Source organism: Plectropomus leopardus, chromosome 10 (genome assembly GCF_008729295.1).
Source record: "Plectropomus leopardus isolate mb chromosome 10, YSFRI_Pleo_2.0, whole genome shotgun sequence".
In the NCBI taxonomy this organism is placed as follows: domain Eukaryota; kingdom Metazoa; phylum Chordata; class Actinopteri; order Perciformes; family Serranidae; genus Plectropomus; species Plectropomus leopardus.
Window position 1 is genome coordinate 773,746 of NC_056472.1, and position 72,089 is coordinate 845,834.

Consider the following 72,089-nt stretch of genomic DNA (forward strand, 5'->3'; position numbering starts at 1 on the left):
TAAACAACTCACTCATAAAGTTAATCTGTCTCTCCAATCTGGCACTTTTCCAAATGCTTTGAAAACTGCAGTCATCAAGCTTCTCCTAAAGAGGACCAGCCTGGATGCCACTGTACTGAACAACCACCGGCCGACTTCAAACTTACCGTTTTTCAGTAAAGTTATTGAAAGAGTTGTCCACCAGCAACTTAGCAGCTTTTTAAAACTAAACGATTGCTATGATAACTTTCAGTCTGGTTTTCAGTCCCATCACAGCACTGAGACTGCACTCATAAAGGTAATAAATGACATCCGCCTCAACAATGATTCCGGCAAAGTCTCTATTTTAGTGCTCCTTTGACACATTGGACCACACAATTTTATTAGAAAGACTAGAAAACTGAGTCGGACTCTCTGCCACTGTCCTTAAATGGGTCAAGGCATATCATGACAGGAAGTACTTTGTCTCAATAGGAAACTGTAAGTCAGAGAAGATGACTATGACATGTGGGGTCCCACAGGGAAAAGACAGAAAGATTGAGAGGCATAATCTGTCTCTTGATTCAGCTCTATACTCTTTGTGTCCATGGAGGAGGCATGGTTGGCAGGTAATATGAAAATTTGGAGGTATAGCTTGTAGTTGGAGTAACAGTCCAAGAGCCAGCAAAACTTTGTGGCATGATGGGAAATATGTCATTAGGCAGAGTTTCTCTATGAGGGAAGGAGGAATATCCAGGCACTGGTTAGATGGGGAGGGAAGTTCAGCACAGTTCATCTACACATGCTACCCATGTTATTTTTATACAAAGCTGGTTGGAAAAAGGCAAAGTATCCCTTTTTAAGTTTCTGGTTATAAGCCTTTTGAAATTACTGTTGGGAATCTGATTTAATTTGTTTTCTTTCTCTTTTGTTGTTTTTCTGCTTGTGGTAGAAAGTGCATATAAATGGTGTAAGAGCACTCAGAAGTGTCACAAATGAGTGCACCTGAGTGCAGTGTGTATATTAACATGTGTGTCTTTATGGTTAAATCTTTATTGACTTCCTATTGGTTCTGTAAACACATTACTTTTATAATATAACTAAAGCAAACAGTTAAGGAACACAGAAATTGTGCTTTACAGCAAAAGCAAACTCTGTTTTCGTGCTTGTACACTTGTACTCCCCCCACATAAAGGTTATACATTTCTCTGAGAAAAGACGGTATACTTTTTACACAAAGATGTTGGCCTGGTGTAACTTTGAACTAACCTTTAGGTATATAAGTGATTAATGGAGATTGTTAAAATCTTTCAAACTTGCATCTGCGTATTTAGCGTCAATACGCGTCTTTAGCGTATTGAGCGGTAGTTGCAGTGCTTAACCTGCACTTGACAGAACTTAAATGTCTGAGACAAGTACATTTGGAGGCTCATTTGCCCAGGGAGGAAAAACACTTATGGATAATGACACCTCTGGTTTCTAACCCCTCCCTTCACCACCACCCAAGTGCTGTTTGGTTGCCCTTTCACACTATCATTTCCATGCATTGTATACAAATGAGGGCACCCCTCCCGCAGGGCCACTCTCAAAGGTTAGCAGCTGCACACCGCATGGCAGATGAGGGCTTCTAATGAGCAACAGAAACCTATTTGATTAGTTGGCTGAATTAGACCCTTGCTCTGTGCAACCCTGGCTGCAGATACAACAGGAGTCACAGGTCAGTCAACTGTGGGAGAAACAGTGAGTCTGAAATAAAATTGGACACTTGTTGGAGTTCTTCTAATTGGCCTGAAAATGTGAGAGGATCAGACCAGCGTGTGGAGATTTAATGCTGAGTGCTGAAGGTGCCTTTTTTAAATGCACATACTGTATATGCAGTTAGTAAATATGTAATATGTCAATGTGGATATGTGTACATTTACTCATATACACAAAAGCATTTTTTGTAATATCACCAAAACAAGAAGAAATATATAAAACAATTTGCTGAGGTCTATCTTCAGCATGTTTCTGGAATAAAAATGAACTTTAAAATGAACTTATGCATGCTGGAATAATGTATATGTAAGAAACATGTAACCCAGAGCAGTAATGTGGCTCATTCATGTGTTTTAATCGTTTGGGAAAACAATCGAGCTCTGTGGTCCAGAGGGATATATCAGGCTTTGATATACACAAAATTTTGTATTTTAGTAGATACATTATTGGTTTGGCTCCGCACATGGAATTTGTTGACACAGAAAGCAGAAAACAGATTATCAACAGCCTCATTCTTTAAAGGGATACTCCACCGATTTTCAACCAGCTTTGTATCACTACAGTGTGGGTAATATGTGTAAATGAGCCGTGGTAAACTTCCCTCCATCTAGCCAGTGCCTAGATATCCACCAGATGAAGCAAATTGATTTAAAACATGTCATCTGATGGAGTTTTGCTGGCTATCAGGCTTTTGCTCCAACCACAGGCTGTAACTTCTGCATTTTTGTAATGCCCACCACCAATGATGCCAATTTGAATGCAAAGAGTTGAAAAGTGGATATGAAAACCAGAAGGAACTGTTAAATATTGTTAGTATGTATTTTTATGATTATGCATCCTCCATATTTAGTTCAAGACTCTATGTCTACCTCAAGTAAAGAGCTACCCATATATGGTGAAGTCTTAGTCCCTGTAAGTTAGGCTTGACCATGGATACCTGAGCTGGGCCAGTGCCAGTAAATTTAGCAACACAAATACATGCCTCATTCCTGAAAAGAAGATACCTACCATCTACGTCACAGCATTGTATAAATACTACAGCCTTTCTATGTGATCGGTGTCAGCCAGTTTTCTATGTTCTGTGTCAGTTAGGCTGCATTTAGTCTTGTCTCTGTCTGGGCTGACCCGAGCACTCATCTTTGTTGTACTTGTCCTCATTTGTAGTCTTCGTTTTAGTTCATCTTTGTCCTCATCTTCATTTATGTTGTACTTGTTTTTTGTACTCATGTTTGTTGTAATTGTAATTTTAATTGTATATACATACTTTTACTCATATTAAACGTGCTGATTGAAGCTTCAACAGGTGTCTCCATCCTTGACTCATGACAGAAAACTCATACTATCAAATATTTTAAATAACTTCATTCAATTGATGATATGATACAGTGGGATAAGAGACTTATTTTGGGTAGCATCTATTTACGCTATAAAGTCACAGATTATACTATACAATGTACCTACAATTAATATTTATTGACAAAGTCATTCAATGCAGAAGGTCACTGACAGAACGGCACCAGTCAGGATGAGTACATGTTCACTGGTAAGAAGAATTTTCCTAAATGTACTTACTTAATGTAAGACCTATTTAACCCAGTTCTTGTTGCAATTGTAATTTAAAGCCAGTGGTTGTGTAGTGGTGATTTTAGGATTCACTGCTATCCCCTAGCTTAGATGTAAAGGAAATGTGTACAGTGGTAGAGGTGGTGGGATGGCCCAGGGCTGGGTGCGGGAAATTTTCCTTAGTTTTAAATTCCAGCGTGGACAAGTACACTTTGGGCCAAGCTGCCTCCAGAGTAATGGTACAACACAAAAAGCACAAGGACATTTAGCTGATAATACCAGTGAAGTTGTAATGCAGGACTCTTACTTGTTATAGAGTTTTTACAGTATTGCTACTTTTGCCACATTTCTATACCCAGAAAATGTGTAGCAAACAGTTGCCTATTTACAACACAGAGCAATGTTAGCATTGGTTTACAGAGGAATCATTGAGTGTGCTTAGTTTAGTGTTTGCTCTTATTTTCGCTCAGATTTGGTCTAAAGACCTGGTCTCTTGAGAAAATGATCTGGCTCTGGTGCAAGACGGTCTAACGTGGTGCTGAGCACGTACTGTAGAGAGTTGATTTTGTGGTGGGAACCAAGAATGATGAAGGTGGAGAGACTAAACCAAAACAGCTAACTAAGTCACAAAAACAGTTTTACATAACACAGAGCCAACCGATTCAATGTTAATATTAAAAAAAAAAACAATGATTAGTTTGGGTTTTGTGAAAATATCCTCACAACAGTGTTATGTATAAAAAACTATATATTTATACTTTTTTTCATGTATCTTTTTCAAGTGTCTCTGCTGCTCAGTGACAGCTGTCAACATAAATCCAGTCTGACATCTTTCTTGTTGTTGTTTTTTTTTCTTTTAAATTCCATCACAGTAACATGAGGTTCATTAAAGTAATTGATTTTGACTGTCAAGTGTCTGCTCTTTGGGCTTCACGAATGACAAGAGAACACTGGTTTGGGAAAATAACATTCAGTGTCATAAATCAAGCTCCAATGAAACCTTGTTTTCTTTCACCCAAGGGGTTAATTTATGTGACATAAGATGGTCACCACTGCCAGCTCTGTTGCTGTCACCCACAGCGATTTCATTTGGGGCTTAAAGATAATGGTGCTAATTGACTGTTATGCAATGATGATTATGACAGCATTTTTTTTCTTTCTTTTTATGTCTGCTACTGTACGACTGTGTGTGTGTGTGTGTGTGTGTGTGTGTGTGTATGTGTGTGTGTCTCCATAGTTCTCTCCTACAACCTGATTGGATGCTTTTGGATTGGCACACGGTAGATCTGGATATAAAAGGAAAAGAACTGACAGACTGCATGGTGCCGTCAGTGACCTCCTGCGTCAGATGTTTATGCTCTGGGATGCCTTTACTGTGATGTCAGCAAATAAATATGGTTGGATGACGCAGCACATCGTTATGTTTACACGACAAAACATGGCAACCAATGCAGATCGTCACGACGGTTAGGATTAGGCAACAAAGTCACAGACAGTTAGGTTTAGGAAAAATAGGCGCATTGTCAGAAAAAAAACTCCCACTCAAAAGTTAGTTGTTTTTGGGACCCATCCACCTCCCAGCCCGTCTGCCCTATAAGCGCACTGGTGCACCTTATTGTGTTCTTACCAGCAGCACTAATACCTGATGCTGCCCTTTAGCATTTCATACGCACATGACCTGTACCATCCAGGCACAATCTCAGGTGACACTGCCCGTGCAAGTTGCATGTGGGTGCACCCGGTGCTATCTGGCCATCTTGCTGTGTATAATAACAACGCCACCAGTTCTGTCGGAGCACGATCTCATCTGACACCATCCAGCCACGTTCCAGTTAGACGTGAAAGGTGGCACTTTGAGTTCAGAGTGAGAATGGGCCATTAAGATTCAGAAAACAGAATCAGGTGAACATGTGGCTTCATAAATCAAACATTACCACATGCTGTGTAACTCCACCATGTGCTTGTGGTGGTGGCATCCCAAAACATAAACAGCAGATGCATAAGGATACCTGAAACATAATAAATAGACATGGAAGTCCACTGCAAAGTGGCAACATGTGGAAAGCTGGAAGGAGATTGTGTTGGCAACCCAGAGTAAAGTGTTTTTTGTGTTCAGTAACTGAATCTCTTTGGTTTGAAGGTAAGTTTTTCTTCTGCACTTTGGTTTGGATTTTCAGATTTTTGCTTGATTTTACAGTTTTAAATCTGCTTTCAGATGAATAGGATTTGTTTTAAGTTATTGTTGATGAAAACCTAATACTTCCTGTTTTGGCTGCTTCACAAAAAGCTGTTAAATAACAAAACAATCAGGGACTTTACTGTGAGGAATTTATGGGAAATTAAACATCTACTGTTTCACAGCCACTTAAGAAAAGCACATCATATATAATGGTCAGTGTGTGTGTTATTTAATCTAAAGCTGTAACTTAACATTCTATTTTTTTCATATTCAGCAGCATTTAAGTTAATCACTGTGATGTTCTAAATACAAATCGTATTGCTTTAGTGCATAGGAGAAACAAATTCAAGTGCCTACACATGCCACTCGGCCGTGCATGACACTGTTTGTACTGACATGTTTCATAACTATGCCACGACCAACTTGCAACTGTGCTCATTCACAATGATATCTAACTGCTGAGTTAAATGAGACAAGAAATAACACAAAATTCCAGCTCTCTCTCACTTGATCTTAGAGGCAAAGTGCCATTTGGCTTGTGCTGCACTTTTGGACACAGTGCACTGCAGGAAGGACTGCAGGACATCTCAAGGGTCTTTGAATGTATAAAAATCTGTGCTGTAGAGTTCTTGATGAGCATTTATGTTAAATTTTATTGTTTAGATTTGGATATTTTCTTTTTATGTCCAAGGTCTATTCTGTTTCCTTGACGATCTTTCTGCTTGGTGAAAGAAGATTGAGTAGCAAAGCTAAGCTGTTGGAGGGAGAGTGTTTGCTATGAATTAGTTGTAGTGTTAATTTAAGATTCTTCTATAGTTGGATTCAAGCTTAGTGTGACAAGATAACCTGCAACCACCAAAAACATTCAGTATTGTGCCTTTGGAACCAAAATAACCTTTACAGACAATTGCCAAGACCCTAGGTCTGTGTAGAGTTTCCGCCCTACATAGTACTTTTACATGTGTATGGGGTTTTGTCACTCACTTCTCCATCCAGCTCTTGCTGTATTTCCCTGTTCATCAGTGATACAGAGTGAAGGCTGCACTTATTTATCGTCCATAGGGGGGCTTGCCAACATTTCTAGAACAAAAAAGAACAGGCTGCAATAAGAGTCTGTCTTAATGGGATATTTCTAAATAGAGTTCGTGCAACAGCAGGGGTTTAGTGCTGCCTGAGCTTATCAGGGCAATGCTTTGACACTTTTTTTTGTCACAGTGAGGATTAGAATATATGCAGTTTACATAGTCTGGTCAAAATGAATACACCTTTCTTTGAAAACACTTATTCCTAAAAGTGTTTGCCATCCAAGAGAGACAATAAAAACAGATAGACTGGTTGGAGTTGTCATATTGAAATTTAAAGTGTGTTGATGGCTTCATGCCATTAGTTTATGCGTTGAGTAACATTAAAACTACACATTTCAGGTGGAATGTGTGCCGGCGGTCAGCCCAGTAAATTAAAATATTTTATTCTCAGTCTCCAGCTACTGCTAGAGGCTGCAAAACATCCTTTCATTTTATATTTACATTTAACTAATGTAGCAGCACGGTGGCGTTGTGGTTAGCAGTGTTGCCTCACAGCAAGAGGGTCCCTGGTTCAGTCTGTGGGCAGGGGCCCTTCTGTATGGAGTTTGCATGTTCTCCCCGTGTGTGCATGGGTTCTCTCCGGGGTCTCCGGCTTCCTCCCACAGTCCAGAGACATGCAGGTCAGGTTTATTGGTGACTCTAAATTGCCCTTAGGTGTGTCAGTGAACGTGTAAGGTTGTCTGTCTATATGTGTAGGCCCTGCGATAGTTTGGCGACCTGTCCAGGGTGTACCCCACCTTCCGCCTGATGACATTGACTGGGATTGGCTCCAGCCCCCCCGCGACCCTTACGAGGACAAGCGGTTACGGAAAATGTCAACAGACTGTGGTGTTTCCAGCTCCACCTTTTAGTACCAGATCTGTGTGTGCTATAGGTACCCTAAAAGAGCGGTGATGACAAATGACGACAACAAGGAACAGTTCTATTGGTGCCATCTACAACTTTTCACAATGAAAATGCAAAAAAATGTGTACCATATGGGACCGAAGTAAATTGAAGTGGACTGCTTGTTAGAAAAAGGTTCAGAGACAACAACAGTGCTATTGCTCTCAGTACCTATGCACCACCCAGGTAAATAATCAGCAGCCAGCACTGCTGTGGGGTTTAATCAAACTATCAAGGCCAACTGTCCATACATTTCTTCTTCTCAGTGGCAATGACATCATAGGGGACAGGTTTCACTGCTGGCTACACACTGTGGAGGTGCTCTCTGAACAAAAATACATTTAAACAAGTGGAGCTTAAGACAAATGCTCCTCTACTTAAAGTATATCTGTATCTTAATCACAGCAGGCCTCATTTAAACTAAGCTGTCCTCTGAGTCAGGTACTTAGCTGGTGATATGACTTGAATATGATATTGCTGACATCATTAGAATGGAAACAGTGCTTGCATTATAATATGGAAAAGTGGAGTGAACACTACTGCATGCTGTGGATAAATTTGCTGCCAACACTGTGATGTTCAATCAGTATTTTTTTCTATTTCCCCCTAAAAACAGCACTGGTATGAAACACCTGTTAAGTACTTTTCGTGAGGGAACAAATCCAATCAGTGTTTCTTTTAATAAAGGAAGAGGGTAACCAACAGAAGAGGAAGGCTACCTTTGATCCTCCACGATGCAGTCATTTGGCATACACAGCATGCTGAGTTCTGTCAGCTTTTGATGGGTCTTGGCTAAGCCCATCTTCGTGCGCAGGTCTGACCCTGTCTTCCGTGAGCAGACCCTAAGCTGGAGATGGAGAATGATCGATGATTTGTCATTGGGACGACGCTGCAGCACGGCAGGACCGTCCAGCTGGCCTCACTCCCACGGACACCGCTTTGTCACACACTCACTGTTAAACTGTTACCTCAAACCTCAGCTCAGGACTGTTTGACAGCCTATTGTGGTGCAATGTGAGGAAAAATGCTTATGTAGTCCAAACAGCTATGAATGAACAGATGTGGTTCTTATCAAGCCTGAGTCATACGCCTCTTAAGAGAGATTACAAAATGAGAGCACAGATTCAAGTCCAGTCTTAAACCTGATGAAAATCAAAGTGGAAGGAGGTTAATTACAGCGGTTAGAAGGAACTCAATGAAAAAAACATTCTTGAAACAGATTCGTCACAACACATTATGCAATGGGCATGAGACAAAGAGCTATTCTAGAAACAAGGCAAAAACAAGTAGAAATCTGCTGTGGGGTAAAAATGTGCCAAATTGAATGATGGTGAGGCTGCTCCAGGCAACAGTAAGGGACAAAGTGCCATGTTAGCAAGTCAAAAAAACACAATACAGAGTAAACAAAGCCAGCAGCTGTCAGCAAACCTTACTTCTACTTACTACAGCAGTGATGGCTTTCCTTCAGCTGTTTCAGACACTGATTCAGGCTGATCAGGAAACCAGTGGCTGTCAAAAACAGGCAGAAATAAAAAATGGAAACATTCCAAAATGTGAAGTGTGATAGAGAAAGGTTAAGTAATGTCACTCACTTAATAATCATTGGTAGAAAGATGGCATTTTAATTAAACTAGGCTGTCTTTGCAGTAGAAATACTTTTCACAACGGTGCTACATGAGCAGAGAAAATAGAGAAAAGAGACATGTTTGCTTAAGAGGTAGATGCACAGTGCCGAACTGGAACAATAAATGCTCCCGCTGTTGAGTGACGTAATGCGAACCTGAATGTGAAACAACAGTGGCGGGCCAGCAAGAAACAATCATGTATCACAGTTAAACAGTAAGCTAAAACACATTTGAAAAATGTGCAACTCTCTTCTTTTATGTTTGATCAGCACTGCATAGATTTACTGTTTGATCGCTTTATTTTTGGCCTCCGTTTTCACTGTGCAGGAAATAGTATGTCGCCCACTTTCTGTTAACATACTCTCTCTATTATAACTAAATATGGCACTTATATGTGTTCTAGGTGATATTTTAGGTGGGAAATAGACAGAGCAGTTGCATTATCTTGTTTAAAACTCGATCAGCAGTTTTACTGTTTGGTCAGATTTCGGTCCAAGTTTAAGACAGCAAATAAAAGTTGGCAACAAAAGGATAATTTTCTCTCAGATGCTTGGAGTGAGACAAGGCGGCTGTATGAGTCCCACTCTCGTTAAAATCTATATCTTTGAATTAGCCACCACCCTAAAGAAACCAACAGCACCTGCTCTATGCAGACGACTTGGTTCTGTTAGCCCCCACAGAACAGGGATGACAGCAGAACCTGGACCTCCTCCAGCAGTACTGCCAGACCTGGACTGGCAGTAATAAATATGAAAAAGACAAAACAATGATTTTTCAAAAAACATCCAGATCTCAGGGAAACACATATAGCTTTACTTTAGGAACACACAGATTAGGCTACTGTTCAGACTACAACGATTTAGAATCAAAAAATAAGTTCCACTGGAAGTTTCAGCACCGCAGTAAATAAACTGAGAGAGAAAGCACACAGGGCTTTCTTTGCAATAACAACTCAAATATACAACCACATTTAAATTCAAATCTCCTCTCTGGTTGTGAGGTGTGGGGTCCTCTTCCCTCTGTGGTGATGGCGGTTGGTGGGCAAAAGTAAAAAGCGGAAGTAAAGCCTGTACTTTCAAGCCCAGAGAGTCAGTGAAACAAAACTCCACTGGATAATGCAATGTGATGCCAAACACGCCATCTGGCATAGTTCTGGGGCCGGGGATATGAAGGCACTGGTTAGATGGAGGGAAGCTTAACAAAGTTAATTTGCATATGCTACCCACATTATGTTGTTGTTGTTAATTCCAACTCATACTGTGTGAGTAAATCGTCTGCGATATAAAGCCAAAGCTCATGATTAATGTACCCACACTGTACGGTCCAATCATCAAGCCACAACCTGAGAGCTCACACTGTACATGTAAAAACAGCCCATCAGCTCCTGCGGTCGGCCTGGCTATTGACAGTTGTCAGTTAAGATTACTTTGAAAGCTCCAAGGCAGTTAAGTGTGCTGCTTTGATATTCTGTGCAATCCTGTGTGCCGAAAACTCCAAGAAAAAGAGGCATCGGTGCATATGGACTCTAAGGTGGCTTGGAAGACGTGGACAGTATGGCTTGTCCATTTTGAAGAGAGATCTGGAGGTAAGCTATCTACTTTTACTGTTGTTAACTTGATAGCTAATTTTAGCTACACTAATTTTCCTTGTTGTGCACAACTCAACCAACCTGGCCTCCATATTTTCCATCCAGCCTCATGTTGCCATGGTGTTTTCAGATGCTCTTTCTGCCACTTCCCTCAGAAGCAGTGGGTAAAAAAGGCGCTGATGCTGGGGAATCAATTTTTGGCTCTGCTTCAACTGTGCGAGAGCCTGTGTCGGCTTTCCAAAATTTCTGACATGTCAGAAATGCATCAGATCATTCAAAAGCTGTTTGGGAGCAGATGATTGGTCCTCGCTGACTCACATTGGTCACATTTGCCCTCACTGTGCAGCAAATGAAGCCCAAAGACGCTGAAATTTGGCCTGACTCTAAAATGAGTCATTCTGCTCAAAAATCTTGTCAAAACCAGACTAAAATCATGCAGAGTATATTGGGCTTAAGGGAAAATATCTGGTCATGCCATTGTATCTATTGCAGCATTCACGCTGCAAGTTAACATCAACAGTTAACATCAAGATCATCAATAAGAAAACCTCCTGTCCATTATTCCTCTACACAGTTCAACTCAGACTGAGCCAGTCACAGAGAGAGAGAGAGAGAGAGAGAGAGAGAGAGAGAGAGAGAAAGAGAGAGAGAGAGAAAGAGAGAGAAAGTCACTCTGGTGACTCAGAAGACACAGTAATGTGCAGTAATGGCTGATGAATATCTTCCTAAACGTCTCAGCTGCTCAGAGAGTCTGCTGCTGTACTGAGGTGGTTCACACAGGTGAGGAGGACAGAGAGGGCACCCTCATTACCCATTACCCATTCTGTCACCCACTTCTTCCCCTCCCAAATCCCCTCCCTTGCTCCTATCATTTATTTATCCACATCAGCCCTCAATTACAGGCAGTGGTCTTGGGGGCCATGGAGCAGGCCTGGGTGACCTGGGGTTGGTCTGGCTAATGAACAAAGGAGTGAGACCCCCCTCATGTTTATTTCCAGCTCTCACCCTGAGCGGGGCCCTGGGAGAAACAGAGGGACAGAGCTGCTAAATTTTAATCAGCACTTTGTAGTTTTAGTAAGTCTCAGCTGCTACCATTTTGCATCCGTTCCCCTGCATAAGGATAGAAGGACAGGGGAAAGAAAGGAGGGTGTGTCACTTACAGGGAGACATGATGGCAGCGGGACTCAGGCTGTCCCCCGAAGGGAAAAGCAGGTGGATAGGCTATGAATCAAGTCCGTCCTCGCCTGGCTGTGAAGCGAGCTTTCCCGTTGTGCTGTAATGACGCCTCGCTTTTTCATGGTGGCCAATCCATTTACAGCAGCCCTGTCCTGAAATTAAATGTCTCACTCTGCATTTCAATTTGTACTTGCTCATCAGTCAGCTCAACTGCTGATGATTAAAACCAGCATTTCATTTTTTATTTAAGGACTTCTTATTAATCTTTCATCTTGTGTGCCTCCTTTGGTAATCGCAAGGAATTGTAACAGTCTGGATAGAAGGTGTCTTTAAAAAAGGTCAATTTTTCACAATAAAGCTTATGGAGACAGCTAATTACAGCAGACAACACTATAAAATGTGAAAAAGAGGAAATATATCAGCACACAAATACAGTACACAAGTACAGTAATACTGTCCTTATTTGTACAGAGGCAAGCTTTGAGAATATTTTTTTACCTGGTTGTTTACGTATAAACAGAGATTCCCTGATGACACCATATTGGAACAGTATTGGTTGGCCTTTCCTTTCTGACAGACATTAAAACCAATGCTTCTCTGTTCTGGTGATCTGTTCACATGTTGTTAAATTACACTCCTCATGGCTCTGGTACTCAGCTCAGACTTAACCTGCTCCAATTCTCTCCGTGCCAAGAACCAGAAGTGATCCAGGAAAAACTATATTTGCTGTTAGTGCAGCAGTCTCATAGAATAATCTGCCATGTCATATAAAACTCAAAACACCTGTCCCTAACTTTGATAGTATTCTTAATAATCCAGCTGCCGCACATCCTGTGCCTTTTTTACTGTTAGTTTCACTGTTTTTCTGTTTCTGTTATGCTGTTTCCACCCTGAACTTTCAACAGGGTGTCACTGTAAAACAGCAGCTATACCGACATGTTCTCATCCCACTCTAGCTTGTGATGCATGTTTCCATATTTTAAAAAAATATTTATTTATTTTATAAAATATAAAATGTTATATAATATAGGCCTATTCTTACAGTACATATTCAGGTTTTTAATCAGACTCGGGCCCAAAACTGAACATAACAGAACACAATATGTGTTCTGTTATGTTCAGAACATAACAGATCAGAGCTGCTCACATATTGATGAATTCTGCAATACATGTAAATTTCCTTCTGTGAAGATTTTACACGCAAATTTGTTCTGCTCTGGTTTCATGATCAAGACCTGTTTTTTATTTTGTGCTAAAGGGCAGGCAAAAAGATGCGATATGAAATGATAAAGGTGTCATTGAGGTCTCATTTAAGTGTATCAGCTGTGATGCCACTGTGATGTGAACTGGACATGTGTGTCTACAGTATGTTCCCTGAGGTGTCTGGGAAAACGCGACCAGGCCAGCTGTGTCACAAACCATTCCTCAGCACCACTCCTGCCCTTCAATGTGACCTTTTCATCTCTGCTGGCCTCTGCAAAGTCATCTGTGGTGATGTGCCATGGATGGAATTCAATGCCACACATGTTGCTGAGGTCAAGAGAAGCTGAGTGGAGGACAGGGATTGACGAGGACAGGGATTGACGAGGACAGGGATTGATGAGAACAGTGCTGCTCAGCCTCATTTAGGAAATACGATAAATTGACAGATTAAAGTTGAAAAATTATGCTTGAGATGTTTACTTCAGTAAAGTTTTATTGACATGATATTTGTTTACAGTACACTGTCATTCAAGCGAATGTGTTTCGTAATAAAGTGAAACTTTGAGCTGAACATAATTCTATATGCTGTATTTTGTGAAAATGTGATGAGATCCAGCTGTGAACATCATTAACAGCAGCACTGCTCTGTGCTCATATCCTCAGTGAGACATGTGTGTGCTTTTGTGTATGTGTGTGTGTGTGTGTGTGTGTGTGTGTGTGTGTGTGTGTGTGTGTGTGTATGTGCGTAATACCTGCCAGTCAACTTGTCACTTCATGTTTATCAAACTGTGTAGAACTGTTGAAACACTTTTGTTCTTGTTGGGTTGGGTGTGTTGTGGTTCTAGCGACAGTGCACTCCAGCATCCTCGTTGTGTTTACAGTTACTAATTCCAACTCCTGCGTGTCGGCAGTTAAAGATGTCAGACTCAGTTCCTAAACATTTTAGGTCATCCAGCCAGATCCTCCCAGAGCCTGCAGGAGAAGAGCAGGGTTACAGTGAGACCTGCATTTATCAGGTGCTCTTTTATATGTTATCATTGTGAATGCTTTACAATTGCATCAAGAAGTGATAGAAGCAGTAGTTTTTACTTAAAGTAATAGTAGTAATACAATATCACAGTACAGATGCCCATTCCGGTTGGCCGCTGAAGGTAGGTTTTGTTTCACGCTTCTACACCAAAAGCACCAACAGAGCTGTGCTATTTAATGAGTTAGAAGAGAGAGAGTAAAAACCATGTCTCATTCATGTAGTTGCATGCTTGGTACTTCCCAAACACATGCATTTTTACTAAAATGTTATGGTTTCAAACACATTAGTATGCATGGCCCAGTAGTATGCCTGAGCACATGCATGCCTTTGAAGTCTGCTCAAGTGAAGCTCATACACATGCAGTTTCATATTGTACCACTTTAACATATTGCAACATCACATCATAACATTTGAAGGAACATGTGTGTGTTTGGAAAGCATACAACTGTTTACAAACTTGTGTGGAGTTTGTAAACATGGATTTTGGTGCAGTTTTGTTTGCAAGTTTTCTTCACAGATTGACAGTAATGTGGTGAGTTATTGTTATATAAATGGCCATTTTGCAGGTGAAGTATACTTTCAAGGGTTTTGTTAAACATTAGAGCAGATAACATGGTGCACAGAACATGATGTGATGGTGGCAGCAGACTCCTTACCCGCGCTGGCAGTGAAGGTGGAGATGACGCTTTGGAAGCCCAGCATCCTACAGATCACCTGTCCGTCCACAGTGTCAAAGCTGTCGTCACACACGGTGCCCCACACCCCATTGCGCCTCACCTCCACTCGTCCGCGGTATTTCCCCGGCACAAGACGAACGTTCACTGTGATGACACAAAGTTGCAGCTGTTGAAATTTCCTTTTTTTTGCTGAGATTTTGGACTGACATGTTAGACAGCTCTCTCTGGGCTATGGTTGACATTAGGGTTAATTGCATTGAAAATAAAGAAACAAATATTTTGTATCTCGGCTGTCAGGTCAGTCATGTGCCGACTTACACTCTGGTGCATTTCCTTGGTCCACCTTGTCTCCTTTGGCACCTGGTGGTCCGGCAGGACCTGTGGAGGAAAAATAGTCAAATCCATCAGCTTAGTGTGTCATACTGATTGTTTCACCATTATGGGTCACTTTAACTTGAGCTAACTACAAAACTAACTGGACTGAACTATCAGTGCAGCAGGCGGCTCTGTGGCTCATTGTCTTTATTTTGTTTAGCTCAGCAACAGGTGAGTGAGCTGGACACTCTGACAGATGTAAAAGAGGAAGCCATATCTACAGCTCTTTACTCAGTCTTCACTCACCTGGAGAATAACAACAGCTACATGAGGATGCTGTTTGTTGACTTCAGTTCAGGAATCATCCCAATCTCTCCCATGAAGCTGATTGAAAAACATATCACTCTGGGCTTCAGTACAACACTCTGCAAGTGGATACTGAATATCCTCACATGAAGACCCCAGAGAGTTCGGATTGGCAGTCACAACTCCTCTACATTAGTGCTCAACACCGGAGCCCCCCAGAGCTGTGTGCTCACCCCCCTCCTGTTCACACTGTACACCCATGACTGCACTCCCAGACATCAGGAGAACTCTATTGTGAAGTATGAGGACGACACCAGTATAATCATTGGCCGTATTATAAACAACGATGAGAGTTCATAACGGGGAAACTGACAATCTTGAAGAGTGGTGCACAAAGAACAACCTACTGCTCAACATCAGAAAAACCAAGGGGCTGACTGTTGATTTTAGAGATAAGGAGGCAAAGACACACACCTCTGTCTACATCAGTGGAGCTGAGGTGGAGCAGGTGATAGGCTATAGGTTTTTGGAATTACTATCACTGAGAACCTGTCTTGGCCATCACACATCACCACCCAGGTTAAAAAAGCACAGAGAAGGCTCTACTTCCTATGGAAACTTAGGAAGGCTGAATTCCAGAGCAAGATCCTGGTTAACAGAGGAGCAATAGAAACTGGAAACATCACATAATGGCATGGTTCGTGCATGGCCCAGGACAGAAAGGCTCTACAGCGGGTGATTAAAACCACCCAGAACATCACTGCTTCCCATTTACAGAGCATCAGTAACCTCGGTGAAGTGAGGTGTCTGCACAGAGCCCAAAGGATACTGAAAGCCGGCAGCCACCCCAGCCACAGTCTGTTCACCCTGCCGCCATCTGGAAAAAGATACAGAAGTATCCGCTGCAGAACCACCAGACTACAAAGCAGCTTCTTTCCCCAGGCTGTGAGACTCCTCAACTCCTCCTTCGATGCCAAAAAGATGTAGCAGGATTTAGGATCAACTTTAATTTCATTTCTTTTTAGACCATTTATAAGAAAAATTACAATAAATCAACCGTATATCTTCAATTAAAAATAAAATAAAATAATTAGCACTATAGATACTGTATTTATAACCTTTTATCCACATAGTTTAACCTGCTATCACCAGCTTCCCTTGTTCAGGTCTCTGCTCAAAAATTGACTTTTTTCAATGTAGAGTATATCCATAATATGAATAATCAAGGTCTTTAACTCAGCACAACAAATGAGAGATGAACTTGAGAGCTGTAAGCATCAGTACAGATGGTACTGGACCAGATGAAATGAAGGAACAAGACAGAATAAATGGAAAATTTTGTCCTCGTCTGAAAAGACGTTACAAATTGAAATAATGACGCATTTGCCCAAAGGCTATAGGAAACCATAAAACAGCATTCATATATTCATTCATTTTCTGTAACTGCCTATTCTGTTAGGGATCGTGGGGTGCTGCAGCCTATCCGAACTGACAATGGCCGATAGGTGGGGTATAACCTGGACAGGTTGCCAGGCTGTCACTGGGCTGATAAAACAACGTGATAGTCACCTGTGAAGCAATAGATGCTTTTAAAATGAAGCAGAACACAATGGTAGAGCGCGAAGTAAAGAAATTCTGAGGCGAGATATTGAAATTGGCAATTTATAGGTACATTTGTGCACCCTCTTTGGCTTCCAGGTAACAGTGAAACTCATCTTAAGTCACTTAGATGTCTTTATAAGTAAAAAACAACAGTTTGGGCTCTATTTAAAAAAAAAACAATCTATCAGACCTATTGTGTAATGTATTTCCACTCACAGAAAATGATAAGTGCACTGAATGAGCCTTTAATGGGGTCAGTAGGCCACAATTTGCTGATGCATATCTTATAATTGACTGACTCAGCCAGCAGATGGAGACATAGAGTTTGGAAAAACCATGGGGAAAAACAGCTTTCTCAGTACATTTCCATGATGTCACAGCCCCCATGCTTTCTCCTCTCAGCCATTAAAAACCCATTTAAACCTGTAGATGCTGTGTTTTGGGATTGTGTGAATACTGTGTGGTTTAGGTGGAAGTGGCTAATCAAACAATGTGTAGCGAGCCATATCCTTGAATGTTTAAATGCTCTTGGTATTATCATGAACTCATCCCTCTCTCTGTCTGAGTCATACACACACAGTGAAATACAGTCCTGTGGCAAGATGCACTAAACTCAACTATAATACTGTGCATGCACAAAGGCAGAAATATGCACACATATTCTTTGTAAGATTGATAAAGCCACATGTACTATGCTGTTTTATTAATCTCACTTATTGTGGAACTGGGCCCGCATGCATGAGCTCATTTTCATCAGGTAGCTATAAATGAATGTAAAAAAGAAATTCCCTTAAACATGTGGTTACGTATCAATAATTATATATGCTCTGCCACTCATCACACCAAGCAGTGAGATATACCAACATGTTCTTGTCCCAAGTCGTCACATGTTTCCGCTTTGTTGTGGACTTCAGTGTCCTCATATTATGCTCTAGGTATCCTTCTGTTTCTGCTGTTAATGTTCTGGGATGCTGCCACCTTGATGTCAACATGACAAATGGACCTGCGCTTACAATTTGGGTTCAGTATCTTGCCCAAGGATACTTTTACACATTGATTGGAGGATTCGGGAATTGAATCACCAAGCACATGACCCGCTCTACCTCTGAGCAGTAGCCACCCTGAACACATGTCAACACATGCACATGGTGGAATGACACCGCAAGTAGTTATGTCTAGGCAACAACAGCACATGGACACCAATGCCTGAGCATCAACAAACAGACACGCTGGCACAGATGCTTAGGTTTAGGCAACAAAGTCACTGATGATTAGGACTGGGCAAAAGAGGCACATGGTAAGGTGTTAAAAAAAACATCACATTTAGACAGGAAGTGAACACATGAAAGTCTGGGGCTTGTTAGATACCTCCACCACCCCTCCTGCCCACCCTATATGGACTTTTGTGCTCCTTTTATTACATCATTATTGGCAGCGTTTCAAGCTGCCGCTACCCTGTGGTATATCATGCGGACACAACGGGGTCTGCCCAGCGCGTTCTCATCTGACGCCGACTGTCCATGTATCATGATGCTGTGGCGGGTGCCGGCCTATCACAACAACAAGAACATTCTGTCCGGCCGCAGTCTCAGCTTGATTTGCAGCATATCATTCAGCCGCAAAAGGTGGGTTGTGGTATCAGGGTCTTATGCCAAAATCACTGAAGAAATTACAATATAACTAACTGTGTTGCAGCAGTGAGCTTTGCAACAGCGTAACAGAGTTCACTCATCACCCTAAAAAATGTTTAACTAACTTTTTAAATGTGCCTTTGATTGATATTTGATGTACACTGCAACCTGCACAATAATAAGTGAAATTAGCAAACCCCCTTAAAACACGTTAAACATTTCTCACCTCATGTTTAAGCTCCTCTTATCATTCCAGCTGCAGCTATTCCAGCTGAAACTGTGTGTACACTGGTCTGAGTTCTCATCCAACTCATGAAACAAAGGTTGATGCGTGGGAAATGGTGTCTCAATGGTTTTTGTGCATCCATATAATCATCACATATGGAAGAAACATAATTCTAAATCAAGATTTCTTTAAAACACACTCACCTTCAGTTCCATTGAAGCCTGGAGGTCCAGGTACACCTGATGATAACAAAATGACATCTTACTAAAAAGACATCACTGACATGTCTCCTTAGATCTTGTCTTCACATTAAATAAACCTGAGTGGATTAAGTCTACAGTTTAAAGTTCTTGCCATTTTAAAAAGCAAAATCAAAAATCAGAAAATCTTGTGAAGCTCTCTATAGCTAAGGAGCCCGGGAGGTGACATCAGTATGGTTTTACTTTTAAAAATGCATGCAAGCTTTCTGTTTCCCACACCCATTTTACAAATTGCACATGTGTTTTAGTAACTTCCACATGCATCTTTATTTAAAAAGCATGCACAATTTAGTAATTAGTGCACGTGTTTTGTTTATCTAAGTAGCATGAAGAATAAACACAATCCTGACACACAAAAAGGCTCCATTCCTTAGGAGTTCTTTATGAAGAGAAAGCCAACAGGCTTATTCTGTGGTTGGAAACCATTTAAGTGAGAAAGAAAAAAACAGATTTCAGGATGCTTTTGTTTCCATGTATTGAGTCAGGTTTGATAGAATCGCCATAGTGTTTCTTATGCTTCAACCAATATTCAAAGCCTTACCTGGGACCCCAGGGTCTCCTTTTTCTCCCTTTGAACCTGGTCCTTGATCCCCTGGGAGCCCAGGTGGACCCATGGGACCTGCATCCAAACACACACACACACACATATCAGATAATGGACAGTAGTTTCTATTATTTGGTGAACATATGTATTTCATAAATGCAAGCTGTGCAAATTTGATCCATCATCATGTGAAACAGTGCTGTGTCAGCAATATTACAGATAATCAGAGAAGTTAAAGGAGGAAGAGAAACTGAACTGTTTCATGTGCTAGCTGTAATCTGCTGATACATTTTCCAATCAGGAAGTGAGTTTCAGTAAATTCATTTGCTATCACTGTGAGTCAGTATGTGAGTCATCCAGCTGGCTCCAAACACAGTATGAGGAACATATTTTCAGATTTTTTTTCCCCTGAACACACATGCTCCCCTTCAGTACTACCTGTTTATTTGGATAGCGCATTTTTCAAAAATAGCTTTCTAATGTATTTATCTATCTAATATATACTAATTAAAAACAAGACTAATGAGCAATGTAAACAGCGTCCGCCTGCATCATGTTCCGGCTCTGTCCCAGCTGCGGGAGATTATCCATGCTATGCTATTTTTACACTCCAGTTCTGCTTTTACCCAAGCAACTCAAATCTCTGCTGAATAATAATAATAATAATAATAATAAAAATAATAATAATAATAATTTAACAATAATGATAATAATCATAATAATAATTCTATTGCGCCTTTCATAAAAGAAAAGTGTAAGAAAATAACGCAATGAAAGCTTTACATGATAAGAGATAGAATAATCATACAAATGGGTAGAATGCCACAATTAAGGAAAATAGGATGGAAAATTAAACCCACATGATAATAATAGTAAAAACTAGCTTTAAAATAGATTTACACTTGAGCCTGTAATTGCCACAAGCAACAATTATGGGTTCAAGCCAAAACAAACCATTAGAAGTTAAAAGCTTCAAAGTACATGAACTTTGACGATATATAGCCTGCATTAAAGATAACTAATAGGTTTTATGACAATCGGAAAGAGGCTCATTTATTTACGACCAAATCTCATTCATGTGAAACCCAAATAATCAAAACAAAACAAAACAAAAAAAACAAACAAAAAAAAAAACAAATTTCCTCAAGGCCATGACTGCCCTATAATTCATCCATGTATGCTCCTTTTTGGAAACAACATCCCCTTATTGGTTGAGACCCTTCCTAAATCCCGTCCCCTTTTTCGTTGTGTTCCAATAACAGTTGAGCAAGCTTCAGCTTTTACCTTTCCTGCTGGATTTAGCTTTATGCTGGTCAAAAATACTGAAAAGACAATCAAAATCTACATGGACACATTACATTATTCACACCTGAAGTTAGTTCATTTTAGCTGAATGCTAGCTAACTAGCTAATTGATGTTTAGCTAAATAATCATGGTCAGCCAGGTTTGCTTCTCTCCTCATTTATGAGACATTAAAACAATTCTGGAAATAGACAGGTACTGCTGGTTAGTCAACAAACATTCCCTTGTGTATATTATCTTTATAAGGCTGCTTTCTACAGTAGAGATTATTGTCAGGTCAGCACCATGCTCTGAATAGAGTGCCCCAAGGATGATGTTTTTCTGTAGACACAGAAGTTCGCTCTCGTTCCGTCATTGATTTTTCCATTGGATTTTGGATTATTGCATTAAATAAACTCTGTGACAAACAAATGTTTATGGTGCTTGCACGTTTTGTTCAGCAAGATCATCACAAATGAGGATTGCTTTTATGATATTTAAAGCTTAATGTAATTGCCAGAAGCAAAAAGCTCACTGGCTGCCAATGTTGCCATTACAACAATGTTAAAAGGGAAACAGTTACATTTAAGGCTTAACCAGGGGTCAGGGTCACTGTATCAATCTCATAATTGACTGTATTCTACAAAACTAACAAGCTATTGATTAGTATAAACCTTTTTTTCAAAGTAGGAAATGTACACTTCATTACATTGTATTATTGCATTCCTAATGCAAGGTATGAGCTGAGTCCAAATTAACTTGTAAATGTAAATGTTTAGCATATAGCCTTACATTAATCTTGATCTAATACATCAGTAAGCTAACATTTATTTAACACAAAAAGACAAAGTACAGCTGCAGTGATGGGAGAACCATATGTTTCGCAGTCATGTGTTGAAGAACCAAAGGTCCAGGTGGGCCAGAGTGCCCGACAGCATCTTATTAGCCAACTCATGACTGTCCAAAAACAACATAGTTTCAATGGAACTCCACTTTCTGTAGCAGTCTAATTTGTGTGTGTATTCTTTAAAAACTCATCATATTTAATACAGCTTTGAGTATAAATACATGTACATCATTCCACATATAATACAAATGAAACCCACCAGTTTGACCAGCCAATCCTGGCTCTCCAGCTTCTCCTTTGACTCCCATGTCCCCCTTTGGTCCTGGAAGGCCAACAGCACCAGTGTCACCTGTAGAGAAGCATACATACAGCTGTGTGATCTGCCGATGGACTGGATCTTGTGCTGTTCAGCTCATCAGCTCATACTGAATAATGCACACAAACAAACCAGTCAGGAGTCACTGACCAAGTCTACACTTTGAACTTGTTTAGACACAGGACACATGTGGCTGACGATACAACCTAATAATAGTGTGTTTACCTCTTTCTCAAGCCAAGATTTTAAAAATATAATAGTGGTTATGACTTCAAGTGCCCCTAAAGAATGTATTGTATTATATGTAATGTACTTTTCCTTTGTGATTATTTGAGGAACTGTGTTGATAACAAAGATGATAACATCTTTGGCAAACTAAATCTACAGGCATGGAAGCTAAGCAATGTACTGCTTAAAATCCCTGTCAGTAAGTGCTGTCTTACAGCAAGGTAAAGTGGTGAAAATCTTCTAAATATAGTGTATATTTAACTATCATTATTTTTTTTAGGTAGCTTAAAACTAATTAATCAAGGCAGAGTTTGCAGCACTCAGCACTGTTTGATGTATGTGACACGGCGATTTTCTTGGGTCATTATCATAAATTGTAAATTTGATCAAGGAATTTTGTTTTTGTTGTTATTGTTTTGCAGGGGTAGTGTGTAGTGATGTGAATGTGTGTGTGTGTGTGTGTGTGTGTGTGTGTGTGTGTGTGTGTGTGTGTGTGTGTGTGTGTGTGTATGTCAGGGGAGGGGGTGTCATACTGGAAAACATCTGCCTCAGTCTCTGGTAATTTGTTGGATTGAGTAAAAGTCCAGCCCTGATAGAGATTTCACACAGGAAATGTCAGGCTAAGTTGCAAGGGTATGTGAAATAATGGCTGCAGCCCATCCATCAGCCGCTTTTCATCAGCCGTCTGACAAGAGATGACAGGTCATCAACGCCGGATCATCGACAGACCTGCAGCTGAAAGCTAATGCCTCCTGCTGCTGCACACATATGCACCTTAGCTAAATAACTTGTAACCAAATGAACTTTTTACAGATAAACTTTTACTCTGCATGGTTTTGAGGCTCAGAGGTCAGTGTGAGGTTTGAACACTGCCAGAATTACACATTTAATTCTCTGTCAGAACCCCTCTGATATCACAGCATAAGCTGTAGTTAATGTTCAGACGGTGCTGAGAAAAATGTCATCCCAGTTACTCAGCGATCACAGCACCAGGAAATCTGTGGCTGCAACACACAACCACATTTCTTATATTTAATGACTCCTAACTTTCAGCCTCTAATTCAGTTTTGCTTAAGGCTGACTCACCTTTAAGGCCCCTGTCTCCTGGCTCACCTTTGGGCCCATTTGTACCCGGAGCACCAGGCAGTCCTGAGGACGCACACAGAAGAATTTTAAGGGTTGATAAACTCTGCTTCCACAATTCTTTTCATGTTGTTACAGTTTTATGCTTTGCTGTTCAACCCTAAGAGTTAAACCTATAATATGTCCTGAGGCATGTCTATTGCACGTCTGTCCGTCCTGGAGGAGGGATCCCTCATCACCCTCTGGGACGAACCGTGTTTTGTGATAATGGGCTTTATAAATAAAATTGACTTGATTTGAGGTAACAGCCAGAAAATGCTCCTTGTGATCCATACAAATTTTCCACGACTTCAAGCACATACACGCACACGTGTGGTACCTGCTGTGAGGCTGATGTTGGTCAGTTTGCCCTCCAGCTTGTGGGCGCTGTTGTTGAGCAGCTTCAGGTCGGACTTCAGATGGCCCAGCTGACCCTCCTCTCCACACAGGCTAGTGACCTGTTGTCATGGCAACCGACACAAACATGACTGTGATGGCTAAACTATACTGTGAATCATGACCACATTAAATGAATTAAAATGAGCCTGACAGCGACACAATGTCATTTTTAAAAAGACCAATCAATCAGTTTTAATCTTATTGATGAAAATGTTTAATTCATAAGCAATACATCACATCCCTCAATATGCTCAGGGGATTTACCACCATGGCCTTGGTCTAGTGTTACCAGTAGATTGTTGAGTTTGATATTTCTGTGTAACATTTCTGAGTCAGTTCATTTAATGTTTAGCTGCTAGTGCTGATTTTGTCCTGATTGCCAATACCAATCGAGGTATGAGCATGCTGTCACTTTGACAACTTCTGCATTTCTAAATAAATATATTCAAAGAATTTTCAACCTAACTCCCCAAATACTGAACAAACATCTAAAGAAACTAACAAATAAAGTGAGGGCACCAAGTATTGGCAGCTGAATAAAAAGAATGTTCATAAATTATGATATCAGCAAATCCTTATGCCAAACAGGTTTCTGCAGATTGCTCCCTCTGACTCCAGAAAAGATCTCATATCTTCCCAGAGGTCCCTCAATCATCATCAAGAGCAACAGAGTATGAGAGAGCCTCAAGCCAAATGTGAGGGCTCACTCTGTTAACCAATCCACAAACCTGGCTGTAGCATGTTGGACATGTTGATTTTTTCTTATCTGTGTTACGTAGTTTACAACTGCAGGAAAATGTCCTCTACCTAGACAGCTTGGACAATTGGACAGTTTTTTCCCCATTTATTAGATGGATAGGCTCTGAATGCAGGAATTTAATCCAGTAAACAAAGTTAGTGTTCCATACAATCACATTATCCATTTATACTGAGGCACGGTCAAACAGGTTATTATGGACTGTGTTTTCACAGAGATCCCTAGATAGTCAGCTGTGACTGTGTCATTTCTGTCATCATGTCACTCAGCACTTAACTTCTGCATTTTGTGTTGTGAGTCATGAGGTCAGATTTGAAAATAATAACTGAGTATCAGCCCAAACCAGGAGGTGGTTTCCAATCGACCACAGCAAATAGAGCCAGCAGAGAGACCGACTTCCAGATTAGCACCTCAGCTAACTTGAATGGCAGTCTAAAAATGTAATCTTGCTGGAGAAATAGTCTTTCTGGGCCAGTATGCATCACGAGACCGACTCAAATGGTGTAATTTCACTTTTGGCCACTATGTAAATTTTGCATCATTGCGTGGCGCACTTCCTTGGGGAAGCGGCTGTGTCTGGCTTATTTTAGCTTGATTTAAGCATAGTGAGGGTAAGTCAAGCTAAAATAAGCCAGACACAGCCGCTGCCATTTTGTGGTGTTGGAGTTCCCACCAACCCATCTTATTTATTTATGGTAAATATTTCAGGGTCTTACCCTTATTTTTTGTAAAAGTAATCTGCACTGAAGCTCTGTGTGTGTGTTTGTGTGTGTGTGTGTGTGTGTGTGTGTGTGTGTGTGTTCAGCAAAATGTTAGAAGGACCTGGCTCTTGAGGGCCCATAGGTGGCTCCTTAGGGTCTTGGCTTCTTGGCTGTTGTTGTAAACCAGGGTCTGGATGTTGACATCTTCCATCTCTCCGCCCTCAGGGATGTGATTGGACGTCAGCTTCTCCAGCCGGGGGTTAGACAGGAAAGACTGCAACGAGGAAACTGGGACAGAGAGGAGAAAATGGGGTTGATGCTAGAATGGATCGTCCGGAGGGAGGTGGGTGGGAACTCTGCTGCACGTCATCAAGTTCTCACAGCAGAATCAACCAATCACAGCAGCGCTTAGTTTCTGTCAGATTTTTTTAAATATGGAGCGCACCAGCATACGAGAGTGCACTGATTCATACAGTAACCACATATGCTGCACTCACACAAATCAAATGTTTAATTAAAGCTGCAAGCAGTGATGAAAGGGCCCTCACAACCCCACATATGTCGGTTACTGGTGGTACTCCAGCTAAAGAGGTCGTTCATTTCTGTGAAAGTCAGATACATTATGAGAGTTTGGACCCTGGAGTGAGCTTTTTCATATGGTGTAGTACTTCCAGTGGCCACCAGGTGACAGTGGAGGAGATCCATCATTTGTAGACCAAACCATTTAAATATTATGTAAATCCAATGGTCATTGTCCCTCATGGTGGCACTATTACGACTAGTGAATATTGTCATACAGATGTGTTCAGGGTGGGACCCTGAGGTTTCAGGCAGATCGGACAATGTACAACAAAGTTACAACAATTTCCTGTTTTGTCGCAAAACCTTTGATCATAACTTTCAATCGGGAAGGTCTTAAGATCATACAGACAGAATTTCAACTGGATCCTATTAATTGTGTTGGCCAAGATCATAAAAGTATTAAAAAAAACGATATTTCCTGTGGCCACTAGGTGGCACTATCACAACTAGTGAATATTGTCATACAGATGTGTTCAGGGTGGGACCCTTATCAAACCAAAGTTACACCAAAGTTAAAACAATTTCCTCTTTTATGGGAAGACATCAAAATTGTACACCACATCACAGGAAATCTAAAAGTTTTGCACAGACCTGTGATAACTTTTAATCACCAATGGGTTGAGAATGGACACACTACATTTGAAGTAGTCAGATTAATCCTGTAGGACAAGATGGCAAAAGTACGAGGCCTGAAAAAACCTGATAATACATAATACATAATGCATAATACATACCGAATTTCATAATTGTGAAACTGGTGAAACCGGCCATTGGAGATACACGTTAGGGAGCGTTGTGGAGCCATTTTGCCACAGCCATTACCGAAAGCACCAAAGTATAAAATTTTTCGCCAGGCCGAACATGCATAACAAGATTCATGAGTTTTTGAGCATGTTTAGACCTCCAGAAATGCGATTAATTTGCGGAAAAATAATAATTCCTTGCATTCCAAGAGGATCCTAGCACCATTTGGTGCTCAGGCCCTGAATGTCCAGACCTGACTTGACTTAAATCAGCTCAAATTTAGTGTCCCAAAACATTTTTTTAACCGCTTAAATGATTTGTTATGTTGAAGCTGAAAGAGATATCATATGAAGAGCAGAATGTGCTGTATATAAGAGGAGTTACTTAGAGCACAATGATGAGCATCGCTGCCTCAGAAATTCATGATACCAGTTGACATTTACTTGGGTATTTTAGCTAGTTAGTTACAATTTAAGGTAGCTTTACTTGGGTGATTCCATTGGACTATTTTATACTTGTATTTTATTACCTTTCAGTGGGAAATATTGTACTTTTACAATAGATTTATTTGACATTAATTTTAATCACTTTTAATGGAGATTTAACACGGCAGACTTATCAAATTTCTGAAAGAGAGTGCAGTCAGATAACCTAAAGTTGACCAACAACACTAGCTAATGTGATATAATTATATAATTATATAAAACGTTAGCTAGAAATCATATGTTTACTGGTAATTTCTCCACCTTTGTCAGTTAATGCTGCTCCACACTGTGAGTAATAAACTCTTTCTCCACCTAATAAATGAATTTAACTCTGCGGAGTAATAACATTTCTGAATGAGAATGATGCAGACAGATCATAGACTGTATGTAAAGACACAGATTAACAGTTATAGACAGTCTGTGAGTCACATAAACTGAAAAGTCTGCTAGAAACTACAGGCTGCTGTGATTGGTTAATTCTGCTGCGATCCATTCTAGCATCCTGAGCACACTTTATCACTAACTGCATTCACTTCACATCCATAATAGCATCAGATTGACATCTTGTTTGTGAAAATAAGTCCAGTCATACCTTTATAGATGAGAAAGGCATTGAGTGCAGTCTGGAATATGAGGTAAACAACAACCACATACAAACACCACTGTCTTCTGGGCCTTGCTGGCTTCAGATCTAAAACACAAACATGAGAACAGGATCAGACTCCTGCAGCAAACTTACATTTTTAAAAGTCATGTCAGGAGACAAAGAGTAGCCGAGGTCTTTCAGCTGATACAGAGGCTTTATAAATTTGCAAAGCTGCCAGCATGAAACATTTGGACAACTAGAGGGAAATGTCAGCTGTCAATCACAATAAAAAGCTGAAGGGGGATGGAGATGAGTTTCTGTTTGTTGGCAGAAAAGCCGAAAAATTGACACCAGACTAAAGTAGTTGTGACTGAGAGGCAAACTACTGTCCACTCTGAAGGGTTCTGAGGAGCCTGTGAGGATGAGAGGCGGCAGAAGTCTACAGGTTAGTTAGGAATATGTATCTTTATACAACAGTTAGTTCTGACCAAGCAATATGATTGGTCAAGAGGCATTCCATGAGTGCTGATAAATGAGTACAACATCACTGAGACAATTCACCTTTAACTCTGCATGTATCACTCCGCTTCACAGCCATTAGAAACCTGTTACTTAGTGTAAGAATGAAAGTGGGATATGTTTTAAAAGTGGGATATATTTATAGTATGCTGTAAGAATAGGTTCAAAGAGCTAGTTGGCACTGTTCACATAGCTGTCAGTTGGTCATGTTTAGGGAGTAGTAGGGGGCGAGAAAGGATGGGAATTTTGAAGTGTGGTTTGAGCTGACAGTACATGCATTGAAGTTACTAAAAGTTATGAGGAAGCCAGGGAGGGAGCAGCTATGAAAGACGGGATTTGGTAAACCACCGTTCACTTGGAGAAAACCAGCTGTTACAGAGGTTACAAGGATGTGCAGTGAGACAGGGACACACTTGTCTGACACTATCCAAAGTCTGAGAGACACCGTCACACACGCACACGCTGCCTGATACGAGATCAAAGTGATACACACACTGGAGATTAACTGTCTGATCAAACTAACTCATGTGAATCTCACAGGCAGCCAAAGTGTCTGTTAACAGACTCTGATTTCACTGAAAACACAGAGATAAATGTCCAAGATACTAAGCAGCTGGTCTGTGCATAACATGAAGACCGAGCTAACACAGATTAGCAAGCAGCGTGCAGGAAAATGTTTTTGTGTTGCTAGTCAACAGCTGTCACGTCCAGCGGTTGCAGAACTGTTTGTGTGGCGGAGCCAAAAAAATGATTAATTAAACAAACAAAGCATAATCTTTCGCTTGTTACTATTTACAAATAAAAGACGCTTGTAGAACTGTTGTATAAAAGCAATATCACATTTGAAGTCGTGTGTTGTACTTGTACATCATCACAGCTGTGATTATCTTCTACCTATCTACGACCGATTCACAGCCGTGATGATATACAAGTACAACCTCACTCCCTCTCGAGTGATAGTCTATTGCTTAAACGAAGCAGTGAAAGAGGTAAGGATATTTTGTTGCTTAATTATACAACAGTTAGTTCCGACCAAGCACAGTCATCCCCTTGTTTTTTTTTCTTTTCTTTTATAAAAACTAATTTCCCAGGTAATTTTTTGTACATTTTCAGGTTTCAAAGGGTTAAATGGAAGCAGAGAAAGAGTAGATGTTTTCACATCTGGAGCTGTTATACCCACCCTGTCCCATAAAAACTGAGTTTACATCTAACTCATTTACTTTTTTGTTGTTTTTTAATTACACAAATTGCATGTTCTATTAACAAGATTAGGAGATTCTATTCAGAGATGTGTTTTCTGTGCTCCTGATTGTTAAAAAACTGCTACTAAAAGTCGCTTCAGTGTCAAGAGACCTGTAGAGCAGATGCTCCTGCTGTGTCCAACAGGAGACATAAAACAGTGCTACCATCTACTGGTCACAGCTGACACTCTCAGCTATGGCTCGTTCTGCTAGCAGAGTGAATACTGGATTTAACATTCATCAGGTGGACACAGCACAACTCCAAGAAAATGCTATGGTTTGTCTCTGTCTACTGGATAGGGGACTATTTGTTAACACATTAGCACAATGCGTTTATGAGCTGAGGTCTAATCAATGTTAACCTAGTTGATTTACTTCCCATCACGTTTTAATAACATAGTTTGGTAAAAATGTTCTGAAAAATAGTGCACACCAAGAAATGTTAACTAACGCTTTGAGAGAGGTTTATCTGCTCCCGAGCCTAAAATGAACCAAAACCACAGATCAGTAACTTCAGCAAATTATAAAGTGTCCATGTCTCTGTCCAGCAGCTCTCGGTCTCTCTTCAAAGCGATCAGCTCTCTGTCAAATTTGACCTGCTCCCTCTCCAGACTCTGCCACTCCCTCCCTTGTGAGCAGCAAAAAAGAGTTTTAGACAGAGTGGTAGATGATCTGGATGGCCGGAGCCTTGGCAACATCAAGCAGTTGGCCAATCAGAGCGCTAGTTGCTGTTCAGTATGGCTTGAATTGTGTTTTAGTTGACAACAACAAGAGCTAGAAAATGGAAATCCTAAAAAGAAACTTTGAGTGTTAGAGCAAGCGCTAATGGATTTGTTTTGAACTACAGGGTTTCACAAGGATCTGTTCTCTCTCATTCTTCTTACTTTCTATATTTTTATGCTCCAGTTCTAATTCTGTGTTGTAATATCTTTCCACTTTTATGTGGACTGTAAAATCTGACAAGTTTATTTTACTTAATATAATATTGGGAACCAATTGTCTTGAGTAAGGAAAGAAAATATAGCTATTAATTTTAATTTAGGTTTACTTTATTTCAATTGTTAAGTTTACACAAAATTTAGCAGCATTTGTGAAGTTGTTGCAACTTAAAAATGACAAGTGAAATTACCTTGTTCCTTCTATGTGTTAGCAACTTCAGTAAATGTTAGAAAAGTTAGTCTGACTTAACTTGATCATCACAAAGAGAATTTAGCCAGTGATGAAGGTAGGATATCTGTCAGTTCTGTTTTCTTAACATGTTTAAGATAATACAGAATACAGATATAAAGCTCAGTAAACTTGGTTTACTGAAGTTGCTATAACTTGTAAAGATTGATTTAATTAAATTTGTTGTTCAACAACTTTACAAATTAAGTAAATATAATAAATTGTAAGTCTACTTAACTATAGGATATGAAGTAAACATACATTAAGACTATTAATTACATTTACTTACATTTTCAAGGCAATTTTTTAAAGTAAAATCAACTTGTCAGATTTGATAGTGGACACTACTCTCAGACATGATAATCTAAGCAATAAACTAACCTAAATTACTGCCTGGACACTACAGGCTGGACATGGCCATGTGGTTAAGGTGTATACCAAGTACCTGTAGAAATAAAAATGAAAATAGAACCAGACAATTATGCTTTTACTGTTACCCCCAAGAGTCTTGAAAAACACGAGGTAATATTTCTAGAATTATACAGATCTGATCATTTGAAAGAGTTAAGAAATTAATCAATGCTTCTATTCATCTTGCTGCTGCTGAGGAGCTGAAGCCCGTCTGCAGATGCTTTAGAAATTCCAGCCTTTCAGGTACAACAGTGAAGAAAAAAGAACGGTCTGATATGTTCTCTCTCCCAAGTCAGAGCCCAAACTGTATCTGTTTGCTTTGAAAGGTTTGATATTTCCTGCCTTACTACTTACCATCAGGCTGGAAACTGTAGAGATCTGACCTGCTGAATGACAGATCAAAGAGCGGGTTTGTCTGGGTGCAGGAGACGTGGTCCACAGAGGATTCCATGATCTCTAGAGTCCAGAATACCCTTCACTTCTTACTTCAGGAACTCTTATAACACACAGTTCACGATGTCAGGAAACACAATTCAACCCGTATTGCAAAAGAATGAAAGAACTCCCATGCACCCAGATTGAAGCAAAGGAAGGAACTACATCAGATTTGTAGCTGAGGTGGCCAAAATTAAGCAGCAGAGCAGCCAGTCAGAGCAGCTGCTCAGGAGAATGAGGAAGTTGTTCCTCTAACCACATATGCAAGAAGGCCTTGCAAAACAGTGACAGAAATAAAGTTCAGTATTTTTCATTGCAGTTAGAATGACTGGGGAAGTTAGTATGGACAATTTATTATTAATTCAGCACCCTAGATTTTCAACAAGTCCTAAAATTTACACAACTAAACATATTATGGATTACCTCCAAAATCCCCCATATGATTGTTAAATTAATCTCTGATTGAGGTATAGGGAACAAAAACGACTTGGTTGTGAAAGATTTTCACTGCTCCGTGAACACAACCTCATTGACTGTTGCAAAGAGACATTATCAGTATGAAAATCAGACACTTAAAAGTGTTGTGTGACCTACCAACACTAGATGAGGTTCACTGACATTTAGATATTGTTTTATTAATAAGTAGCATTGTTTGATAATTCTTGCAGAGCTGCTGTGACTCCAAATTAAAAGACAAGCTGTGCAGATTTATACACAAGGAGCAGCACAACTTTATTATTTCAGAATTAAAGAGTTTAGTTCTATCTTCTCTGTCAAGTCTGACTGCATTAATCTCAGCAGAAAGCCACTTGCTGCTCTAATTTGCAGAATCTGCCATGTAAATACACTGCAAAATGTGATAAGTTAAATCTACTTTTAAAAAATCTAGGAAACTGATTGCCATGAAAATTGTAAGTAAGTACAACTATTATTCTTAATTGATATTTACTTTATGTCTAAGTGTTGAGTTAACATAGAATTTTGTTATATTTATTTAAATGAGAAGTTTATGAAATCAGTCTTTTTAATTGTTACCAACTTCAGTAGCCGTGATGTATCTGTGTTCTGCTGGTTTCAAACTTGTCAGTCATGTTTGTATTTTCTTAAACATGTTAACAAAACAGAACGCGCAGATCTCCCATCTTCATCACTGGCTAAATCCTCTTTGTGATGATCATGTTAAGTCAGGCTAACTTGGTTTGGTGAAGATGCTTACACTTAGAAAGAACAAGGTCACTTCACTTCACAAAATTAAGTAAATACAGCTAATTTCTGAATAAATGTAAAACTTTGATATAAAATAAACACAAATTAAGACAAGGCAATTGGTGTACATGATAACTTAAAGTAAGGTCAACTTCAGACATTTTACAGTGTAGCAGTGCATTAGGTGCAGGCACATTGGGCTGGGAGATGACACTGATTGGTTGAATTCATGTTATATCCAAAAGACACCTGTGATTAATTAACCCTTTGTAACCTTGACTTCTTTCAAAATTATGGGAAGTAGGCAATGAGCAAAAAACAAAACAAAACAAAAAAAAAAAAAAAAAAAAAAATGAGAGGGGGGGGGGGGGGGGTGGGGGGCACATTATATGAAAATTAATAACAAGAAAGTTAAAATAAAGAAATAAAAAGTACAAGATAATGACCCATAAAAAATTCTTAAAATGTATAATTTTGTCACATGATCTTAAATATGCAATTATATTATTAATATACTTTTTCCATTTTCACAAGCTATTTTAATAATCATTTTCTTAACCTACTAGCTCATGCAGTTGTGAAACATTTCTTACAAAGTTGCTTATTGTCTTTTTTCCCACGTTTTTGAAAGAAATCGCACCAATTTGCTCAGGGTTTAAATACAATGTAAAAGGTGTCTGAAAGAAAAAAAGTGATGTCACTCCAGGTTACAAAGGGTTAAGGGACGAAACACTACCCCTTTGCTCATTGCGCTGTACTTGATGCCCAGATTAAGCTCAGTTTAAGAAGCAAAAATAAAGTTAATCTTGCCCTAAATGCGCCTGTGCCATGCACTTTAGACCATGCAGACAAATCTTTATTCATGCAGTCTTACTGATCAAATGCCCTGTGCTGTGATACATTATGAGTTCATATGCAGATGGAAAAATGTCTTGTTTCAAAAAGAGGGGGAAAACAGAGAGAAGTCCTCTTTCCTCTTCTGAGCTTCCATTATTCCTGCTGTCTCAGCCCTAATTTCTGATTTAATGTCTTCTTTTTATTTTGTTTTCTTGTCATGCTCTCACGTTGTCTTTCGCAAAGTAGGAAATGAAACTCATTCTGTTGCATTCCTTCCTTCAATCCTTCAGTTATTGTTGTGGATAAGTGAAGTGTGTTTGGACTGAAACTTGGAAAACATGTACAAAGTGTAAGTGTAGAAATGGTGTAAAAGTTTCAGATGATCCAGTGGACCGTCCCCTACAAGACATAACAGATGAAACAAATAAGTCTTCACACTCCTTTATACACTTCCTTTGCAATATTTTACATCATGTCATAGACGTATGACAAGCAGCTAAGCTTCTCCAAATCAGTCTTTCAAATATTATCCTTTTTACAGCTGACACATGTCATATTTTTGACCTGTTCAAGGACTTTAGTCCCCTTGATGAAGACATGTAACTTGGTCATGATCAGTGTGCTCTTATTTTGAAATAAAAGCAAAATGAGTAAAATTGAAACATAACAATCAGCTTTTCTATGATTCCATTAGGGAGAGGTTTACCGCTGTTTCTGGCAGAAATCTCTTCATTCAGTCTCTTCAACCCAAACCAAAATCTTTTTTCCCAACCCTTCCCAAGAACCCCCTCCTCTGACAAAAAACACTTGTTCAGTAAACTTGTCAGCCCAACGCCTATGGGGGAGGTGTGCTGGTATCATTCCCAGCATGCACTGGGGCAATACACTTAACTGAGGTAAATCTCATTTTATGTATTCATACATTGTTACAGGTGTTATTTTTTCCACATTGTGTGTTTCCTCCATTTATACTATTTAAAATCACCAGTTCACTTAAGTTTAGTTCAATTAAGCTTTATGGGCATAAATGTTCAAGTAATTGCTGAAGCAAAATGACATATTATTTAATAATTAATAAATAATTACAAGGTATCAAATACACTTTGAATAGACATAAACAAAAACATGTAGAGCTACAGGTGATTAAAAAAATACTAATACAACAACAGCAATAATAATAATAACTTTATATAGCACCTTTAAAAAAGAGTTTACAAAGTGCTTTGACAAACAAGGACAGAAAAAGCAAGAAGGGCTTCTTGACAATAATGCCGAAGTGAGGCCAGACAAAGTTTGAAGTAGAATTAAACAAGAGAGAAACAATTACAAAACAAGAATAACAATAACAACCCATACCAATATACAATTCAAAGAATAAAAGCAGTATACACAGAAATAATAGTTCTATTGATAAAATTAAACACGATCACCTTTGGATTTAAGCCTCATCCGTGGAACGGCCAGAAGGACCCCATCTGAGGATCTGAGGCTGTGAACTGGCTCATATGGGATCAACATTTCTCTTTTGTAGCTCCGGGCCAGACCCAGGCAAGCTTTAAAAGTAGTCACTAAAATGTTAAAATGAATTCTAAAATGAACAGGGAGCAAATGGAGGGAGGGTGATGTTGGTGTGTGACTGCTGGGTCTTGTCATGAACATGCTCTAAGGCAAAATCACACATTGTTACCAGGGTGAACTAATCCTGTTTATGCTCATACAGCTAGTTTAATTCAGGCATTTTTGAGGACTGATTTGTTCCTGGATGATGGTATCTTGAAAAAAAAAGTGTACAGCTAAATTTTCATAACAAAGACTTATATATCTACTTCTAAAACAGTAAACAAATATAGTCTGAGGTAGGAAAAAGGTCTAGGGGAAAAAGAAAAAAATAGGGGAAAACTATATATATGATCATAATTACATATTTAAAAACATATTACAAAATTGTTATATTTTAAGCACTATTTTCTTAATATTTTTTAAACTTTCTTTTTCTTTACTTCATTTGTTAAACAAAAGAAAAATCAGGTAATTTTCTAACTTTTTATTTCATTTTTTTGTGCTAATTTTTGGGTAATTTCTTCATTTGTTGCTCATTGCCCTTTGTGTCATGAAGTTAATTCTGACTATTCTGACTGAGTATTACGGTTGGGGGATTTTTTTTTATTTTTTTTTTTTTAATTTCACGCGCTGCTCTTTCCGCGCGCTAGATGTCGCTCTGATACAATGTTCTCTCTCTCTGTGCTCCCTGCAGTATTTGGCTGTGGATCACTGACGGCCTAATGAAGCTGATGAGGAGTGTAGCTATAGTTGATGTTATGCAGCTTCTATGACGTAATTATGAATAAGTCATGCCTGGCAAAGTTGCTACATGTTCCTAAAATATGGACCTATATTTCACAGTAATTTGATTTTAATTTCCTTCTGTTTCTCATATAATTCTCAGCCGTTGTGTCATCGGGTTACAGTCAGTGAAAAGGAGCAGACACTGATACCTTTTCATGTCCGGGCCTCTTCTATCACTTCACAGAACAGACACATATGATATCAGGCTGAAACAGGAAATGGAGTTTAAGATCTACGCTTTACTCTACAAATGGGATGCCCTAAATTATTTTCAAAGTAAAGCTATTCCTTTACAGTTACCTGCCTCGCCTTGCTGCTGCGATCTCTGATCTCTACGGGGAGTTTCCAGACTCTCCACAGACGTGTTGAACTGATTGCCTGCGTTTCAAACAGCAGCATCCTCAATAAAGCCTGCGCGCTGCAGACTGTCACATTAAGAATTTTAAAGATAATGACAGTGCAATGATTTTGAGTTTGGTGCGTTTAATTCCGTGATTTGGAAGTGGTGAAGTCAAAGTTTCACCTGCGCTGGAAGAGCTTTACTCACCCTTATTATTATTATTATTATTATTATTATTAGGCTATCATTACTATTATTATTAGTAGTAGTAGTAGTAGTAGTAGTAGTAGTGGTATTTCCCTCAACAAAAAAAACATAAAAATGTATGCTTACATCATTCAATTCAAATTCACTTTTACAGCTGTAATATTAAGGCTGTTTTATAAAGACAATTTTATACAATTTGGATTTATTTATTTATTTTCACGACAATGGGTCTGTCCCAACAAATCTCCAATAGTAAAGTTAAGAGATGACACCATTCCACAACAAAACAAATCTCGTGTTTACACGATGGTAGCCTATTTATTTTAAAGGGATAATTGATAAATACTGTTTCTGGCTCCGTTTGGATCCATTAGCTCGTCTGTTGCTGCTCTGCTTGCAGTGACACAAAAGATGATCTCACATTTCATCTTAATCTGCAGTAGAAATGGCAAAACCCTGTCTGAATCTCCAGCCTTCCATCAGAGGAGCTGACCCACTAACAAATCTCCATCTCCACACTGCTCTTATCAGCCTCACCTTGCAGTGTGCGTGTGCGCGCGCATGTGAGTGTGTTTGGTTTGCAAGGTTTTTAATCCAGCAGCAGCAGCTTTACGTAGGAAAACACTGTTTCCTTTTTAACTGACTGACACTGTGGGTGTTTTGGCGGCTTATACATATAGGCCTATTGCACCTATTGCAAACTGTAATATATATATATATATATATATATATATATGTGTGTGTGTGTGTGTGTGTGTGTGTGTGTGTGTGTGTGTATCGAAAAAATAATCAGTCAGGAGTAAAATAAACGGTAAACACCAATGGGATTACAAAGATGATAAAGATAATAACAAATGGCATGAAGTAGCCACTTTAGGCTATACAAAGCACAGAAAAAATGAAAAATGCCATACCACAGTTCGTTGTGTATAATGCAGAAAACAACCAAAAACAAATTAAAATCCTGCCAAGACAAAGTAGTAGTAGTAGTAGTAGTAGTAATTATAATAATCATAGACACATTGAGTCCCACATATAATAATTATAGAAATATTATAGTGACACCGTAGGTCTTAAAAGAGTTTAATAATTTGCGGAGAAATATTTAACCAGCGAACGCCAAACAGGTATTGATTGTTTTTTTTAAAAAAATGAACATGAAAATCTCTTTACAAAGACAGCAAAAGGCGTTTGCCAGTCCTTGGTGTTGGAGGCGCATCACTCAGGCCTCCAGCTTCACATGAAAAAACAACAGAAATGAAACAAATAACAACAACAACAAAGGCCTTAATCTGAATTCCACGGATGAAGTTGTCCTCTCTGTCCCAGGCTGCGCAGACACTTTTCTATTAACACCTTGAAGCCGCGCCTGTGCAGCGCGGCAGTCTCTTCTGTTGCATTTATTATTCTATCGGCCACTTTGCGCGCACGTTGATGAAGTGTTTGGCGCGGTGACGGTGACAGAGCCTTTGAGCCGCTCTCCTCCCGCAGCCAGGTGATGAAGGTCCGGCTGATCAGGCGGAATACACGGTAATTAAAACCTATAAATTATCCGCCGCGCCTTCTCTCTCTCTCACGGAGAGATAAGAGCGGCTCTTCCGGAGCTCGGCCTGGAGAACAATACCGGCTGACAATGGTGGCTGCACCTCAGAGAAGAGCAGGGGAGGGCGGGCTGTGGATCAGACCTGGAGGCGCAACATGGATGTTAAATGGGCATATATGAAGATGCAGACAGGAGGTGCACTCTCTTTAGTTTGGATACAAACGGAGATGGTTTGTTCGCAGCTGTAGGCCTGTGTGTGTGTGTGTGTGTGTGTGTGTGTGTGTGTGTGTGTGTGTGTGTGTGTGTGTGTGTGTGTGCGATAAAGCAAAATGCCCCGCACATCAGGTATGCACCGTGGGCTCCATAAAAGCTCCTCTCTCTAAGATGTTTGGAAACGGGATGTTTAAATTGATGGGAAATCTTTTTTACAAGAAAATTCGGGAATCAAAGCGAAATCTTGTTTCGCACGCGAGCGTTTCCCACAGTGTCTCTTCAGTTAAAGGCCTGGAGGTGAGCATCTGAAATTCATCAAAAAAAACACCAGCAGACAGCCACGGGGATGATGTTTTGTGTGTGTGTGTGTGTGTGTGTGTGTGTGTGTGTGGGGTGGGGGGGGGGGGGGGGGGGGGGTAAGACGTATCAGATACACCGTAGCGGCTGAAGGCACGAAGGAGTGATAATCTCTTGTTTGGTTTCTGTGTGAAGTCTGCGCGCTGCTCCACAGCTCCCCTTTTGGCTCAGAGACGCCTGACATTATTGGACGTCGTCACCCCTTGTCCAAAAGTGTCCCAGTCGGTGATTGGCCCGCTGCGCTTTGGATGTTATTCATGTATCTCCGGTTGGTGTGTGAGAGTGTGTGTGTGTGAGTGTGTGTATATCCGCATGGTGATGTGATGTGAGGACTTTGAAGATCCGACTGTCATAGAGCGGTGAAAAGCTCTGGTTGTGTGAGAGCAGTGCGCAATTGCAACCGTAGCCGGTCTTATAGTAAGCCACCGACCATGACGCGCAGGAGCGCCTTTACGCAAGCAGGATGTCCACAGTTTGCGAATAATCACAGCAGCCAGCAATATTTCGGAAAGAAAATAACTATGTTTTAGTGCCTCCTGTTTTCATATATTGGATACAAAGCCAGGCCCACTCAGTGGATTGAGAGAACCGAAGCTACGTTCTTCAGAGCAGCCGCGATGGAGGAGCAGCGGGATCTGAACAGCACGGATAGCAGCGAGGGAGAGAGCGTGTCTCCGTCTCCCAGCCTGCCCTCTCCGCCCATACTGCCTCTGCAGGTCGGCCAGCAGGCCCACAGAACCACCAACTTTTTCATTGACAACATTTTGCGGCCGGACTTCGGCTGTAAGAAAGGAGCACGGTCTGGGCCCGCGGGAGAGGGCGCACACCTCCGGCCGGGGAGCGCGTCCACCCGGTGGTCATCAGGCCGAGCCTTCCCGGGACACCGTGCCAGGACTCCAACTGCAGCAGTGACAGCTCTTCGTCTTCCGCCTCCTCCGCCTCTTTGGGTGAGTCCCAAAAAGAGGTAACGGCGGCGGCGGAGGAGGCGCACCTGCCTCCACCGGGAGCGGCGGCGTGAAAGCCGAGGACAGGACTGGCGGCGGGGCCGCGGAGAATACGTCCTCCTCGCTGGTGGTGCTCAATGGTACCGGGGCGCCCACACCGGAGAGCCAGCCGCTTCTGTGGCCTGCCTGGGTCTACTGCACCCGGTACTCGGACAGGCCCTCATCTGGTAAGACCAGAGTTTCACGAAAAAAAAAACAGCTCCACAGCTTTAATTACACCACGGAAATTGTTATCTATTTTTATTCTGATGCAAAGCAGCAGGAAACATTTATATATGGAGCCGTTTCCCCCTCAACAAATCAGGATAGTTCTAAGAAAGTAAAGCAGCAAATAATGTTTCAGAATTTTGGAGACCACAAACTATTATTATTACTATTATTTAACATTATCATTCATCTTTAAAACCAACATTTAAATATTTACTTCATCTTAATATCAAATAAGTCTGCCGAAATAGGCTGTTTTTTAAAGAACACGTGTGTAGTAAAATGTGTTTATGTTGTCAGAGTTAATCTTAAATTATATTTCTATGATTAATATAGCCTAGTATAATGTTTTTTTCTTAATCATTTTATTATTTAAATCCCGAACTTGACGTGTCGTTTAGCACACTGCAGATTTATATATATATATATATATATATATATATATATATATATATATATTATACGTATAACACACCTCATCACCTCTGAGAATTAATGCAAACTAAAATTTATATAATTTATAATTTACATTTTGATTTGACCTTAAGAACGCGTTGATAAACATTTGTAACATTAACAACAATCTTTCAGCAGCCTGTGCGATGCGTCAAATTTAACAGAATGAAAACAATGTCGTTTTTTCCCGCCCTCTCTGTACATGTATTTTTTTTCTAACGCGTCTCTTAAACTGAATCCGTGTATTTGAAATATAGACTGACTGAATATATATATATATATATATATATATATATATATATATATATATATATATATATATATATATATATATATATTATATTTTTTTAAAGAACTATTATATATGTGTCGAAAATTTCAAATAGAAAATAAAAACACGGCTGAGCTTCGGAGCATTATCCAGCAGGTTGAGTCAAACACGTGTTCTTCAGTTGTCTGATTTATGAATAATTTCACTCTCTTTGTGTTTTGTTACATCTCAACGCGCACAGTCCCAGCGCTGTGGATTCTGAGTGTAGAGATGACAGAGGAACAAGCCCGCAGCTTTGGGCCGTGTGTGACACGTGTTTTAGTTCAGGGACTTGTTTAGATCGACAGCAGACATTTCCATTGATATAAAGTCATTTCCTGTCTGAGTGAAAATGTGTGATTGTGTATGAGTGTGTGAGAGTGTGTGTGGAAGTGTGTGAGAGTGTGAGAGTGTGTGGGACCTGTTGTCCGCTCCGTGCCGGCTCATGCAGGTGAATATATGAGGTGCTTAACAGTAAAACATTGCGGAATAAAACACAATGGAATTAAATGTAGCTAAATAACGTCTCGGGGCCTCTCTGCATCCTGCAGGAGACATTTTGAATTCATTAGGCGCCTCTTTGATTTGGCTCTGACTTCAGCACAAATCAGGGTTAGTTTCAGCAAAAACACAAAATAGAGTTCTAATGTGTAAAATACACCGCGACCCTTACGAGGACAAGCGGTTACAGAAAATGACTGACTGACTGTGTAAAACACACCGAGGCTTTTTCTCTCAGAAACGCTTCATTTGAATAACCTGACTGACTTTCTCTTACTAGATGAGCTCGTGTGTGTTATTATTAAGACACTCGCCTATAATGAATCACGTGTTTCAGTGTCGAATTTTGTTCATTTGCACGAGAAAAAGAAGCCCATTTAATATATATCAAATACACATAGTAGAAACACACACTGAGTTGAATTTTAAACGAGTAGTGCACATACTCCAAATTCCAGACATGATCTTATATTAGTAGAAACTGTTGTTTGAATGGTGTTATAGGGCCGCGGCGCTATTGCGCATTATTTGCCTTTATTAGAAGTCCGCGTGATGTAGAGTATTTATTTAATTTTTTCACTCTGGATGATTTTTAACTTTTAGTTTTCAACATTTGCATTATGTCTAATTGTTTTCCAAATCTATAAAAATATACATTTGTAAGAAAATGCAATGAAGTGTTTGCGCTTTTCATTCTGGCAGTTTTCCCACTATGCGGCTGCCTCTCCGTTCAAAATTATACACACACACCGTATTTAGATTTACGTGTCTACACCTCTCAAAAATAATGCACAAATTGTGTTGCGGCTATTAATAATTGCTGAACACGTGTGTGCTGTATTCATCCATGCAGTGACAACAAGACAGTAATAAGGAGTGTGTTAACGGGCTGCTGCTCAGCTGGAGCTCACAGCCTGCAGCATCACTCACTGCTCTGTTGCTCTGACGCACATCAACACTTAGTGCACTGTGTTGTTGTTATTATTATTATTATTATTTATTATTATTATTATTATTACTATGTCCACTACCACAGTTAGTAATATATATATATATACACACATATATACACACACATACATATATATATATATATATATAGATAGATAGATAGATAGATAGATAGATGTCCGACAATTCAGTATAATTAAATTGACCTGAGAGTTGTGTGTGTGTGTGTGTGTGTGTGTGTGTGTGTGTGTGTGTGTGTGTGTGTGTGTGTGCAGGCTACACTGCAGGCAGGCTGATATGAATGATTGTTGATGTCCAGGGCCCGTTTGCTCGTATCTGTGTCCCTCAGTAACAGTAGTTTTTCAGTATGCGCTGAATATTTATATTTCCGCTGTCCCGTCCTTTCGCTCTTACTGCAGGCCCAAGGACACGGAAACTTAAAAAGTCGAAAAGTGGCAAAGAGGACAAGCGGCCGCGCACGGCCTTCACGGCCGAGCAGCTGCAGAGACTCAAGACGGAGTTCCAGGTGAACCGGTACATCACGGAGCAGCGGCGGCAGTCTCTGGCCCAGGAGCTCAACCTCAATGAGTCCCAGATCAAGATCTGGTTCCAGAATAAGCGGGCCAAGATCAAAAAGGCCAGCGGCTTTAAGAACGGCCTGGCGCTGCAACTCATGGCGCAGGGACTCTACAACCATTCCACCACCACCATCCAGGAGGACAAGGAGGACAGCGACTGAGGAGCCCCGGCCCCGGCCCCCGGCCGCCGACCCTAAGTCCTGGGCCCTGGGACCTGGACAAGACAGTGCGCTCTCCTCCACACACTCTGTACATTGTAAATACATATGATCTAATTTAATGATGAGGATGGGGAGGGAGAGCTGAGCGGATCTTCATCAGCGGCTCTCCTCCTCTTCTCCTCCGTGTCCTCCTCTTCAGAGGTGACTGTCCAGCAGAACAGACTGCACCCTTGGACTGACCTGCCACCGCCAAACCAAAGATTTTATTGGAAACAGAGCCTGGACACTTTCAAAGACAATAAAGAGAAAAAAAGCAACATCCCTCATTTATTTCTGTGTCCCTTGAGCTGAGAGTCCAACGGACCCCCCAATCCCCCCTCCTCTTCCTCCTCCACCTCCCGCCACAGCCCACCCCGGCTGTTTATGGGCTGTTTCCCCTTCTCTCAGCTCGTGTTGCTCACTGCGCTGCTGCTGCACACACCGGCCCTTACACACCCAAATACACCCAAACCCCGCGAGAACTGCACGGCCTCCATCACACTTTAATTTGTTTGTTTCTCTCAAACATCAGACTCCTAAGAACTGTAATAATCCTGCAGCACATTTTACAGAGATGTCACACACATTTCTATTGACACGCAGATAGCAACAATGAGACAGCGGATATTTTCAAATCACTGCTGAGCGCGAGACACACACAGGAAGTCCCCCAGGATTATTACATGAATATTACAATGTCAGGGCACTTAGCATTGTGAACTTTTATTATTATTATTATTATTATTATTATTATTATTATTTATTATTATTATTATTATTATTATTATATCCACTACAATTGTACAGTAATAATTATGCCTTTGCGTATGTATTTGGGAAGAGAGAGGCTTTAAAAAATGGGAGTTTACATTCTACAATTTACAGTCAGATTGGTTGATGCTGATTCCGGTTCGATGCCAAATATTTTCATTTGACAATTTCTGTCCGATCAGTATATTAAACAAATAAAGGATTCTGTATCCTTACCAGAACCTTTGAAACAAAATATAGACCGTTCAGAAATTAAAATTCGTGAATAACAGGACAAATGAAATGTGACAAATCCAAATAATTAGAAAAAAATGCAGATTGTTTTGTTTAGAGGGCTTTGATCATGAATTTAAATATCCTATAATAATGCTGAAAGACACAAATCAAAAGAAGATACACTGTAAAACAAATGGTTTCTTCTTACAGTGTATATCGGCGTTTAAATTCTTTAAACTAATAAGACATTGTTCACTTTTCTGTAGATTCCTGTATATGTGTCAGAAAGTCTCGTGACTTTATGTTTAGTCTTTATCTGACACTCATGCAGCTCCATCATTGTCTTGTAATGATGTTCGAGTCCACGGTGAGTTTGGACTGAATCTTTTGTTTCCACATTTTCTCCGGATGTCTATGATCCCTCTGATGGTGGCCTCAGGATTAACACAGTTCTTACAGAGGGTTGTATCCTCTACAGAAGGCTCACACTGCACTGTGCAACAAATCACACATTTGGACCGCGCGCGTGTGTATGCATCGTGTCCTGTGGTGCTGGCTGTTTTTGGGCAGGTGAGGCTGCAGCGGCCTGCAGGAGCAGCACAGCAGCAGATCTGTGATATATGTTAGCGGGGGAATATATTCTGTACATTTAAACCATGTTTCCAAATAAACACTTTTATATTGGAAAAAAAAAAAAAAAAACATTAGGAAACACACTGACCCATTTTTTTTTTGGTGGGTGACAACGAATATTCAATTAATAAATACGGCGTGTGTGTGTGCGTGTGTGTGTGTGTGTGTGTGGGGGGGGGGGGGGGGGGGGGGGGGGGGGGGGGGGGTCGCAGCTCATTGGTTCAAGTGAGTGGGACAACTGAATCCATATTCATAGGTCTTTAGAAGGGAGGTGAATTTACACTGCGAGACGCGCCGCTATCAGCGCTGTTCAAAGCGTTGCAGAGCATGAAATTGCCTCTCCGTCTCTGTGTTCACTCATTTCATCAGCCAGCCCTCTGCAGGCCGCAAACACAAATATAGAAGATGTGAAGGTGCAGGACAGGGAGGCTTCCTTTGTGTGTGTTTTTGAGACACATGTCCACGGCCTGCACCTGTCCACTGACTGCGGCGTAAAATAACAAAGCAGTGATGGACAGAAATGAATCAAGCCGGCTAAGAGTTGCTCTGTATTTTGAAAATTCTTTTATTTTTAAAAGGTAACACCGCAAATGAATATAAACACAAAATATTCGATCCTATTTTCTCCTTTTTTTTTTGAAAAATGTGTTTTCACATATCCGACTTTTCCTCCTCAATTTACAACTGTCTTGCCTCCTCGAATGATACTAAATAAAACTCAGTTATCTGTCGGATATCGTTATATACACTTACTTTCTAAAAATCACATGTTTAAATGCATCACAAATGATTGAAACCGTTTAAATACAGATTCAGATAATCATCACATTCATTCGTTTCTTTTGTTACTTGGTGCAAGACACAAAAGCCTCATTCTGCATTTAAACAGTGGATATTTGGAGGATCTGATGTTCACAAAGATGTACCAAAAAGAAGCACAAATATTTAACATATAACATGTTTATTTGAAACGGTAGTTCACCGGTAGATCTCTGTCAATGCCACTCTCCTTATGCAGAAATAATAATACGCGCGTGTGTGTAGGAAAAAAAAAAAACTTAAAAATGAAAGAAAAGCAGCAGCCTGCAGCCAAAATAATCCCTCCCTGTTTTTTTTAAAATTATTATTATTTTTCATTTCTCAGCTGTTTTGATCTGAATGAATTTATTGCTCTCGTCCTGTTACTCGGCTAAATTACAGGAGGAGGCTTCAGAACATGTCTTTACTTTAGAGCAGATCATTATTTACTGAGAGAGAGATGAACACGTGATTTTAAGGTGCCAATAAGGAAAAGATATTTGGAATAGTGAAAAGCCCTCCAGTTACGTGGACAAGTAAATGAATCATCACTCTTAACTTCCTCACACTGTTTGCCTTAACACAGACCGAAGCTAGCAGTGTTTGCCATGCAGCACACTGACATGTTTGTGTTTCTGATGATGTGATTTTTGTATAAGGAAACTTTATTTATTCTGCACTAACTGAAAATTGCTTTTATAATTTGCCAAGATAGATAGATAGATAGACTGTAAAATCTGACAAGTTGATCTTACTTTTCACAAAAATCTAGGAAACCATTTGCCTTGAAAAAAAAGAAAGAAAATCTAACATTTTTTTAGTTATGTTTATAAAACTTCTGTATGTAAGATTAACTTAAAATGTTGTTGTTATACTTCATTTTGTGAAGTCATCTTCAAAATGACAAGTGAAATTAACTTGTTTTTTTTCCTAAGTGACTGCAACTTAATGCCAGTCTGACTGAACTGAGGAGTTGTGTTTACTTGCAAGTATTTAAGAAAACTGATTGCATTTGATAAAGTAGCAAACTGTCAATCACACTTTTACATTCTAAAACAGAACTTGCTAAATTTACAGATATCCTAACTCCACGTGCAAAATCCTCTTAGTCATTGCACAAAATACATAAAACAGTTAAGGCCGACTAACTTGATTTACCAATAAACTTTAGTTGCTATCATTTAATGAACAAGTTAATTTCACTCATCATTTTTTAGTTGCAACAACTTCGTTAAAAAAAAGTAAATACAATTAAATTTAACTTAACAGTTAGATATTAAATAAACAGAGATTAAAACTAGTAGTTATATTTTACTTACCTTTATTAAGGCAATCAGTGTCCTATTTTTTAAAGTAAGATCAGCTTGTAGTGACGGAGTAGATAGATAGATAGATAGATAGATAGATAGATAGATAGAGAGAGAGAGAGAGAGAGAGAGAGAGAGATAGAACAGTGTGGTGTCCTGTATGAAGCAGCTTAGAGTGTCTCAGATGGTAAACTGAGAGCCGTGTTGCTGACAGCAGTCCACTGTGTAATTATTTTGGCCCAAATTACTTATCGAGTGAACATCTTCCTGATGAAACCCGGCTATTTCCTCCAGCCTGCAGGTCATCTGTCATCCGGAGCTTCATACTTCCCTTATAGGAAGAGTTTGTCTCTTCTGTAATCACTCTGGAGCCAGTCCAAACAAAGTATAGCCCCCTCTCTTTCTTTTTCTTTAAAAAAGAAAGAAAGAAAACAGAGGGTAAGAGTAGGCTGAGATCAATTTGTCAAATTCAAAGGTAAATGTTGTGACAGGCTGACTGGATCTTTGCCTCTACCTGTTTTCTTGCACTCTGCTGCGGCTGGCCTCAGATCTACAGGGGAGAGAAGAAGAGTTTGCTTTGCGGGCCTCTGTAATTATCCAATAGAAACAGAGAGAGGATAATATAATTTATTCACATGCTCCAGTCCTGCTTCTTCATTCCATGCATGCATAATTGCATATAAAAGCATGTGTGTGCATGTATGTGAAAGCACAGAGTGGGATGCAAATTTCGAAACAATTAGACAAAGTAACATTTCCCTACCAATTACACAGGACTGTGTGTGTGTGTGTGTGTGTGTGTGTGTGTGTGTGTGTGTGTGTGTGTGTGTGTGTGTGTGTGTGTGTGCAGCAGTGGACTGTGTTTATACATGTGAAGCAGAGGGACTGCAGACAGTGGCCACGCAGCCGGCCCTGCGGCTACAAAGCAGCTTTAATTTACATGCAAATGAAGGTAATAAACAGAGTGAGTGCTGCTGTCCTCCCTGCTGATCAACAACTGTGTGCATGTACAATATCAAAACACACACTGATCTATTCACCACAAATCAGACAAAAAACTCTGAGGTGAGGTGTCTCTGCCTGCGTGGGTCAGAGATTACAGAGGTTTACAGAACGGTAGGACTGCGTTGTTTTCGTTGTACCAGTGACTTTTCTGGTTAAAACAAGAGATGATTAACCCCTCAAAACCTGGATTGATATCAGTTTTCTTGTGCTGTGTTCAGATGACTTTTATAAGCTATGTCACTCTTCGAAACCTTAACAAATTGGTTTGATTTCTCTCAGAAAAATTGAAAAAAAAAGGCAATGATCAATGTGGCAAGAAATGTACCACAAGAAATTAGTAAAAGGTGACAAGAAAATTACCTAAAAATTAGGGTTGCTCGAAAATTATCCAAAAAGGAGGGGGGGGGGGGGGGGGTCAGAAAACGTTTATAACCATAGCTAAAATTGTCTTTACCAAAATATATTAAATAAATGTATCATTATAGGTCATTTTCTTGATTGTTTTTGTTATTTAAGTTATTTAAGGGTTAAAGTACAGCTCTCCTCATGTTTTCTCACCAAATCATAAAAAAACAAGCCAAACAGGATTCAAACAGAATAAATATCAAATCTGGTTTTAGAATTCAATTCAACATTTACATTATTCTAATTATTCTGCTCACCACACTGCTGTTTTATTTATTTTTTTTAGTCAAAGGCTAAAACCTTACACTTTGATGTCAAGTTGGAATTTGTCCTACACTCGCATATATCCATTACATGTTCAAATTTGTGAAGTCAAAAGGTTTAAGTTTTAAAAGTCAAAAAGTCAAAGTCAACTTTATTATCAGTTCTGCCATATGTACAGGAAATAGGCGGGATTAAAATGGTCTTTCCCCTAGACCCCCAGTGTAAACATGCAAGTACACAAAGTACACAAACAATCAAAAGAATATAAAGTATAAAAAGTAAATAAGTACCACATAAAAAGTAATAAATTACAGTTAAAACTTTGAGTATAGATCAGTAACTTCAAATGGGATGAATAGTGCAAATAAATTAATTAATTATATATTCAAATGTTTTATAAAATATAAAATAATTATAAAAACATGTTTTTGTCAACATCTTCAAGTACTAGTAGAAGGTTCTTGGTAAAAATCGAATAATAATAATAATACAATTTATTTGTATAGCACTGATCAAAACCAACATTACAAAGTGCTTTATACGTAAATTCACAGCAATAAAACATACACACGCACACACACATACACACACACACACACACACACACACACACGTGCACACACACACAGGAATGTACCTACAAAAACAAATAAATATGTTTAAAAAAAAAAAAAAACTACAAACCATGGCATTATGAAAATGACATCATGTTTTCCTGCAGTTAAGCAGAGATCAGCAGCAGGGTCATGCTGCCTCTTTCAGTTATGACTCACTTGGGGATTTACATCAAAGCTGCATATGGTCAATATTTTGTTCTAAAATGCAACATCTTTTTATTGGAAATATTGCCAACAGATATCAGTGTAACAGAGCCACAGAAGATTCTGTACCCTGAAGAGGTGCGTGTTTACATGCTTGATCAAAGGAACACACTCATCTGTGTAGCACTGATCACTGCAGCATACAGTGGATCATATCATAAACACCACTGTCTGATTTCTGCTCATCCACTTTGTATATGGCTCTGACCTTAGTTCAGTCCGGTGTTAACATCCTGCACCCATCGACTCATCTGTCCTCTGTGATCCTCAACACACACACGTGTAAAGGCAATGAGGTGATCGGATGCACACACAAGGAAAGACTATATACTCATAGAGGCTTGTGTGCATGTGTTGCACACACACACACACACACACACACACACAGTAGCTGGCAGTGGTGGGTGGTGCAGGAGCAGGCAGACCAAAACTCCACATGTCTCCCTCTGTCTACCAGCCTGTCAACAAGTGAGCTGTGAGGGCCAGCAGAGCAGTTGTGGCACAAATGGCGGCCGTTGTATTATCATGGGTGAGTAACAAAAGTGGCATTGAGATGTACAGGCCTCCCACACTGCTGCTAAACACTGTGTGTGTGTGTGTGTGTGTGTGTGTGTCTATGTGTGTGTCACTAAGCTGTGTAAATCATACATGGATTATCTGGTAGATGGTTTTATTTGTATGTGTGCATGTGTGTGTGTGTCCATCTGTCTGCCTGTCTGCTAGACAGCATGCATTCAAAGTGGATTACACTGATCTATCATTTTTTACCTCAATATCACATGTTTTGATGAGTCACCTGATAAGTCTGCTTCAATAAAACAGGCAGAAAAAGTGATGTGACACATTGCGTCCTCTACATTCCTGTTTTACGTGTAGTGTTTCCCGTAGTTTACTTGACTGCTGAGTGCTGGGTCAGTCTGCATTTTAAGAGCTGGTAAGAGTAAAATCATTTTATTAATCTGGGTTTTTATTTGTGAGTTTTAATGCCACAATGATGGTGTAAAAGCTTTCTCAGAGGCTTTGATTCAGGAGGAAACGTAAAAAATGCACAAATTTACAGACACAATAGCTGCTTCAGGCTGCAGATATCATTAACTGTATGAGTCTCAAAAAATACAGAGTGGTTGGACCCCGGCGCAGAGACACACTGGCGTTTTGGGGTAGTAATGCTCCCGCTGGCCCACCTCCGCTCAGCCCTCGTTTCCTCCCAGACAAACCATGCAAACAGGATTAGCTCATCCTCACATGAGAGCGTTTCAAGAAGCCTGGCGTTACATGGTTTGATTCCACCGCTCTTCAACAGGATCGCCATTCAAAGGTTTGAGTTGGGCGTCCCCCGCTGAGGCGACGCCATTTTGATTCAAGCCAGCAGGTAGGTGAGCAGCACCCAAAACCCACAGTCTGCCTGAAATGCCTCTGATCTCAGCTGTGGAATCGAGTCACATGTGCGAGCTGTTTCAGAGTCGGAGCTGCCGCAAATGATTGAACAAAGCTGGATTTATCATGTTTGTGAATGTGGATGAATGTCACCAGTGGGGTCATTAGGCCTGGGTATCCGAGACTTCAGCCCTGAATGTTTTATAAATAGTCCCAAATAAGAGTGGGCCTAAGGGACTGTTATTTATTTATCAGGGGAGGGGGTTGACTGTTATTTTGTTTTTTGTCCCTCCCAAAACTACAAATATTTTTCCTTGAGTCTCCCTGAGTGACTCAGGAAAAGTGCACGAAGTGCTGGTCCCACATGATGTGTTCAATGACCATCAGAATTGTGAAAATCCAATGATAATTCCTGTTTTCACAGTTTCTGGCTGTGATAAATGGCGATATATTATGACAATTTTCATTTTGGCAGGCCCGTGTGTTTGGAAGACATGTTTTCTTTTTAAAATCACCCCAAATTTTAAAAGAAAAAAAAAGATCAAAAAGTTTTAAAGAAAAAATAGAATAACCATTTTTTTAAAAAAGAAATCATCAAAACCTTTAAAATGAAAAAAAAACATTGTCTAATTTTAAAAAAAAAAAAAAAAAAATCAAAAACAAAACAAACAAACAAACAAAAACAACACCTTCCAAACCCGTGGGGTCCCTAATAATGATAAAAAAAACTTTGGATCTCTACTTAAAAACAAAAAGGTAAATAAAGTGACCGAGTGAATTCAAAAAAAGCATCAAAATAGTGCTTATACATCAAAAAGGAAGATCCCCCAACAGAGGTCCAGGCTGAGCCCCTGAATGTCATAGTACAGTGTCCCTGAAGTGACGACTTTTCCTTTAAGTTCTGAAAAAAAAACCCAACAAAAAACATTACAGTGTTTTGAAAATATTTTTTTTTAGGTGCATGATTTATAAATAATTCTTGGTAAAACAGAGACATGTTTGTCTGTCTCTGGTGTCACTGATGTTTTTACAATCTTTAATTACTTGAGGCTCCAAATTAAGCACATCCCATCATCCAAAATACACTCCCATACCATTCCACAAGACACGAAGAATACCAAAACACACTAGCGTTTTATCTGTTTTCCAAGCAGCACTGTAAAACTGTCTCTTTGGCTCCTCTGGGCGTCCACTATGAAAGGTTAAAGAAGTAATAAAAGTGACAGCGTTGGCATTTCCTCAAATCGTCTGTTTGCTCTTGCCTTTACCAAAGATTGTCAAACAAAGCTCACTGTGTGTGTGTGTGTGTGTGTGTGTGCCTGAAGGAAAACGCTTTCTGCACTAGTATAAGTGTTCAAATGTACAGCAGGAATTCATTTGCTACTATGTCTAAATATGATGACAAAGATGAAAAAAACCAAAACAATGTAGGGTAATAAAAAACATATCAGAGAATCTGCCTCTTATCATATCACACTTATCATACTGTATAACTACCTGTCACAAGCCTCACAATCAACATAAAACTCATCATATCATTGTATAACCAGACAATACAAAATGTTGAATATTGAATATTTAAAAAAAAGAGGTTGATATGTTAAGCTTTGAAAAGCTGATCAACCGAATTAAAAATGCCACACAGTTTTATTGTTTTTAATAGGGGTATCAAATCATGGCTAAAAGAGAAACAACACTGTTCTCAAACTTAATACCACAGACGACACACCTGTATTTTATAAACTGTGTGGCTGTATGTTTGTGTATGGATTTGGGGATGTATTTTATTTATGAAAGTATCTTTGGGGATTATGAAAGTGTCTTTGAGGATGTATTCTGTGTCTAGATTAATAGATTCTTTTTTTGTGTGTATATATTTGTAAATGCATTTTCTTTTCTTTTTAAAATTCTATTTCTTCTTCTTTTTTTATTTTTAAAAAAGCCTCCGGTCAGCTGTTGCACATTAGTGTTTCACTATAAAAACTAAACACAGGCAATCTGGTTCTTGAGCATAAATGTGATGTTAATATCAAATAAACTATAACTAACTAACTAACTAACTAACTAACTAACTGCATATCAGAGCTGTGAGACCTTTAATAAGACAACCGCCGAGGTGTTTTCATTCCTCCCTTTCAGGCCTCACATGTTAAAAACTTCTGCTATTGTGAGGCACTTTAGATAAAATAAGACACTAAATATATTTAATGTTTATTGTAATGTGCTAGGTAGAGTAGGTAGAAAAAAAACAGATTCATAAAATGTTTCCTGAAAACATTGTCCAATTGTAGGGGAAATAAACATGTACATTTATAAATGATAGTTAAAGCAATGCAGGAAAAATCAGTATAAAAGTTATACTGATTTTAAATGAAACAATAACTTCTATTAGCAAGCTTGAATTGGAGTTCAACTTATTCTGCCTTTATGTATATGAGCCTTAATGGTTGTATTTGTCTCACAAAGATCATTTTTTGTGTGTGTGAAAGGCCCTGCTTTTCTGTATCATATGCTCCATAAATATGTATGAGTGACTGGGGGGAGGTTTTCCATCGCCACAGAAGCGCAGACATTTATAGAGGTGTCAGAGATAGATAATCGAGGCGAGGGCTTCTCCGTATGAAATGAAAATAGTGTTGCAGGAGCCTGTGTGCTCCTCCTTTGGGCAATAATAGACTCGCACTGTGTTGTGATATTGAATCTTATCATATTGTTGCCTGATAAAAGGTTACACAGTGTTTACACTGGAGAAGAGATGGACAGTAGCACCACTACTGCAGTTATTAATGAGCAACACACGGCAGGACCCAGGATCGCTATCTGCAGTATGTCACTGACAAGGTTTAACACAAGAATACATACACACACACACACACACACGGTGCTCACATGAATAGTATTCACTGAAGCCATGAAAAAGGACATATTAATACACAGTAAGAACTATAATATATATCACAATATCACAATACAGCAATCAGCTAATATTAGAGGTCTACGGTGTGTGTGTGTGTGTGTGTGTGTGTGTGTGTGTGTGTGTGTGTGTGTGTGCGTGTGAGTTTCAGTGTGTCTTCCTGTAGAACACTGTATGTAAGGATCATGAATATGCTAAACTTGTAACACTCAAACACACGTGAGAAGTAATAAAAGAATAAGATTTGTCCCTTCTATTCTCAAATCCTTTAATAATTCTGTTTTTGAATTTAATTGAATTTTTTGAGGTACCGATTTTTTTGTAACACACATACACATTCGTCTTACATTCCATCTGTATCATGTGTTTATAACGGGGTTATAAGTAAATCTGTCAAATGATTCATTTTCAAATCCACGATTAATTGCTGCATTTCAACAGTAAGGCACAATAAATCACATTTTTCATCATGTTTACAATTCCATTATTTTACATTTTGAAACAGCTTTGAAGTCCATATTGACAAGGTAAAGCATTTCTTACCACATTGCCTTAATTGTAAATCTAATGACAGCATTTGCCCTTCTTAGGAATTCCAGTTTAGTGTCTTTCTCTGATTCATGCAGGTCCTGTATGCATTAAACCATTGTTCCCTGTGATGTATAGATCACTTCAAAAATGTTAAAGGACTCCAATATGCAGATATTTTCAAATACAATAGGCAAAATAACACATTTTAAGTGCATGGGACTGGCATGAAGTGTATATAAAGTGTGTGTCTCATGGGTACCCATTGAACCCACTTTGATTTAGATATCTTGAGGTCAGAGATCAAGTGAGATGGCCATGGCTGTTCTCCTTGCTGAAATTTTGCAGAAATTTGCAGCATCATTTAGCCCCCTCCCTGAAAAACTAGCTGGCACCGCTGGATTACTCAGGTCCTCTACTTTTGAATGATACTATTATAGTGAGCTGAACTTTGAAAAACCAGCCAACTTCTTAAAGACAGGAACATCAGCCAAGATCGCCCGCGGTCAACACAATTTAAAAATAAAAAATCCATTATGTGCGAACTTTAATCGCATTATGTACAAGTATAAGAAAATGTAAAGAACGTGGAGGAGTTTCATATTTCAATGACTTATTGTATTTGACTTGCTCAAAGAATCTAAGCCTTCAACCTGACAGCAACAATAAAACTTCCAGGCTGAATTAAAGCACACAGCTGCAAATAAAATGATTTTAACGCTTCACTAATTCATATGTTTATATTTAGAAATGGGTTGAATGAGAGTAAAAAAGTAAAGGGGGTCTCTGATGAAGACTAAACCTACAGAAGATGATCACCAACTCTGCAGTTCCACTCAGTTCCACAGGGCTCTTTTGCCTCTGTTTGCTTGCTGTTTTGGAGTCAACTTTATTTTATGCGTTCACTCTCTCTGCTTTCACCAGTGTTTGTTTCCAGCTACAGCAGCCAGCTGTTTCCAGTGAGAAAGCTCCGATAAACTCATTGCACACTACCTGTTTAGTAGCACACAGCAGACAGTCAGAGAAGAGCCAGGCATCACAATGAAGGATTTAGCAGCTAAAAAGACAGACAGAAAAAAAAGCTGAATGGAGAGCGAGTGTTTGACTTAAATCCAGTTAGTGGACAGGGACACTGCTCCAGATGCCAACATGATAAATATGTTTCCCACAATAACAATAAAATAAAAGGTGATTATTGTCAGTATTGTTTTCAGAACTTGTTCCCAAATGTATCAAATTTATTTCTTTACTTTTACAAATGGCTATTAAAAAAGCTTTCTATGACTGTGCTCTGATCTGTCTCCTCTATGGTGGTCAGGGTCCAGCGCAAAAAGAACTTGTCAAAAATGTATATGTTCCTTCTTGTGTGTAGTGCTATTTATTGATGTGGATTTTTGAGTGTTTGAGTGTTGGAGTATTGTCCATCAAGAAAAACTCAACAGCAATGTCTCTTTCCAGAAGTCATGACGTGGTTACTCAAGATAATCCACAGACCTCGCTGTGAGCAGTAGGAACTACTTTCTCTCTATGGAACCGTATCACAGCACAGAAGCAAGCATGCGTCTACTCATGGATGAGAGGCTCGTGTTCGTGTCAGCATGAGATCTAAACATTAATGGCGTCCTCATTGGCTGAGCTGTAATGTTAGCTAGCTTAGTGTTGCAAGGTGAGCTAGCAGTAGATGGACCCTTCCTTCTGCATGGTGATGTAACTGGCAGGAGCATGAATAGAAACAAAATAGTTTCTACATGAAACAAAGTCTGTGGATTATCTTTAGTAACTGTGTCATACTTTCTGTAGAGAGACAATTCTGTTTAGTTTTTCTACGTTTTTATTTTATTGTATTTATTTATTATTTTATTTGTTATTTTTATTTTTGGGTGCTTAGAGCAATGAACGCCAAGTGCTATCTAGTTCCATTTTTTTGGAAAAGACAGACCCCTCCACGGCTTATAGGTCCAAAACTCTGCAGCTAACACTAAAACTATCTAGACTGTTAAATGGCTCCACAGATGAGAGGAAAAATACGTATTTTTGATTTTGGGACAAACAGCACCTCAGCATTCGTTGCAATGTCACAATTGCAAAACAAATTCAACCACTCCTCGTGCATTTGGTGTACCTTGATGTTTTGTCTGGTCGCTGCAACTCATCCACAAATTAGACCAATTGTTGTAGTTTACTGTGAGTGTGCCAAGCAGTCTCAATATAATGTCACCTCACTTTCTTCACCTCACATGTTCAATATCTCACATTTACCAACTAAAATTTCTGTTTAAGATCATGAAAGGCGATTCCCTGATGTTCTTCTCAAAAGTGGGATGTAAGCTGTTTTGCACTGTGTGCAACGCTGTGGTGGAACACGAATGGAAGTCATCAACTGATTTTCTACTGCAAAAAAACATCCAGAGATGACTGAAACCTGTGGACAACATAAAAAAGAAATCACCATGACAGGGGGTGCAGCATCCAAATGCTGAAAGTATCAAGGTGAGTTGATTAAGTACACACAGTTAGCAGTAATATTAATGTAGCATAAATTACAATCTCATAACTGTGTGATTTTTATCCTCAGCAGAAAAAGCTGCCTTTTATTTTTAATAAATTAGACACACAAAAAATTCACTTTTCTTTTTTTGCCATTTTCACTTGCTGTTGCTAAACAAATACCTAAAAACATCACAACATGCATGGCATTTCTTTTTTAAATTTATTTTAATAAAGCTGACATATTAGGCCACAACAATCCCCTCCAAAGCGTACAAATTCCTGGAGGGACTGCTTTAAGGTCAGGAAAGGTTTGTGGTCATTTTCCATGTTAAAATGGGAGGATTCTGCCAAAGTCAGCACTATGTATTATTCTTAACATTTTTGAACTTTCAATGCCAGCATTAAAAAATGATTTCTGCCCACACTGCCTGAGCATGGAAGCTGAAGAATTGTTAGGATTCCTAACAGATTGTGATGAAAAAGAAGACACTGTAAAGACTCCACACCCATACACACCCTCACTTTAATTAGTCTGTGTGAGGAGCGCACTACTTCCTGCACTGCAAGACAAGCATTTGCAATGAGCAGATCAGACTTTGCAGAATTGTCCGATACAAAGGTAAGAGGATACTGGGTTGCTACAATCTGTCCTGGGCCCGAGGGGCCCGTGGCTACTGACAGATGGTGTGAGGAAGATTTTCACAGCACTAGCTAGAGTTTGAGTAATAATCAATCGATTGGGTGAGGTTTAAGGTGAGATGTTCATCATCATTAGTGAAAAACTAATAGTGTTTAAAGTCCAGAGAGTGAGACAGACAGAGATGGAGAGGTGCAGTGACTATGCTCATCCCATGTGTTCCTCAAAGAGTTCAAGTTACAACTGGGAGGCATTTTGGGAATGGAGCAGAGCGCAGACCGTGGCTAACAACTTTAACACCAGTAAGCGTCATGTGTGGTCCCTATGGAATTCTGTGTGTGTGTGTGTGTGTGTGTGTGTGTGTGTGTGTACGTACGTGTGTAACAGAGAAATAGATGGCATGTGTGTCTCAACCTGTACCTGTGTATTGAACCGAGGGAGTTGAAGTCAACAAGTGCGGTGTTGGTGTACGCTGAGCATTCACGGTTAGAGTCGACCTCAGTGCAGAGTAGTACAGCCACAGCAGGCATCCAGTGTTAACAGCTGGAGAGTCTGGAGAGCAGATAAAGTGCAGTGTGAAGCAGAGCAGCACAGTTACCGAGTTTTTTATTTGGTACAGTTGGTGTTGTTAAACGATGCTGAGTTGACAGGCACAGTGGAGATCATAGCTTTCATTGCTGCTCATATGGATGTCATGATGTCATTGGCAATATTTTTGGACACGAATGTATTCTTGTAGGCGTGAAGTGTGTGTGTGTGTGTGTGTGTGTGTGTGTGTGCGTGTGTGTGTGTAATAGTAGTAATAGTAGTAGTAGTAGCTTTTTTTACATTCAAATGACAAATGATAAAGCAATTAAAAGATCTCTGCTTTATTTATAAACCATATTATATCATCCCCGTATTGTACAATTATATGGCATTAATTACCAGAAGCTGATTTTTGCCTGCACCTCTATATTCTGCATGTTAACAAAGAGTTTGAACGTCCTGATATTTGTAATTTGCTGTAGGATACTTTTGTCATTAAAGACACACACACCCTCCCATCTAGGTCCCAACAACAATAATAATAATAATAATAACAAACAAAATTAATAAATAAATAAACCAGAGAAAGAGAGATAATCAGTCTTGGCTTATGCGTATTCAGTACATAAGTGAACCAAATCACAAAGTTTTAAAATAGCTAAGGAAAGGCGACCAGGTGTCATGAAACCTCAGGGGTGACCCACGAACAGTATATCAGATCTCCTCTGCACTTTTAACTACATGAATCGGGTTGTCACTGTATCTTCTATGTTTTTCTTGTTTGTTCTATGTTGTCTTTGTAAAGCAAGGGACGTATGTCTCTGAAAAGTGCAATATAAATAGAATTTTCTCACTTGTTTAAGAGTTATGACGAACAAAGTGTCAACATGGTGGTTCATTTGCACCTACATGTTAGATGAGGTGGTTGTGCCTACAGATATCTCCTCTGTAGTCTCCTCTGTCAGGTCTCCCCTGAGCCTGCGCTCTGATTCAGTACAATGTAGAGCATCGAGTCCAGGTTCACACCGTGGGCCGACAGAAACATCTCAACCAAAACCGTTTGAACTTTTTTCAAACTTGATAGCTTAGTGCACATGAAGCAATGCATAAAGGCTTGATCCATCTCTGTGTTTACATTTGTGCCGACTGTTTTATGCAGTCTGCTGAAAGTTAGCCGTCAATATAATTTAAGCATACTTTGCTACTTTGTTTTTGTTTTTTTGTTTTTTTTTTCCAATAAATGCTTGAATTTAGAAATTCAAGTGAAGCTTTTAAAAATATTTCAAAGAATGCAATATTTGCTTATTTAAAAAAGTGTACAGAACTAATCACCCAAAAAGTCAATGGCAAGATTTTTTTTTTTTTATTTCAAAAATTCATTTTCTATTTTTAGCAATTTTTATGCAATTCCATTTGCATATCAGAAAACACTGAGGTTGGGAAAGCCATGTATTATATTGCAGTAGTGAATTTTCATATTTACTACTGTTATATATGGCTGACTGTGCACCTTAGAAGAAAGCCTGCTTTGTATAAAGAGATTTTGTGATGCCCATCAATGACGTCTGGACACTTACACAAGACAAATCATCCATCCAGCAGAGGCTGAGACAACCATACATTTAAGAATTTGTATTTTTAAAGAAAATCTTGGATTTCCCATGATGCAACCAAAAGTATTTTTGCAAAGTCTTCCTTGCTTGTGTGCATGCCTATTTACAAACTTCATACCCCAACAATGGCAATACAAGCTTTCTGTTTTTTAAATATTTTTTAATAATTTATATTCTCCAAACACAAGCTGAGCTCAATCAAATGACATCACACAGAGTTATTACTGTTTTCTATTTCTCTTTAGTTTTTTAAAATTTCTATTGCATTTTTGAAATTTTTACTTTCGAAGCAGTTTAGTATAAGATAGTTCACAGAGTAGGTTTGTTTGTTTCTGTCAAATTTGTATCAGTTTCAGTACTGGTTTTATTTATTTATTTTTTTACAGTATAGGGATATTTGTCAGTAGAAAAACTTTAAAAGCTCAGTATAAATATTAAAATACAAACACAGAACTTTATGAAGACAGTTAGTTGACTCAGTCCTTGAGAATTCCAGTTAGTATAAACATTTGCACCAACACTTCCTCATAATGCTGTGTTGACAAATTTGAATAAAAAATAAAACCGAAGGCATTTAGTTATGTGAGAAGCCAATATTGAAACCTAGTTACTGCACAAAGTGTACTGTCACTAATTTATGTATTGCAGTATGCTGTAGAAGGATAAATATTTTAGCAGGAATAATTCCTCATTGTTAATTCAGACTTACAGAGATAATTTGTATAATTATATGCAATAGTCATTACTTTATCATTAAAAGCTCTTGAGCTATTGTTTTATTGACAAACTTTTATGTGTACCTTTAAGTTGCTATTTTATGTTCCCTTAGCCTCAAGTGAGAGTGAGAGTAACTATGGTTCCTACCTGCTGTTGTTTTCAGGGGACAGGTATTAGAGTAACAGACTCAGGTTAGCATGTGCTGTCATTGAGGAAACAGAGAAGCTGAAAACTGCTGTCTTGCTGTATTGTTGTGAATTTACCCTCTCAAACCTGAGCAAATTAGCTTGATCTCTTTTAAAAATGCAGGAGGAGGGTAATGAGTAACTTAATGAGAAATGCCCCAAAAATTAGTCATAAATTAGTAAAAAGTTACAAGAAAATTATCTGAAATAAGCAAAACAAAAAACAACAAATAAACAAACAAACACAAAAAAACAACAGTTGATTTTTTAAAAATCCTCCTTTTTTCTGTAAATATTTTTAAATAAAAGTAATTTTAAACATAGTTTTCTGGACATTTTCCCCTCGTTTTTTGTTCATATCTAATTATCTCCCCACCGATTTAATTTTCAGATAACTTCCTTGTCACCTTTTACTGTTTTTTTTTTTTTTAAGTGTGAGATGTTTATTTCTTGCCACGTTGCTCATTACCTTTTCAACCAAATCAAACCAATTTTCCTCCTTTCCTTTTTTTAGAGGTTTAAATGCTTGTGAAAGGCTGAATGCAGCACAAGAAAACTGATGTTCCAGGTGTTAAGGGGTTAAATAATACAGAACAAAAGAAACTGTGGCCTGCTTATTACCCACAAATCTGACGTTAGTTTTCTATTTTTCTAAAGTGTAGTTTTTATTTCTGTTAACAAGAGAAAAATGTTCACAGCTATGTTTAGTTTCTTGTCTAGTTTTAGTAAAGACCTATAGTATCATCAGGGTATTTTCACTAAAATGACAAAGGTCCTCAAGAACCACTGCAAACCTGATACAAAGCAGTACTCTCATGGGAAGAAATCGGTATCAGTGTGTAAAACCGGTGGAATGTCCCTTTAACAGACAAAGCTGTATCCCTGAGCTGTTTGTGAGTCATCTCATGGCATGGCTCCTCTCCTCACAGGTATTGTCCTTTAGGTAGATTACAGCTTGCTGTGATCGAATTGAAGTAGTGCCTTAATTAATTGGGCAGTGTGTGTAACCAACTGAGGGCAGTACCCTGAAATAAAAAAGGCTAATTAATCACCGATAGCTGCCGTTGCCACACGTCACAGAGGCACAAATTAGCTAAAGGACACCCCACAATTAATGACAAGAATTAGACGGAACTACCTTGATGTATGAGTTGCAATCTGCTAAAACACCATATTTATAAGTAGAGCTGCTGCATTGCGTTGCATTACTTTTATAGTGAGTTACTGTATCATTTTTACAGAAAGTTATTGTGAAATATTTCAGTGACATCCTGTAAAATCATACAAGCAATTAACATTGTGCAAGGGTGCTTATTTCCAGGGTTTTACAGTCATTGTGTCATTGATATATTATAGAGTGATATGAATATGAAGATGTTGTGATTATTTCCAGTGATTTTTATTATGAAGCTGTAATACTTCAAAATAAATTTCTGTAAAAATGATGGTGATATAAATATGAAGATGCTGTGATTATTTCCAAGGTTTTTAGAGTATGTAACTGTCATATTTCACAATAAATTTCTTCAAAATATAGTGTGATATAAATATTAAGATTCTGTGATTATTTCCAGGGTTTTACAGGATGTACTTGTCATACTTTACAATAAATTATAGTAAAAAATATATAGTGATATGAATATAAAAATGCTGTATTATTTACAGGGTTTTACAGTATGTAAGTGTAATATTTCACAGTAAATTACTTTAAAAATGATACAGTGATAAGATGCACTGTATCATACTGAAAATGTATTTCTGTACATTAATAATAAATTTCTGGCTACTAGTTGCATTACTTTCACAGCAAGTTATAACAACAATTTAACAGTACTGTCTTGTGAAACACAGTTACATCCTGTAAAATCCTGGAAATACTCAACAGTGTGCAAGGATGCTGTGAATGTTCAGGGTTTTTACAAGATGTAACTGTAATATTTCACAATAAATTACTTTTAAAATGATACAGTGATATAGATACACTGCAAAATGTTTGTCAGTACATTTACGATAAATTACTGGCTATTAGTTGCATTATTTCTCAAGTAAGTACCCGTATCATTTTAACAGTAATTTATTGTGAATTATTACAGATACATCCTGTAAAAAACAGTGCAGGTTCAGGCAGCTTAAATACAGGTCGGGTTTAATCTGAGCTGAGCAGCAAATCTGGCGTCTCTGTGGGCGACTGCTGTAGGCGGAGGGTGAGGAATACATAAAATTGTGGGGCATAATTCTTGCTCATCGCTCATCCACAAGCAATTGGTTATATGCTTTTTAGCGAGGCTGAATGGCCGCCTTTGTTGGATCCCAATTTATCATCTGCCTGATTCCAGCATGAGGGGAAATGTGCTGCTTTTCCAGGGGACCCTCCAGAGTGCAGAGCTGCACAGCTGGTCTGTATAAGCTGCCCGAGACACTGACTGATTAACTTACTGCAGGTGCATTTGCCAGCCTGCGCAAATCCGATTCAGCAGCAGTTGCTCTTCATCACCAGCGTGTTTGAGAGCCTCGTAAAGGTGTTAACCACTGAGTTTATGTTGATATATGCAGGAGCACACTGTCTGTAATACATACAGAATATGATAAATGGGAATGTCAAAGGTTTTTGGTGAAGAGTTGTATAGTTATCATGTTCTTTGTATCGTTGATACTGTGAGGAGTACCTTACCCTGTGTGAGGAGGTTTGTGTTAATATTTGACCTAATTCCAGCCACCTATGTCCTCTGCCTTGCCTGCCAAATCATAATCTTCCAAAACGCTGGAAGCAGCCCATAAAAGCTCCATCATTGTCCCATGATCCCCACTTGTTCCCAGAGTTGAACTTTGGAAACCGCTGCATGTGCACCTCAAAGCTTTATAGACTCTGTTAGTGGTAGACTTGAAGCCGAGGACTCGCATATGGAAACCATTACACAGTTGCAAGAAACAGATTTGCTTTCAGCTCCCCGTTTGGTGTGGAGGCGAGAGAAAATGGAGGGAGAGGTCAATCGCGTTTTCCCATAAACATAGCGACGGCATGGCGATTGTGTAACACACCTATTCCTGGAGGCTTCCTGGTGTCTGCAGATGAGGAGGATCGTACCATCAGTAAATGGAAGCAGTGACCCAGCAGAGGTCAAGATGAGCCTCTGTGTGGTCTCTTTCCAGCACCTTACATCTGGATCGTATGAGACACTTCTCACACACAATTACTAACTAAAAATACCACAAGAGAGCCTGAGAACGTACACTCGGTCCTTAATACACAAAAGATCTGACTTTACTTAACATTACAGTAATGATCAGCACATCCAACCTACTTGCTGATATATATAATATAGGAATAACACACTACGATAACCAGCTCACTGTATCTATATCTGTTTGATGTCAGTAATAACAGGTATAGTATACCTGTGTATACACACACCTCTGGGCAGGGGGATTCACAGTCTTGCTCATAACTTGACTCACCCGGGCAGGATTTTCAAGATGTGTGCTATTCTTTAATGATCAGACAAAACACATTTTAATTATTTTTTATGGGATTCAAATTAAACTTTAAAGCATCACAGAATAGCATTATCATTAACAAATACAGCAATAACGAAAATACTAAGATGGTCCCCGTTCAAACTTTTGTCTACCCTTAGTTCTTAATAGTGTGTATTACTGGTCCATTCTCACTCCAAACTCATCAAATACATCTGCTCTGTCAGTGCTTTCAGCGTACGATGGTGATGCCAAAAGCTGCCTTCCCTGTCCAATTGGACCTGGCTGGACAGCGTCACATGAAAATGGGCTTGGCCAGAACCGGTGGCATTGTGCTAGAGAGCACCAGGCATGTCCACATGTAACGCACATGTGCAGCATCACTTGAGAACCCGGACGGATGGAACTGGTTGCTTATGCATGAAACATTGAAGGGCAGCGTCAGGTAATAACTCTGCCTGTAGCCACGTGATATAAGGAGAAAGAGTGTGATTAAACAGTGGGCAGGTGGGAAGGTGTATGGGTCCCAGAAACCACCGATCGTTGTGCGGGAGTCTGTAGTTCACTTCCTGTCTGGATGTGTGTGTTTTTTTTATCTACAACTTAACATGTGCCTCTTTTTCCTAAATCTAACCGTCCGTGACTTTGTTGCCCAATTCCAACCATCATGAACATCAGAAATATCAACCATTTAATGAGCTGGTACGAGAATGTGTTGGTATTGCACCCATAAAGCAACATGATGTAGCTTTACCACCTAAAAATAGCAGTTTCAACAGGGAGAATGACATCTTACACATAGAACACAGTGACTTTCAGGACTTGACAAAAGAACTGAAGAGAGTTAAAAAGAATAAAAAGCCAGTTAGCTGATCTTGGTGCTGCTATTATAAAGAGACGGAGAAGGACTGTGATGATAGAAGCTAGGAATAGAAAAAGAGAGACTGACCAAGCAAGTAGCAGTGGGATGCAAGTTGGACACTGAGCTGGCTATGTTGCTCTTGGACAGGTGAGTGATCTGCTCGCAAGCTTTAAGTCTTATTTGTTGTACTTTATTGTTGTTGGCTCTGTTGTCAGAGTTAGATTGCTTTGTTGTTGTTTTTTTTAATCATAAACCCATTCAACCTATTTGGACAGAGATTTAGCAGGTTGCATGTTTCAAACTGATGTTACTGTCCCCTGATACATTAGTTGAGCTAATTGTCAGAATTTAGTGTCGCAGTTGTGCAGACTTTGACAGTAGATATGTCAACAACCAGTCAGCATGGCTCTTTGGCCCCTGGATCCGCATCTCTCAGCTTGTCAACAAATTCCTGTTTTCTGTGAGGCGTGACATGACAGTGGCGTTGCAGATCAGAGATCGCACAGAACTGAATTGCTACATGATGTTGCTTTAAGCATCAATGATGGCTTGCACACTGTTGTAGCTAATATTTGTGGAAAAGGCCCATTTTTCTTGGAAAAAAGCCTCTAGGTCCTAGAAATTTTGGGGTATTCTGGCACAAAGTGGATGTTTGAGACCTTCTTAAAGTAGCTCAATAATTTAATTTTGGATCATTATTCTGTGACTGGTGATAACATTCCAAGAAGCATGGTGATGGAGGTTCAAAACATTAGCAGCTTTATTTCTGTTGAAGTCATCGCACTAGCCGTCATTATTTCCAATCTAAGGCCACTTAGGCATGTTATGGAGCCACAATGGAAGCAAGCCTCCTATACATCCTGACATCTCACTTCCACTGTCTATACAACAGCCAACATCAAAAAGTTTAGATGTTACAGGTACATTTAGATCATAGATGAAATGGTAGCAGACTGAAAAACAAAAATAGCTCATGATAAAGCGAGTTATTATCAGTTGCATTTTGGCTACATTTCTGACTTCAGCTTGCAAAAGGGTTTGAAAAAAGTTTGTTACAGGTGATGTTCTGTTAATTCTTTCAAGACAAATGTTTATCAGTCTGCCAGTTGCTGTATGGTATATCAGCCGTATGGTATCTGCCAAAGCGCATAGGGCCATATGTGCTTCCATGCTGTTAACGACAGGGCTGCTGTTACAACTTAGTGGAAGTGTGCAGATGAGAGCTTGCGATTCCCACAGGTAAACCTGTGATACTTTGTCTCTTCTGAGTGGGACTCTTGTGATCATTATTGTGCTTTTTTCACACAAATGAAAGGGACATTGTCCTCTTTAGAGAGCAAGCCATCCTACCTATTGCTGTTTAACAGCGCACTGAGTGTCTGATTTCTCGTGCGGCTGCAGAAAGAAAGAAAGCAAGGCTTCACAATGCTGTACACCTCAACCTTAACAATCGACCTTAACCTTCTCCTGCGCTATGATAGTGGCAAAGGTCACGCAGAGATGGAATGAGTTTTAGGCTTTAGAATCAGGGCACGTCGGACTATGTCTAATATGGTTCAAGCTGGGGTAATGGCCTTTACCTGTCTGCCCGGCCGCCGCTGCAGTGCAAAAACAAGATGAGATGCCGTCCTGCTCTTCCTCACCTTGAGCACCAGTAGACACCACACACACTTAATCGCCCAACACCCATACCCGCAGACACACATGCTCTACAGCATCTTCTTATATTCTTTCACGTCTGATATAAGTACACACACTCTTCCATGCATTTGTATGAATAAAAGCAAACACAGTATGTATTTGTTGATTGACATACACACACCTGCCAGCTGTCACTAAGTGTACATGACCACACAGAGACATGCCGATCCACATTCATGAGCAATATGTATTTTACAGAAAATCAGTATTTTGTGCTCATATAAGCAAACACATACGCTACAGCTTACACACACATTTGTAATTTACGAGGTTAGATATCAATACACACACACACACACACACACACACACACACACACACAAAAGCATTCTCACATATTCAGCATATTTACACATACAAAAGTGCATAAAGACCAAAAAAAAAAAAAACCAGACACTAGCATTTACTGTAATTAAGCATAGGCAGCTGCTCTGCACACACTCTGCACTCAAACATCAGCCCAGGTTGTAATGGTGAAGAAACAAGGTATGTCAGTGGCTGTAAGATAACATACAATACTGACCTAACACAGAAGACCAAGATCTTTTCCTCAGATGTTTGAGGCCACAGTGAAATTAATTACAGTTGCCGATTGATGAGAAGAACCATAGCTTATGCCCAAGATGCTCTTTATTAAATATCCTTTTCTACTGCACAAAAAATCTATTTTGGCTTTTTTAATGTACTGGGAAAGGTTACAATCACCACGCACAACCATGTCTAATGACTCTACAGTAGTCATAGATATTTACTGGCTCCAGCTCTGATGGGCAGAGATGGAAAGACAACACCTGGGTGAATGCTAAAACTTATTTTAGCCCCTTAACCGGCGAGATGCAATGACACACCACCACAAAACACTGTCTGTCTCCAAGCAGCGCTCAAAAATCAATCCAGGAGAGAGACTGAATAAGTCAGAGAAATAAAAATTAGTATTCACTGTAAAGTTTTCATTGCCCTCTATCTATGTTGCTGTCTAATGGTTACTAACTGGTTTTCTGGCCTGTCTGTGATGTCCAACCTGACACACCAAAAAAAAAAAAAAACAAAAAAAAACACACACACACACACACATACAGAGAAAGGCAAACTCATCTGCTGCAGAACAGAGTACACAGCTCTGCTATACTGGCAATGGGAAAGCAGTCTATACCCTGTTTTAGGTGGGTTTAGCCATGTTTATAAAACCTCTGTGCATGTGGTAATGTGGAAAAGGGGTAAATGCAAGTTTGTTGTCACACATTTTTTTAAGTGCAGCTTTAGACTCACAGTAGTTGTTTAATGCAAATGACTTGCTTTACTTAGGTCACATAATGATTACTGATCCATCTCCAACGAAACAAACTCCATGTGTTGATGAATTGTGGCAGAAACTCCAGAAAATTTCTCTAATAATAACAGGCAAGGCAGCTTTATTTTTTAGCATGTTTTATACATCAGGGCAATTCGAAGTACTTTACAAGGCAAAAAATCTATAATATAATAAAGGATGAATATATATGATAAAAGATATCAGAAAAAAAAATTTAAATGCATAAATAATAATGAATAATGAACTAACACTGAAGGTTCTGTGAAAATTTTCTCTTTTTTTTGTCATTTTTTTCAACAGGAGCGTTTTGCTTTAAACTGTAGAGGAATTTTATAATCTAATAAAACCACACACACATGTAGACTGATGAGACATTATTATGACTTTACCCATGCACATTCACAACATGCATCAACATGCAAACAATACACACAAACACACACACACACACGCTCTGTGGGTTACACAGCTTACCTAAACTCTTCCACACACAGCAAGCAGCGACATGTTTGCTAACAGTGCTGCAGTCGCTGATCTACAGCTGGTGAAGATGATACTGCCCAGGTTCAGCTCTGACTTCACCTGAAGGGCTTCAACATTCCTGTGCCATCAGTCACTTCAGCTACCTGTATGTCTCAATCCAGCCGCTCCGACAAACTGCAGCCACTCAGAATCGATCACAATCTAGTGAGTGCTTGAGGCAACAACCAGGCAGTTACAGATGAATAAGAACTGTTTACACAGATAACATCTCAAGACATATTTCTCTTTGTGTCTTTTCATAAGCAATAACAATTTGATGTATTATTAATCAAATGGTCATTGGACTTCTGGTACACCTTTGGCTCGGATATTTCAGCCTGCACTATCACAGCTTAAATAAATTTAGAGGTCTTAAATATCCAACACAATGACGCTCTGTTGTATATCATGTCTTTATGTTCACTCATTTCCTGAGACACTGGATAGCTGCTTTCACCTCTGCCAATAAACTGTACAATATCAATACCAAGAATGTTTCACATTCTAGCAGTGAGTCATTTCTCGCCCACTCCTACTGACATCGCTCTTACTTTACCACTATATCTGATGTTACATCTGCACTTAGAACCAGAACCTTCTCTATGATGACTGCAGTTGGAAGGGAATGTAGTATTTTTCTTCATTAAAAGTATTATACTATGATGTATATTAAAGGTTAATAATAATACTAATATTGATAATATTAAAAACAATAATGATAAAATGCATAGAGTGCTTTTCAAAATACTTAACAAAAGTAAATAAAAGGAGAGATCATAAAATAGAATACACTAAAACACACAATAAATTGCACTTAAATTCACATTAAAAGCAGTTTTGAACAGGTGGTTTTGATAAGTATTTTTAAATGACAGAAGGCCAGTGTTTGAAGCATAGTGTACAATATGTAGGCATATATATATGTATATATGTATATATATATATAAAAACCTTAAATTCATATTAACACTATTGGTTCTAGTATTATGTTGTTCTGCAGTTCTATGTGCGAAGTTTGTCCAAGTCGTGTTGCCTTACAACTACAGAAGCCGTTGCTCAACAGCTGTGGGGTCTAATCCATGTCAAAAACTGTATTGTCTCTATTTCTCTATTTCACTGCTTTCAAATGTATTAAAAAGTGGGAAACTATAATGTAATATGAGTGTTATGTAGGCATGTCCCTGCCAACTGCTCGTCTTTGTAAAGTGTTAGTTTGTTATAAATAAGTCATTAAAATGACATTAAAATAATTATAGTAAGTTAAAGTAAGTCATAAAAATGGAAGTAATTTAAGCAGTCATAGTATAATATGTCAAAGAAAAGTCACTTTTCCTGTTGCCCTGAGTTACATGTTGGTTCCCTACAATGGCAGGCAGTCTTTAAATCATTGAGAACCCCTAATTTAGAGTTTATGTTTCACAATGTTCAAAAATTGTGAATTTGGGATTTGAGTTTCTAAAAATGTCTTCAGGGGAAATTCCTAGACTGCTCTAGAGGTTGCTTAGCAGAGACTTTCAATAGGTACGGCCCTGTACTATACATACCAGCGCACAGACTAACAATGGAAACTCTCACCCTAAAAACCTTCACCTTTGAAAATTAGTATTTTTGCACATATCTATCAAATAAAACCTGTTTTAGTTGGAGTTATAATATACTGAGGAACAGATGTATGTAAAAGATGTAATTTTATTGATATTGATCATTCAAAATGCCAAGGATTAATTGATCAAATGATCAGATCTTTGATAAGTATTTGATAAGAAAGATTTCACTTCGTGATTCATGTTTTAATGTCAGCAAGTGACGAGCTGTAGTGTGAGGACTGTTTGAGAATGGAGGCCAGTACCTTTTACATGCTGGATATTTCATGTGAGAATGAAGAGCAGAGCGTGCTCGGGGTGGACAGTGTGTGTGTTCTGTGGGTCTTTATGCTCGGCTCAGGCCTGACCCGTTGGAGGCCATCAGAGGCTGAGGTTCAGCCAGAGTTCACCGGGCTACTGCCACCACAAGCACCCCGGAGCCTCGTTTCCATGTGTCACTCTAATGTGGCGGAGACATGAAGAGCTGCTCACATCCAACCTTCTGTCTGCCGAGGCCAGACGCCCGCTCTGACAGGGACTCGACAGACTTGTGTGTGTGTGTGTCTGTCTTATGATGTTTATGTCACATCTGGAGGAAAACAGATTGAATATTCGTCTGATGTTTTCTAATCACTGTAAACACTGTAAAACTGCATGGAGTCCCATTTCTTCAGTGGTGTTAGGACATCTGTGCTACAGAATTAGTTCCTGCGCTACATGACTTGTATTTGAAAGTATACTCTGTACAGGTGCTAGAATTGTTTGTATATAAAGGCTGTTCCGGGTCAAATTCGACCCATATCGATTCAAAAGGATTTTATATCCTTCAGTGACTCAGACTATAAAGATACCTGAGTTGCAATTTCAGTGACTAAAGGACTGCAAAACTGTGACAACTCACTGCAAATGTGGGAGACATATATCCACAGGTCACACATGGAAAGTTTCTTACCACCGCTTAGAATCCAAAGACTTGATTGCAGTTAGCAAGTTTTTTGTTGTTGTTGTTTTTTTTTGTTTGTTGCTAAAATGTTTGTCATTACTTAATTAATATTTATTAGTTACAATTAGATCTTTTTATGATAGCTATACAGTAGCATGATGCTATGGCTATGTGCTTGTCAGTAGGAACTGGCTCCCTCATGATGCAGCAGGAGCTACAAGAGGTGTTATTGCTTCACATAACTCTTCAAAAGTTAAGCAGATTACCCAGAAGTTTTGAATCCACAATTCCTCTGCTTATCACCTCCTAGAAATCCCTCATACGTGGTCACTCAATAAGGAGCTCACCTTTCCCTTACGCCTCCAAACACGCATACATGGCCTTGAGACTGTGAGATGTAGTTGAAAGCTCCAGTTTCACTTCCCCCAGAACAGCTATATATATATATATATACACACACACACACACACACACACACACACACATATATATATTAAATAGAGTGATAATATGCCTTAGAGCTATATAACCAAAATACAAAGGAGAAAATCTATCTATGAACTGATTATCACTTGTGTCAGATTAAAAATATATTAAATAGAGTGATAATATGCCTTAGAGCTATAAGGATGCTTCACTTATTGCATAGCTGAAAAGAAACAAAAATAATATAAATGCAGCTCTCTGAGATATAAATGAAGTGTGGTTTTGTCTTTCATTTCCAGAATTTGTTCAGAGTTCATTGTTGTAGCCTCCATAATACTGTCATGTTTGCTGCATGCTCCTATCATGCAGCTGTGTATTGATACAGGTTAAAGATAAGCCTTGATACATTATAGGGCTATTTTCCCTTTCCCCCTGCAGCCAGATCATCTTTAAACACTACATTCCACAGCTAAAATCGGACTGTCTGTGTTCCTGTGGTCTGCCAGTCGATCCAGCACACCACACCTCATTGCTCAATCTCAGAGGCTGCGTTCCATTTTCTCCCAAATCAAATGCACAGTTTTTCTTAGGAGTAAAAAAACATATCAAAGGAGAGAAAGAGACCATAAGAATGTCCTGATACTGTATATTGAACTGCTGGGTGTGCAAAGCACAGGACTCTGATGGTACTAAATAGGCTGATGTGCTGAGTTCAATGTGTTTAGTTTTCCTGATATCATGAGAAGTACATTGAATCACACACAGCTGTCAATGATATTCAACATTTATTTAAGCCGTGGAATAGGAGAATGTGGTATTACCAACACATTTATGAAGTTTAAATTGTTATTAGTAAATGTCCTTATTCTCAGTCCCAACTCAACAAAAACTAATGCTTGGTCAGTGGCCCTACACATCAAAGTATGATGGCCTTGATGTCTCTCCAGTATCAATTTTGGATGCTCATTTTGTATGCTACACACACTTGTTTGACTCTTGGTCATGGTTGTGCTGGTGCTGTGGTCCTGTCTGTGGCTGCGCCTCTGTCGTGTTTGCGCTGAAGCCGTGATCCTGCTCAACGCCAACTTCTAATGCCATTATTATTAGTCATGCTACCATTAATTACATTTATTATTTATTTTGTCTATTACTATTGTTATGTTATTGTTACTATTATTGTTGATGTGCATCTTTCCCTTTCTCTCCCTCTCGCCTCCCACCCCTTTCGTCTCTCTGTCTCTTTCTTATATATAACATTTAGTTATCTACTGTAATCCAATTGTTCTTTACAACATCTATTGCATTCCTGTCTGTCCTGGAAGAGGGATCCCTCCTTAGTCGCTCTTCCTGAGGTTTCTACCATTTTTC

At 39.2% G+C, this 72,089-nt stretch overlaps 1 protein-coding gene and 1 pseudogene across 2 annotated transcripts; one reads left to right on the forward strand and one right to left on the reverse strand.

The window, feature by feature from the left end:
* Window positions 1-13,495: 13,495 nt before the first annotated feature.
* Window positions 13,496-31,579, reverse strand: marco (macrophage receptor with collagenous structure). Of its 2 annotated transcripts, XM_042495167.1 has the most exons (11): window positions 31,353-31,576; window positions 27,667-27,765; window positions 25,385-25,551; window positions 23,747-23,864; window positions 23,371-23,433; window positions 22,000-22,089; window positions 19,609-19,686; window positions 19,011-19,046; window positions 15,046-15,105; window positions 14,707-14,871; window positions 13,496-13,992 (listed from the first exon to the last, which is right to left on the reverse strand). In XM_042495167.1, the coding sequence occupies exons 1-11, from the start codon at window positions 31,447-31,449 to the stop codon at window positions 13,862-13,864; spliced, it is 1,104 nt and encodes a 367-aa protein (XP_042351101.1). In that variant the 5' UTR covers window positions 31,450-31,576; the 3' UTR covers window positions 13,496-13,861. The 2 variants fall into 2 exon arrangements, with proteins under 2 accessions (XP_042351101.1, XP_042351103.1); XM_042495169.1 differs by lacking the exon at window positions 27,667-27,765 and having other exon boundaries at window positions 31,353-31,579.
* A 7,254-nt stretch (window positions 31,580-38,833) lies between these two features.
* LOC121949394 lies at window positions 38,834-42,967 on the forward strand (annotated as a pseudogene).
* The last annotated feature ends 29,122 nt before the right edge of the window (window positions 42,968-72,089 follow it).

Bases quoted from the DNA above. Each gene is read 5' to 3' on its own strand.
- marco (XM_042495167.1), bottom strand. From the start codon at position 31,449: ATGGAATCCTCTGTGGACCACGTCTCCTGCACCCAGACAAACCCGCTC. The intron at 23,434-23,746 runs GTACCACACGTG...GTGCGTCCTCAG, and splicing joins CAACATCAGCCTCACAGCAG to GACTGCCTGGTGCTCCGGGT. The intron at 13,993-14,706 runs GTAAGGAGTCTG...CTTCTCCTGCAG, and splicing joins CACCTTCACTGCCAGCGCGG to GCTCTGGGAGGATCTGGCTG.